Raw genomic sequence first — 72,089 nt, 5'->3', positions numbered from 1 at the left:
ATTGTCTTTAAAAAAAAAAAGAACATTAACATTTCGCACAGTATTCCAATGTAAATATGTAATATTAATGTAAAGTATCCGAAACGTACTGGTCGTAGGACGTCTTGTGAGTCTGCGCGGGTAGGTACCACAACCCTGCCTATTTTAGCCGTGAAGCAGTAATGCGTTCCGGTTTGAAGGGCGGGGCAACCGTTGTAACTATACTTGAGACCTTAGAACTTATATCTCAAGGTGGGTGGCGCATTCACGTTGTAGATGTCTATGGGCTATGCTAACCACTTAACACCAGGTGGGCTGTGAGCTCGTCCACATATCTATGCAATAAATAAAAACGTCAATTTCTGAACGTCGAAGTGTCAGCGAGCGACATCAGTCACGACGCTAACTCTCCTTCAAATCCAGTCACCAAGAGCAACGCATCAATTTTATATTTCTCTTATATTCAGCCTTTAAATTTGTTGATATTGAATTGATAAAATAAATATCTATAATAGGACAAAATAAATGTCATATAAGGATAAAATAAAAATCTCAAGACAATAAATGCAGTCCACGCTCAACTACCACCACAACGCTACAGGGTATATTCGGGAGCTATCTTCTTGCAGATCAGACGACAAAGGTAACTAACAGAGCTCACGGATAGCAATGTTAGGTAAAAAATGTATTTATATTGGCAACACTGCTGGTCTGTGTATCCGCCATTAAATAAGTCACACTGAGATATCTTTTTACTCTTAAACAAGCAGCCCGCTCCGGCTCCACTCGGGTCTGTAATAAAAATTTCAACGATATTTGAGGTTGTTTTATTTTTTAAATAAAATAAAACTTATTACGGCATAAATATAACGACATTTTTTGTAAATAATAACGTGTTCTACAAAGTCGTAGTAGGTACATTATTTTATTCTATCATCAATAGTTTTCGCAGGGCACGCGATGTAAAGAATATTTTAGGTAATTTTTTTACACCTCGGGCTACATTATTGGAGTTTTATTAAGGATCCCTAATTTTTTTCAAAAAATATTATAGCCTATGTTACCCGGAAATAGTGTAGCTTTCAAACAGTGAAAGAATTTTTAAAATCGGTTTAGTAGTTTCGGAGCCTATTCAATACAAACAAACAAATAAATCTTTCCTCTTTATAATATTAGTATAGAGTATAGATTTATCAACACGGTACATCACGGCCACCCTACGACTTCATAAGCAAGACTATCGATAGAGAGTTAGATTTGTGTTAAATGTCCTGTGGTTTCAGAATGAGACGGCGCTTATACGATTGAGACTTCACGGGTCAAAGTGAATAGCATGAAAGGCTATTCCAGTTACGGTAGGAGAGCTCACGGGCTCAACCTGAGAGAATTTGCTAACATTGACCCTAACAAGAGCAGTGCTTCGCTGAATCTACTACTGGGTCGGAATCGCGACCCGCTGAGAAGATCCGGCGAGAAACTCAGCGCGCTGTGTCTATGGGGAAGGTATATAGCGTCACGTCGTGATAACAGAGATGTTTGATCCGAGTACAGCTTGCGTTTTATTACGTTGGAAACTTCGGCTAAGTAATTAAGCTTTTGTAGAAATTATACGATTAATTAACCACACACGGAACCCCACTTCATTTGCGGCGACAAATCTGACCGCATTTTACATTTAATCGGCCACCGACCCTCAAAGCTTTAAGTGAGCTTTTCACGTAAGCTACGCTCGTGCACACAATAAATTATAACATTAAAATAATGTATGTTGAAATTGCTTTTAGCGTTTTTGAAATACTTCGCATTGTTTTATTAGTTGTTAGCAATTTAATATTCTTCTCGTACACAAACAGACACAGCCTCTAGTCCTATACTAGTCCCTAGTCCTATACTGCACTACTACAGACACAGTCCTCTGCAGCTCTGTACTGATCCCGAGCTCTTCTCGTACACAAACAGACACAGATCCGACCTACATCTAGCCTCTAGTCCTATACTACACTACTACAGACACAGTCCTCTGCAGCTCTGGACTGATCCCGAGCTCTTCTCGTACACAAACAGACACAGATCCGACCTACATCTAGCCTCTAGTCTTATACTACACTACTACAGACACAGTCCTCTGCAGCTCTGTACTGATCCCGAGCTCTTCTCGTACACAAACAGACACAGATCCGACCTACATCTAGCCTCTAGTCCTATACTACACTACTACAGACACAGTCCTCTGCAGCTCTGGACTGATCCCGAGCTCTTCTCGTACACAAACAGACACAGATCCGACCTACATCTAGCCTCTAGTCTTATACTACACTACTACAGACACAGTCCTCTGCAGCTCTGTACTGATCCCGAGCTCTTCTCGTACACAAACAGACACAGATCCGACCTACATCTAGCCTCTAGTCCTATACTACACTACTACAGACACAGTCCTCTGCAGCTCTGTACTGATCCCGAGCTCTTCTCGTACACAAACAGACGCTGATCCGACCTACATCTAGCCTCTAGTCCTATATTACACTACTACAGACACAGTTCTCTCCAGCTCTGTATCCAAAACAGATCCGACCTACACTACGCTATGAACATTACTTTATCATTTTCATGAACACCCGTCTTAAGTACACACTACGTATTTCATGTTATTACATTAATAAATTCTGTACGTAAGCGTCGAAGAATTTTGAAAAAGTTAAAAATATGTTAATTTGATCGCCACGTCGGCCGGAGACGTCCGTATAGGATTGACATATCGACTTTAAGTTCTAAGCTTCGAGAGATAAAGTTTGTAATTGATTGTTATTTGATTTCGAGAAGCGGTTCTGTTGTGAGCGATTCAAAAGATTATGTTACGCTTGTGGGTTTTGATTTTATTGCAATAAAATCACTGAGACCTTAGAACTTGTATCTCGAGGTGTGTGGCGCGTCTACGTTGTAGATGTTTATGGGTTCCGGTAACCACTTAACTCCGGGTGGGCTGTGAGCTCGTCCACCCATCTAAGCTATAAAAAAAAAAAAAAAAAATCATAAGGAAGGGAATCATCATAAGGGAATCAATCATAAGGGAATAAGTTAAGTGGCTATAGGAGACCATGGGCTCTACAAGGCTACCGTTCATTTGGTGATAAAAATTTCAATTACTGGAAAAGGCTGGCCATACCCAATCTTCTTATTAATGATTGCCTTGCAGCTGAAGTAGGAGTATCTTCAGTAATGGCTCCTCTATCTCAGAATCAGAATTGAAATCGTTGAAAGATAATCACAATTGACGAATTTCAGGTCGTCTTGGCCTAAAGGATAAGACGTCTGATGCATTCGTATCTAGCGATGTACCGGTGTTCGAATTCTACAGGCAGGTACCAATTTTTCTAATGAAATACGTACTCGACAAATGTTTGTAATTTACTTCCACGGTGACGGAATAACATCGCGTAATAAAAATCAGACCCGCAATATTACAATTCTACATGTGAGTCCGCACGGGTAGGTACCACCGCCTTGCCTATTTCTGCCGTTAAGCAGTAATGCGTTAAGGTTTGAAGGGTGGGGCAGCCGTTGTAACTATACTTGAGACCTTAGCACCTATATCTCAAGGTGGGTGCCGCATTTACGTTATACATGTCTACGGGCTCCAGTAACTACTTAACACCAGGTGGGTTGTGAGTTAGTCAACACATCTAAAGCAATAAAAAATAATTACATTCTAAGCTAGACTTCGAGTAACATGCCTTTTTGTTTAACAAAACGATAGACACTGCATTAATTATTTTATTACCCGCTTGCATTGGAACCACGACTAAACCTCTCTCAATCATCTATTATAATCAATTCGTATGTCAAAACTGGCGACTTGCCTATAATTCACTCAAAATGGCCGCCAGTCGCCATCTTGACAAATGTACGGCTAATATTTATTCACTGTATAAATACATATAAAAGAACATTACATAAAAACGCTTGTTGCTTATCATATTTTGATTTTTATATTATAACATTATTTCTGACAATTGTATTAAAGTTTACAGTTTCATTGTGTTAAGCGTGAAGAAGATAGGTTATGCTTTGTGCTTAGTGCGAGTTTTTTAACGTTCTCGATAGCGTAAAAGTTAACTCAATTTTGTATGCAGTTGGAACAGCGCCCCTAACGGCAAACGTAGGCAAACGATCCCATTCCATACAAAAATATGAGCTAACTTTTACGCTATCGAGAACGTTAAACAACTCGCACTGAGCAAACTTGTCAGGCTACGTACAGGCAGATAATGAATAGAAAAGTGTCAGCTCCTTCACGTGTCTTCTCAATGAAGAAATTACATTCAAAATCGGCGGTGATATCATGATTTTTCGACATAACCTTTAAAGGCATGCCCGAATAAAAACAAATGGAAATTTTTTTAAGCGCTAAATCGTACGTGATCTCATAGAGAAGACTTGAATGAAAATTTTGCTTTCAGAAGATTTAGAATGGGGATAGAAGACTCCGGCTTCCGTGGATGTTTAATTAATGCAGAGTTTCACTATATATACACAAATACGACAGTATTTATATGTGAGCACGTATCTAAGCAACATTCATCGTCTTGTCTTGTGTTGCGTTTGCAAGTTTGCGACTAATCCTTGCATTAGACGCCTTTAGCTCTAACACTAGGAGTAAGGACCCCGGTAGCCGTACTCGTCAAACTCGGCAAAGAGTTCGACGTGCAACCTAACCTAAGCATCAGCCCGCTGTGTTTCTCGCCGGATCTTCTCAGCGGATCGCGATTCCGATCCGGCAGCAGATTCATTCGCGAAGCAGCTACTCTTGAGTTGTTAGGTCTTGGAGGCGCTCGAGTAGCTCTTCGCAAATCCCACCCCTCCTGGCTGAGCACTTGCTCGTCCACCTTTCCTGGTGAAACTGGAAAGGCCTCAAGGCCCCCAGAAATCCTTCAAACATAAAAAAGCTGAGATAGATAATTAGATAATTAATATTGAGATATCGACCTCATACGCCAAGGCGACTGCTGGTGTTCACGCTGTGTTGTCTACTTAACGGACGTAACCCTTGCAGGCTGGATGCTTCACAGGCTCACCTCGGAGACTGTATATCATCAAACCCATTTGACTTTTGACGGCAATACACTTAACATGGCCCGGGAACATTAAATAAAACTTAAATTCGTTGATACATTAGCATCTGGTTGAAGTAATGTAAAAATTATGCGAATGTTTTTATAAAAAAAAAATACCTACATTTTAATATATATGTAATAAATATACCATAACTATAATTTAATTCTATAAACCTGTCGATTTGTTTGTTTTATAGGGACGGTCTCATGTGAGATGGGTTAATTTTGTTTATTGGATGCGATTTGATTTAGTTTAATGTTAGGTGATTATCGTATACGAGACGGTATATACTGAATTTCTCAGTGGGTCACGACTCTGATGGTAGATTCTGCGAAGCACTGCTCTTGGTAGGGCCAGTGTGTGGCCCGGTATGGCCCAGCTTCCCACATCGGGCAAACATTGTTTAATGAACAGGTTTGTATGATCTTTGTCTGGGTGTTTGTTTTCTATATATATATATATATATATATATATATATATTATTAATGTTCCCGGATATATATATATATATATATATATTTTTTTTTTTATTGCTTAGATGGATGGACGAGCTCACAGCCCACCTGGTGTTATGTGGTTACTGGAGCCCATAGACATCTACAACGTAAATGCGCCACCCACCTCGAGATATAAGTTCTAAGGTCTCAGTATAGTTACAACGGCTACCCCACCCTTCGAACCGAAACGCATTACTGCTTCACGGCGGAAATAGGCGGGGTGGTGATACCTACCCGTGCGGACTCCCGAGAGGTCCTACCACCAGTGATATATTATTTATTTATTTATTTATTTATTTATAACTTCTTATACTAGAAAGTATAAAGGCGGACTTAATGCCTTTGGCATTCTCTAACAGTCTACCTTAGGGGAGTGCAGAGGTAAAGCTTGGTAGGTGTAGTGTGAAGGTGATATTACTTAAACATATGTGTATATATAACATACATAATATTTATAGATACAAATACTCGTACTTAAATAAATACATATACATAAATATATACATATACATATCATAAATATATACATATAAAAACATATATAAACAAATATTATCAATTAGATGACTCTGCTAACTCTCTGAGAAACAGTTCTCGAACCTTCGTCTTAAACGCTTCACGTGTAGTGGCCGACCTTATTTTGAGTGGGAGCGCATTCCATAGAAGAATAGACTGAATAGTAAATGAAGAGTGTAAAAATTCAGAACTATGTGGAGGACAGCGAAGAAGAAGATTTATATTTATTTAGATATTATGTGTATATTTAAAGTATATAAGTATTTTTGTCGGTCATTGGTAGCCATAACACAGGGAATCCTAATTTGGGTCAGATAACCGTGCGTGATTTGTTCCCAGTTATTATTGTTATACATTTAGTTTCAATATGCAATAAGCTTGTTGTTGTTTTTTTAGACAAATATTAATAAAGTCAAACAATATTTAATCTATTCTCAATTTGACGACAGACTTTAAACAAGACAATAAACGAATAGTATGCATGCGTGTGAGTGTCAAATATATGGTAGGATGTGTAATGTTTTTTTTATTGATTTTATGTATATTTTACGCATAATTTAAAAAAAAATATTCTGCACTCCTTTATATTCTGTACAAGTGAGGGAAATTTCATACTCCTCCGTCCGCGCCATTTTCGTAAAAAGGGGGTCCAAAGTTTTTGCTTCACGTATTAATATATAGATACGACTCATCATCAGCACGATTAAGCAAGTTTTTGTATTTTTCATTTCGATTGACAGATATTACATTAAACCATCCACGATTTCAATAAATTACGTATTTTTCGCTATAACATTTGGCTGATAATTTTATTGACTAAATCGATACGGTGGGTCTGCGTCGCCGTCCAGTTTCCAATTTAGACTAAATCCTATAGGGTCAATATTTTGAATGCGTATAGCTCACTGCTATAAAGTTTTTAGTGTTTCCTTTCCTCTTCGTAAGAGTCAATATTACAATCCAATCTCTTAATATTCATCTACGTACGGGTAGAGATGTCGGAGACAAAACTCCATAAAACAATTAATGCTTAAAGTGTGTGACGAGCTAACGGCCCACCTGGTGTTAAGTTAATGGATCCCTGTTTTTCTCCTCCCCGCATCGCCTTCCTCAGTGCTGAGGGTCGTGACCTTTACGAAGCATTTGTATTCCGACTGTTCATCCATTCTTCCCTCTCCTGTGTGTAGTTAAATTAATGCTGGACTCGAATGTCGTCTTAATTTGATCGGAACATATACCGATTCAACAAACACGAAATGTTAAGAATGTTAAGAAGGTAAGTGAATTCGCCATTTCAAAAATAGGACCAAACGACAATGCCATGCAATGCATAGATAACATATTTTGATTTAAAAGGGAATAATTGGCAGTAGCAATAGCAAAAAGAAAAACATCTTCGGCCACTGAGTCCAGGATTTTTTTCCCTACCTATGCTGATAGCCTTGAGAGGCTATATTCAGCTTCTCCTTGACGTGTAGGTGAGCTCACGGTGCTCAAACCATGTTGCTAACAGTGGCGCTAGCAAGAGAAGTGCTTCGCAGAATCTACTGCCGGATGGAAAACGCGACCACTGAGAAGATCCGGCGAGACACTCAGCGGGCTGTGTCTATGGGTTAATTCACTCGTCGAGCCCTTCGCAAGCCATGGGTTCGACGAGGACGGTGACCGGTGCTTGTGGTGCCTAAAAGCACCGTTAATGGATCGGGAGGATCCGTAATGACGTATTTAGGGCGACGTCGACTGTTTACCATTCGGTCTACAGGATCGGGTATGCCAGCATGACGCGCCCTTACTTCCGAACCAAAACGGAAGCATCAGCATATCGTCGCTGTCAAACCAAAATCTACTATGTGCACTTTTTGAGATTTTTAATTTTCGACCTTTTCGTATAGTTCACAGCCCTATCTACCGTATAAAAAAACTGTTATGTGTCTATAGCTTTAGTATTTATCTATAGCTTTCATATTTTGTTATAGTTCTTAAAAATTCACCTTGATACAAAATTTTATACGAAAATGTTTTTACTCGTTAATACAAAATAGAGTTTTTGCACATAGCAGATTTTGGTTTGACAGCGACGATATAGCAGTCTGCTGGGCACACCCGGGCTGGGCTGACCTCTATAATTGCACGTTTCTCTTGCACTAAGCACGCTTCTCTTCTTCTCTCGTCCGAAGAAGAAAAAGTACATTATTGTAATACATCTACAACATAACCAAAATTGAATCTGCATATAACGTGGGCTGTCAGAAAATATGAGAAATATCATTGTGATGTTTCCATAATGATTATTCACACGCGTCCGACTAACATTATTGTCGCTTACACATAATCATTTGGAATTAATGGGATTGCTTACACGTTATGTTTATTTGTAAATTGATTAACGTATGTGTTCATTTATACTATTTATACTAATATTATATAGAGGTAAAATATGATTGTTTGTTTGTTTGTGTTGAATAGGCTCCGAAACCACTTAAATGAGTTGAATAGCTAAGTTGTCATCGGGTGACATAGGCTATATAATATTTTTTATTTATTTGTTTGGGAAACCCACAGTAAAATACAAACATATATTATTGAAAAAAAATAGCTAAAACAATAACCAATCATGTTTCCATCATCAAAATGACCTGTAAGTAGAGAGTGAACGAAGGAAAAATAAATAATTAAACTCCAATAATTTAACCCAATTTATGAAAAAATTACCCCAAAATATTCTTTACATCACGTGCGCTGCGAAAACTATTGATGATAGAACAAAATAATGTACTATGACTTTGTAGAACACATTATTATTTATAAAAAATGTCGGGACAGCATATGCCTAACTATTGTATTTATGCCACAATAAGTGTTATTTTATTTAAAAAAATAAAACTTCAAATATTTATAGTTCTGACTCAATAAACTTTTAAACTTTTGTTTTGTATGTATGATCTTTTAACGAAAATTAGAAAAAAATAATTAATAAAATACTTATTAAAAACAACAAAAAAATAAATAAAAAATAATAAGAAATAAAAAATCATTACAACAAAAAATGAAAGAACATTAAAATAACTTTTTTTTTAGTAACCTGACGCAAATTGTGATTTGTTTTGTGCACCTATAAAAAAAAACTATGTGACAACTGATCGAGATATTTGTCTTCAAGTTACTGCTGCTTCTCTATCCTTCCCATTCATTCTATACACCACATCAGCTTAAAAAATGTGCACGATTTATTGTTTTTAACAAGATTTAATTAAATAATTTAAAAAATCGTCGTGGCCTGAAGGTTCCTGTGCATTCTTATGTAGCGATGCACCGGTGTTCGAATCCCGCGGGCGAGTACCAATTTTTCTAATGAAATATACGTACCTACTTAACAAATGTTCACGATTGACTTCCGTGTAAGTCGATTCGATGTTCACGATTGACATTGTGTAATAAAAATCAAACCCGCAAAATTATAATTTGCGTAATTACTGGTGGTAGGACCTCTTGTCAGTCCGCATGGGTAGTTACCACCACTCTGCCTATTTCTCATATCTCAAGGTGGGTGGTGGCATTTGCGTTGTAGATTTCTATGGGTTCCGATAACTGCTCAACACACCCGACCGTGAGCTCGACTCACTTAAAAGTGAAAAAAAAACAGTAATCATATTAAAAGCTCAAACTGTTGATGTTAGTCGAAAAATTAAAGTTAAAAAAAAAACGCCCCAATTGTGACTGCACATATTCTAACGTTTTGTGTAAATAAAAAAAAATAAAAAAACTGTCTATGACTAGCCTTAACTAACCGAATTCAAACTATTGTGTTGCGAACCAAAAAAAAAACAACCGACGTTTACTATAGGGATTGAACGTACTCCGGGATCTTATAAGATCCCGGGACAACACAAAACAAAATATGTAGTAGGAAAACAAAAAAAAATATAGTAAACCCTTTTTTTAGTCTATTGATTTCGGTCGGGATATTAAAACGAAGTTAAAATTTTTTTAAATACATACCTTCAAAGATTCCGTTATTAGTGTTATTACAAACAGACATCCACTTTTCGCTTAATAACGGATAAGTAAAAATAAAGAAATCCTTCGCTGTATTAAAAAAAGTAATCTCGCATTGCACGTCCACGTGACGTTTTTGGAAAGGTTATATACAGAGTACGCTTAATGTATGTATGAGTGAGCTTTGAAAACAGTCAGTTATGTATGTACTTATATTTATGTTACAACATTAATAATTTACCTAAAAAATCATGTAATAAAAATCAAACCCGCAAAATTATAATTTGCTTAATTACTGGTGGTAGGAAACCGCGTGAGTCCGCACGGGTAGGTACCACCATCCTGCCTATTTCTGCCGTGAAGCTGTAATGCGTTTCGGTTTGAAGGGTGGGGCAGCCGTTGTAACTATACTGAGACCTTAGAACTCATATCTCGACGTGGGTGGCGGCATTTACGTTGTACATGTCTATGGGCTCCAGTAACCACTTAACATCAGGTGGGCTATGAGCTCGTCCACGCATCTAAGCAAAATGGTAATCATAATTACGGTGCCACACATTCTTAACTCGCATCCCTGATACGTCCGTCTCACGCTCCTAGACTTGTCGTGGTAGTGAATTGAGGTCAGGACAGAATTTCCCCTGTGAACCAACAACTTCATCTAACGAATATTGATATTTAATTTAAAAGCTGACACTCTCACAATTCGTAACAAGTTCAATTAGAGAGAGATAAGAAAAGGGCGATCCCGGAATTTCAAAACACAATCCCGGCATTCGATAGAGCGCGTCCCAACATCTCCGATTCAAGAATGACACAAACCCGAAATACGGTTTCCGTTCGTTTTAAATACGAACGGTTTAACGAATTCCGCACACGGTCAGCGTTGTTTGACAGTTTTAATGTCATGTTTTCGGTCGTAATCGGATTTTATTGCTAATTACACGTTCAGTTCTCATGTCAGCTTTTATTGGTGGTTGTGCTGAGCTAAAATATGCCTTTTAAAATTATGACGTCTTACACAATTATCGGCGGAGTTATATTAAATTGGTTTTAGCGCGTGAAGTTTCGGTTTCATTGATAAAAAAAATTACGATAATGTTTGTAAATGCATTAATAGGACGCGGACTGTATTTCTGTGCTAACTTCAATAAAAACTAGATTCAGACCGAAGGACTGAAGGTTTGGGACGAAATGACAATGAGGTTGGTAAGAGAGTCTTAACTATGAATGTAGAAGGTTTTAGAGGAAGAGGTAGACCTAAGGAGAAATGGATGGATTGCGTGATAGATGATATGTGTAAGAGGGGAGTGAGCGAAGAAATGGTATATGATAGAGGAGTGTGGAAGGAGAAAACATGTTGCGCCGACCCCAGGTGACTGGGAGGAGGCAGGAGAATGATGATGATGTAGGTACAATAAAGAATAAATGTAACTACGACCAGAAATGTTTGTGCAATTCTTTTGTTGCCATACTAAAAGCAATTGGTAGGCAACGGCTTGGCTCTGCCCCTGGCATTGCTGAAGTCCATGGGCGACGGTAACCACTCACCATCAGGTGGGCCGTATGCTTGTCTGCCTACAAGGGCAATAAAAAAAATTATATAAAGGCTCAGGCTTGGGATTGTCCTAAACAAGAAGAATCCGGCTTCTTCGTGATAATTTGTTCATAATTTTTCTTATATTATGAACAAATTATAATTAACTATTATTAATTATGCTTACCTATATTATATTATGTTTTTTTTTCCAAAACTGCAAACAGCAACCAGTCTGACGGTGAAACTATTCCGTATTAACCAAGTCGAGCCCTAAATGTTTTCAAAATGTTGAAAAGCTCCGTAATTTCTTGTGATATCAATGAACTCTGATTGCGAAAAGTGCTGGCTGGTGCGATAGTAGTCACTAGATAAGAGATTCAGCTCCAACATCTCCTCATCGTCATAGCAAGCCGATAGACTCAGTTTTGGCTTGTTATGACGATTTCGCGATTCCGATCCGGTGGTAGATTCAGTGAAGCACTGCTCTTGCCAATACTAGTGTTAGTAAGTCTTCTGAGATAGAGTAAGCTTACCCACCAAACCAATTGTAGTTGATACATTAGCTTAGGCAACCGATGATTGAATAGGAGAAAAAAAAGTTCAATTCATTGACTCAATGAAGTTTCAGTTCGACTCGAAGTTGTTTGAATATAATGAACTGAAAGTATGCGGCTACCTTTAAGTCATCATCAACGTCGGCTAGTTTACGCACGTCTTTAAAAATTAGGAAACTTCTTCACAAAAGTCCAGATCCTGCCTTTGCTATCACTGTCGGACCTGTTGTGCTTTATATGAGAGGAAGCGAGACGAAGCGACATGTCTGATACACATTCACGTGTGACAAAGCATGCGTATAATTTGTTTAGGTAGAGCTTTGGTTTGCTACTCCTGATCGGAGCTTGTTAGAGATAATTATACGTATTATCCTTCTTTTAATGCACTAGATTGGTTAACGTATTTTAATCGAGCGAGGACCATGGACATCTAAATTGAGGAATGTGTAAATTGCAAGACTGTTCCATGGTAAAAATAGAGAGTGTGGTGGTATGTTACTTAGCAGGCCTACAATACGTCCTACCACCAGTCAGTCGGATGGTATGGTGGTATAATGCTCAGAGATCGCGGCTGTCCATTCAACAGTGAACCTCTTAATCTTTGAAAGCATCCAAGAGAAGAAATGGGCTGGAACTTTCTCAGTACGCTGATAAACTTGAACAAATAGTTAAAAGTCGTCGTGGCCTAAAGGATAAGACGTCCGGTGCATTCGTATCTAGCGATGCAACGGTATTCGAATACCGCAGGCGTGTACCAATATTCCTAATGAAATACGTAGGTACTTAACAAATGTTCACGATTGACTTCTACTGTGAAAGAATAACACCGTGTAATAAAAATCAAACCCGCAAAATTATAATTTGGGTAATTACTGGTAGTAGGACCTCTTGTAACTCTGCACGGGTAGGTACCACCACCACTCTGCCTATTTCAGCCGTGAAGTAGTAAAGCGTTTCGGCTTGAAAGGTGGGGCAGCCGTTGTAACTATACTGAGATCTCAGAACTCATATCTCAAGGTAGGCGGCGGCATTTACGTTGCAGATGTCTATGTGCTCCGGTTGCCACCTAACACCAGGGGAGCTGTGAGCTCATCCACCACCGTCTACCCATCTGAGCAATAAAATAATATATGTAATATGAATTCCGTACTATACAGATAAATGTTCTTCGCATGTCCGACTTACAGACAGCGAAGCGGACTACCAACAAAAGTTTATAGGCAAAGGATGTAGTCATCAAAGGTGTGTGAATACAATGTACCTTTTCAAGGATTTTGACGGCTTAAATTTAGCAAAAACCAGTCTTTTGTGCGAAAGCAAAGCTAATATCATAGTTTCTTTTTTTGTAGCCAAAGGGACGTTTAGATGAAACGAGCTTACAGCACATTATAAGGGTCATATGGTGCAGCTTTCGTAACCTGGTAACCAACGTAACACCTGGTATTAAGTTGTTATTAACGGTGCCTGTGGTGCCTAAAAGCACCTTCACCGTGCACACAGGTCACCGTCCCCGTCGAACCCGTCGCTTGCGACAAGGGGCTCGACGAGCGAATTAACCCCTAGACACAGCCCACTGAGTTTCTCGCCTGATCTTCCCAGTGGGTCGCGTTTCCGATCCGGTGGTAGATTCTGCGAATCACTGCTCTTGCCAGGGTCAGTGTTAGCAACACTCCGGCTTGAGCCCCGTGAGCTCACCTACACACGTTAGGGCGAAGCTGAAATAGCCTCTCAAGGCTATCAGCATACGTTAAAAAAAAGGAGCCCATAGACATCTACAACGTAAATGCGCCACCTACCTTGAGATATAAGTTCTAAGGTCTCAGTATAGTTACAGCGGCTGCCCCGCCCTTCAAATCGAAACGCATTATTGCTTCACAGCAGAAATAGGCAGAGTGGTGGTATCTACCCGCGCGGACTCACAAGGGGCCTCACCACCCGTAATTATGCAAATTATAATTTTGCGGGTTTGATTTTTATTACACGATGTTATTCCTTCACCGTGGAAGTCAATCGTGAACATTTGTTGAGCACGTATATAATTCGTTTTCACGCACGCTAAATTTATATTATTTGGATATTCATACTGAATACTCGGCGTGGACCGGATTGTGTCCCAAACAATACGACTTACGGAAATTCAATAAAGCGAATGATAACAATAAGATCCTTACCCGACATGGGACAGTTTTGGAATATCGAACAAAGGATACTCGAATTTCTATAGATAAAACCGTGAATGAAGCTTTGTGATTCCCAAAAGGTAATCGCTTTCATGTGTTTGAAGGTATCTTGACAACCTTCGAAGGTGTTGCAGATTCCAGATAGTTCTCAGAGGTGGCTAACTTGATTAGAACAAAGATCTACTGTATACTGACGAAACACTACGATCTACCAATGACGTTTCAATTTAATGAAACAATGTAGTTCGGTATACAAATAGGTTGTATATTTTCTTTTATTAAAAAGATTAAAATACACCTGTAATTGTAATTATATATAATAATAATAAATTTAATAAATTTGAATTAAAATAGTCTAAGAAAAAATTATTTTATTGTAAAAAAAGCGTGAGGTGCTTTTCAGGATATTATAAAAATAACCCTTCTATTCATATCTATTCATAAAATATTTATAACTAATGATACCATGCACCCCACGCTTTTTTTTACAATAAAATCATTTTTTCTTACATTATTTTTAATTCAAATGTATTAAGATTTATAATCTATTTTTTAGTTGGATTTTCTATAAAAGTTGTCAGTTTTTTTCAAGATATTATTTATTTTTAATTTTTTAGTCGAATTTCAAATTTTTCAGTATTTTTTTTTTATATTGAATTGTCATTGGTCCTTAATAAGTATACCAAATTTCGAGTTCATCCGCGGTATGAAGGGGGTCAAAATCATGTTCAAAGATTCCGTTATAAACATACATACGTCTGAAGCCAATAAAAGCGTATTAAAAAGAGAACTATTGTGTAGAAGAGAGGATAAATAATGTGACGTAATGGTCATTAACAAATGATACAAGATGAAGATGATGCGTGAAGCAATTGGTGATTACGCAGTCTGTTCTATGTATTTTTATTTTTTGTCTTGTCACGATCGACTGAACTAATAGCCACAATCGACCGGTCGATCGCGATCTACCAGTTGACCATCCCTGTTCTACAGGATTCCCAAGGGAGGCAAGTGGCTCCCAGTCCGTTTCCGCAGAAATACTAGAATGTTGTGCTTCCTATTTAATATCCTACATAATCCTAACTACCTACAATATTTACGTGATCGCTTTACCTATGCCCGTCCCTCCATGGCTCCTTGTAGAACACACATTAAAACTCTCCTCAATTGCCCGGTTCATAAAACACATGCTTACGCAAAATCGTTTTCTGTACAAGCAGTTATACTTTGGAATTCCCTCCCTCCAAGCATACGAGCGTGCAAAACCATAGCAGCATTCAAGAAATCTGTTAAGGAACATTATTTATCCTTACCATCTTAAATAAATTATATATATTTGTATAATGTATTATAATATAAAGTAAGTATATGTGTGTATGTTATATATATGTATGTGTGTGTGTGTGTGTGTGTATTTGTATGTATATATATTGTTTTGTATCTTGTAATATGTATATATTATTATATGTAATGTTTACTGTATGCACTAGGTTTGTGTTCCTAATTCTTCTTTCCTTTTGCGGGCCTACTGGAAGAGATTTCAACATGAAATAAGTAGTGCCCTTGTACTCTGTATCCTTATTGACGTGTCTTTTCTAACAGCTGTGTGTACAAAATATATTAAATAAAAATAAAAAAATAAATATTATTCAACGAAGCACTTCCCAAGGGAGATGTTAGCAAATCCTTTCAGATCAGAGGCCTGTAAGCACGCCCACTAGTCAGGCTAAAGTCAGAATAGAGACACCATAAGGATGAGGTTACCGGTTTGTACGTAGACAAAAAAAAACAATTAGATTTGTCACCAGAGGTACAGACAGCAGCCTCCTCTGAGTATGATATCAGCGCACTCCGTTTACTTCGGAAAAGGCAGTGAACAGTCATGGATGAGTACCCGTACCTTGCCTATTTTTGCCACAAAGCTATTTCGCATTCCAGTATGGCATTCGCCGATCAATATCTACATATTTGACGGGCTGTTAAATAAAAATATGAACATTAGAATTTTATTGTAAAATTGTAATGGTAACATCTCAGTTCTAACTAAGTTAGCTAATTTTAAGTTTTGCTATTGCCTACCCTCTCTTCCGTTCCAGCCTTTTAGCCCCATGCATAGCAAATTGTAATTAAATTATAATAAAATTAGAATAAACGCGAATGTTCATTTTACAAGCCTGTATTTTATTTACACACGGGTTATTGAGTTTCTTCCACCCAATTAGGGTTCAGAGTGTAAGTCGTGTTAAGCGAATAATGGAGCTTGTAGACGTAACGAGAATGTGCTAATCGTGGACCGCCCTACCTCTCTTTAAAGTGGTGGATTGTACAGCAGTTACGAGTAGCATGGTGGTAGTTCCCTTTCTACTCTATTCAAGTAGATTTGTGACTGGACCGGATTAAAATGTTTGAAGACGCGTTCTTTTCGTCAGCAGGGCTTGGTCATTATTGAATGCTTATCAAACGCTGCCCGCCTACTGCCTGATCCTTGATTTTGCTTAACCGGATCATTCGTTAGGCCAGTCTGGAGACTTCCTGAATGTTTATCGAAATCACTCCAAGCTATTTCGGGGTCTATATTTAACAAATCTCACAGATTGAGCCCGTGAGCTTACCTACCCGTCCGCGAGAATAGCCTCTTAGGCTACCAGCGAATAGGTAGGGGAAATAAAGGAAACAAAAACACATCGAATTTATAGATACGGATTTCAACAGTTACACTCTCTGTCCTTAAATATTCTGTTCACCTAGTTGCAATCGTATCATGAGCACCTAAGTTTTGTCAAGTTTTATTTGAACGAAGCGTTAGCGCGAGACTACGGCGAGCACACATTGATTATTTGTCGACAAATGTCACACGTCCCGCCTTCGCTCGTGTAAACACTGCCTTACAACGTACAGAGTGTTGTTTTGTGATCCGCGACCAAGGGTCACAACTTCAGAATTGGTCTAGTTACATTTTTTTTTGGATTCTGTCCACGTCCCCAGCCTTGAAGGTATCCGTCGCTGGGGTTGACAATAGCAGTACCTCATGATCCTTTGATAATTCGTCAGAATTTTTTTTTTTTTTCCTACCTATGCTGATAGCCTTGAGAGGCTATTTCAGCTTCGCCCTAACGTTAGTAGGTGAGCTCGCGGGGCTCAACCGGAGAGTTGCTAACACTGACCCTAGCAAGAGCAGTGCTTCGCAGAATCTACCACCGGATCGGAAACGCGACCCACTGAGAAGATCCGGCGAGAAACTCAGTGGGCTGTGTCTATGGGTTAGTTCGCTCGTCGAACCCTTCGTCGCAAGCGACGGGTTCGACGAGGACGGTGACCGGTGCTTGTGGTGCCTAAAAGCACCGTTAATGGATCAGGAGGATCCGTAATGACGTGCTTTGGGCGACGTCGACGGTTTACCATTCGGTCTACTGGGTCGGGTATGTAATTTCCAGCGGCTACGATGAGAGGGTTCTCATGTCGTGCCGCCTTCTCAAAATGGCGCAGCGATGCCGACTGTAGATACTTACTAAGGGAGTCGAGCTCCAGGTCGTCGTGGAGATCCACATTCCTAAGGAACCAAGGCGCTCCGACGGCTATCCTGCAGAATCGTGATTGAATAACCTGAAGGGATTTCAAGTTGGTGCGGGCTGCGTGAGCGAACACTACGCTTGCATACGTCATGACGGGGCGTATACAAGTTTTGTAGAGAGTTACCTTATTTCGGAGGGACAGTTTGCTTCGACTACAAAGCATTGGATAGAGTCGTCCTAGAATAAACGCGGCGCGGTCGCGTACCGTTTTTATATGGGGACGGAATGTCATCCCTCTGTCGAGGGTGACGCCTAGATATTTGACCTTCGAGACCCACGGAATGGGCTGGCCAAAGAGAGTGATGGGACTAACGGCGGAGGTGTTTGCGCGCCTACTACGGAGTGGGATGCTCGAAGTGATGTTCGGAGGGCGACCCCTTTTGAAGAGCACCGCTGCGCTTTTCGTGGGGTTGATGTCTATTCGCCACTTCCGGAACCACTGTCCCAGGGTGGCTACTGCGATCTGGAGTCGCCGATGAAGCAGCGACATCTTCCTACACGAGTAGTAGATAGCCGTGTCGTCGGCGAAGAGCGCTAGATGGGTCTCCGGAGACCGGGGTATATCATTGATATACAAACTAAATAATAACGGGGAGAGCGCGGAGCCTTGCGGGACTCCGGCGGTCAGTTGACGGGGACGAGAACGAGTTCCCTCTACTCGATATCGAAACGAACGGTTCGACAAGAAGTCTCGTATGATGAGCACGAGTCTGTCTGGCACTCCCATGTTGTACAGTTTATAAATTAAACCGTTGTGCCAGACTTTGTCGAACGCCTTCGCGATGTCGAAGAAGAGGGCGCCGGTCGGGATTTGTTTACGCCTATTTAGTCCTATCAGAATGTGCTCCGTGAGGCGGTGCACTTGTTGTACGCACGAGTGTTTAGAGCGGAATCCGAACTGTTCGTCAATGAGAATTTTGTTCGCGGTAACAAAATCCCAGAGGCGTTTCCTAAGGAGCCGTTCGTAAATTTTTCCTATCGTCGAGAGGAGACTAATCGGACGGTAACTAGAAGTTTCGTTTGTCGGTTTGCCCGGCTTATGTATACCGATAACGTCCGCTTCTTTCCACACCGCGGGAAAGATGCAGTGCGTCATAGCGGCATTTAAAATTGTAGCCAACATTGCTATCAGTTGGACTGGCAAAAATTTTAGCGCGCGGTTGTGGATGCCGTCGGAGCCGGGTGCCTTCCTAGGTTGGAGGTTGTGGATCGCGTCTCTAACTTCGTCAGTGGTAATGGGGGGTAACGCGTCCGAGGGCGGCAGGGAAGCTCTGCGCTCGACCTCCCTGTCGACTAACTCGGTGTGTTCGGGGGCCGCGTGTTGAGTGCTGGTGGTGCACTGCTCTTGCAGTGCATCGGCCAGCAGCTCAGCCTTGTCATCGTCATCGAATGCCGGTGGTTGGCCTGAAGGGCGTACGAGGGGAGGCATAGTAGCGGTAGTTTCGGATTTGAGAGTCCTAGCTAGTCGCCAGTATGCTTGGTGGGAGGGCGCGAGTTGTTCTAAATAACTATGCCAATTATCGTTACGCGCGTCGCTTAAGCGGGAGTGGACTTCGCGTTGTAGACGACGCATCCGAATCCGGTTTGAATGCGTGCAGAATTATTGACGAAAGCCTGCGCTCAAAACGCGATGTTGCTTTCGAGGTTCGGGATAAATAAAAGTTCCACCAAGGTACAAATTAAAACTGTATTAGCTCTTAGAACACTCACAGAACACTTTAAAATTCTTAATTCGCTTCTTCCGCTTCGCTTCGAGTAATTCCGATTACTGACTGACTGCGTGCCATCTCTGCAACGCTTTTATAGTCTATACGACATCTCTAGATTTATCGAGAACATTCCTCACAAGTCGAGTGTTATCGATGTGTGTTTCCGCTATCTGACAATAGATGGCGTTGTACTTCTCGAGCGTTCTAGATGTTACTAGATCCTTTGATATCCGTTTCGGCTATTCGGCGATAGATGACGTTACTCATACCAGCGTAACAATATGTATAATATTATGCTTTTAAGTGGTTTGTGTATGTATTTGTAATCTAATATAAATTTCGTTGCGCCTACCATTATTTTCTCTGTTCTACCTTTGGTCGACTGGTAGAGAATGCCTTAGACATTAAGTCTGCCAATATAATGTTTACATGGAGCGTAATAAATAAATATATGTACTACTCAAAGTATCTACATCTCGACTGTTAATTTATGGAATGTAGAGCGGCTTATGCAACTTTTTATCCCGGGAAAAGTGACGGGCTGAATTCACACCGAACTGTTAATTCCGCTAATTTAGCAGATGATACAGCGTACTAACTAAATCATTATTATCATTTGAAGTCAACGTAAAATTTTAATGAACACCAACCAGCCTATACAAGGTCTCACGTATGTGACGGGTGGTCCTGGACTATTTTACCACGATCATAAACAAGGGATAATGTTTTTTTTAGCTCTCTTTATTACCATATAGACAAAATACCGATGGCTTTAGCTTGTTTTGTTGGCAAACAGCGCTAAGCTTGGTCTGGTGCCGACTTATCTCAAAGTTTTATAACAGGCTAGTGAGAAGCGACGCTCTATTTTGTTGGCAAAGCTTCCCCTGTGCTTCCCCGCCTCTCTGAACTACGTAACCACAAGCGGTAAAGTACCAGTCACGATATTTCCATCCTAGACAATATGCAGTTTAAAAAAAACCACGCTTAAATAGCAATTGATTTCATTTCTTTTTAATACGCTTTTATTAGCTTTAGACGTATGTATATATTTTATGTTAGTATGTAACGGAATCTTTTAACATGATTTTGACCCCCTTCAAAACGTCGGATTAACTTGAAGTTTGGTATATGTACTTATTAAGGACCGATGACAATTCAATATTTAAAAAAAAATAAAAAATTGAAATTCAACCGAAAAATTAAAAAATTGAAATTCTACCGAAAAATGAAAAACACGCTTTTTTACAATAAAATCATTTTTTCTTACACTATTTTTAATTCAAATTTATTAAAACTTATTTTCTATTTTTTAGTTGGATTTTCTATAAAAGCGTATTTTGTTAGTTTTTTTAAACTATTATTTATTTTATCACGTTGACCCTGGTCCGCACATTAGAGCGTAGTGGTAGAAATAAATGTATTGTTATTGCTTCCTGATGCACGTGCGAATTTCCAAGTTAATCAGACATCTTGAAGTTGGTGACAATGACTTTCAAAGATTCTGGTTGTTCTGTGTACCTAACCAAATACAGTGATTAATTAAAACTGACGAGACGGTAGATCATAGGGCGTATTACAGGTACACGCGGGAGTCTACAGCCATTCTGGCGCTTCCTGCTGCCGGTCATCGTTCTCGTCGAACCCGTCGCTTGCACGAAGGGCTCGGCGAGTAAATTAACCCACAGACACAGCTCACTGAGTTTCTCGCCGTATCTTCTCAGTGGGTCGCGTTTCCGATCCGGTGGTAGATTCTGCGAAGCACTGCTCTTGCTAGGGCCAGTGTTAGCCACAACGTCAGGTTTGAGACCCATGAGCTCACCTACTCGCCCGGTTACGCTGAAATGGTCTCTCAAGACCATCAGATTAGGTATTTTTATGTATTTATTGCTTAGATGTGTAGATGAGCTCACAGTCCACCTGGTGCTAAGTGGTTACTGGAGCCCATAGACATCTACAACGTAAATGCCGCCACCCACCTTGAGATATGAGTTCTGAGGTCTCAGTATAGTTACAAAGGCTGCTCCACCCTTCAAACCGAAACACATTACTGCTTCACGGCAAAAATAGGCAGGGCGGTAGTACCTACCCGTGCGGACTCACAAGAGGCCCTACCACCAGTAATTACGCTATTACGGTAGAAAAAAAGGCTTCCTGCTGCAACGATGTCGTGCGTTATCCAAAAAATAATGCGATTTCGAGCACATATCCCCTGTCTTGGTTCGGCCGTGTCTCAAATGTGTATCACGAAATGCGTCTTCAGGCTTTCGGTATAGAATCAAGAATGCGGTGAAACGATTGGCTTTCTGCAATATATTTATGTACTCTGTTTAATAATGGAGAGATCGGCTTTTGAGAGGCAACCAGAGATAGCCGCAGGGAATTGTGACCGAGTTTCATCAGAAAGCAATTAATATCAACATTTTTCCACGAACAAGGACGTAGCGCGAATAGCCAAAAAGCCGTATTCAAAGCACAGGAAACGGCAGAAGCTTTTGTCAGAGAACGTAAGTCGAAACAGGGTACCGTGTATTATTTCTCAGAGGGAACTCGTAGGGTTCCGTTTTTAATATACGGTGACGTCATCAATACTGACGTCATTATCTTTGTTGACGTGTGGAACGGAAGAGAAGATCCAAACCGTCTCGAGGTTCGGTTCGGCAGCCTTTGTAACTATACTGAGACCTTAGAACTCATATCGGAAGGTAGGTGGCCTATACGTTGTAGATGTCTATGGGATCCGATAAAAACTTAACATCAGGTGGGCCGTGAGCTCATCCACCCACTTAGGTAATAAAAAATAAATAAATTATTAGGAATCTTCTCATACATCTTTCGAAATAGAACCGCAATGCTTGGAGGGAATAGGTCAAAAGATACCCTTCCTCGTGCCACTATATGCCTTATTAAGTCAAGCCATTAAAAATCTACAGAACTCATTATTTAAATACAACAGGTAAATTCCGCCGAAACTTAAACGGACAATAGCAATGTCAGTTGACACGTGTCACGTCAGGGCGGGGAAGAATGGGAGCCGTACTATTAGGGATCAGTCAGTTTTGTTAGATTGTTTGTTTGTACAGTTGTGCTTTTGTATATATCGAGGGGTGAAAAGTTATTTGTTTTAAGCGACATTTCCACAGATTCGGTAGAATCTGGCGCCAAGTTCCGTTCAAAAATCCCGTTGTAAACGGAGCGCCAGACTACCGACTGTGTTTACTGTGAGCAGAACAGTTTTTTGAGGTTGCGAAATTTTATTTAATTCTACGGTACTTCTGGTTCCTAAATTGTATATTATATCAATCACTCACAACTTTATTTTACTGATATTAACTAGTTATATCAATTACAACAATTAATCTACTTGAAATTATTAATTTTATCACCACAAACTGTGGCTCGCTCAAAAATTTCGATCCTGACTTTTTTCGATGTAAAAAGTGACATGCCACAGACTATAAATATTCGAGAATGGTAATCTAAGGCCGCCAGGGTGCGCTGGAATTATTCCTATTTGTAATGGATTTTATGACCTGGTAACTGAGACCTTTAAGTCATGTCTTATTTTAATTTATATTCATATTTTTATGAAAAATGATATTATGGAGTGAAATGAAATGTGATATTATGGAGTGAAATGAAATGAAGATGATTAATTTGAGACATTAATCAAATGGGATGAAATGAAATGAGATGAGATGATATGGAATGAAATATAATCTCAGTAAAATGGTGGTGGTCATTTACTAAGATCTCAGTGGACTTTTTGGAGGAAACCGAGAAGTTACGTACAGCGGCTTTGTTTAATTTTCCCACATTTGTGCACTTTCACAGATATTAAACAGTTAATAAACCACTATTATTACATATTTAAACCCGAAGAAACACTAAATAGACAAATTAAAACAAATCACACAACTTCACACCTCGCGTTCCCGCCAAAAAGTCATTATTCCTACATAAACTGTAGCTTCAAGGGGATAGTTTGCAGTTCTTATTGAACGGTTTATACAATAAATAACTTTAATGTTGTTACTGTTAGTATTTTAGTTTAAGTACTGCCGAAGCAAGTACTGTTGTTACTGTTGGAGAAACAATTTTGTTTTGTAATGTAATACCGAAATACTTTACGAGATGGCGTTACAAAAAATCCCTTCCCAAAACTATAAAACCGTTGTGATTGTCTACGAATAATAAATAATATAATAACTAATATTTATTCGTAGGTGATTGTTTAAGATGCTATGAATATTTCGGTTTTGATTTCATCAAAATAACTTGAACTTTACTATTGAATTCCGAAGAAAATTCTAATTAAGGCTGAGTTAAGTTCAGCTTTTTATTTAAGCCTCTTACTGTAGTTTTTAAATTACATTTATGCGGATTGATGTTTCAAGGCTTTCAGATTTTAATTTTAAATTCTGAAATAATTAAGAACAGCGTCATCTACCCTTCACATTTGAAACAAAATTTAATTCGGTTTAAATTTGTAAAAGTTGATGTTGATTATTATTACACTGTAACGCAGCGTTCCGTTTCGCGGGGCAACAGCAGCCAAAGGGAATGTGACTCAGGTCCGTGCCGCGACGACCCACCCCGCGCTACCCGCGCCCGCGCATCTGTTGCATCATTCGCACCCCCAATTAGTGCGCGCCAGACTTTGAAGCGGAGTACACGCGTCCCCGGTCGATACCGGAACTGACAACCCGAGAGTCTCATGCCAGTCGGGCACCTAACATTAAACTGGCAGCCCAAGCGCGGGCCCTTTAACTAGTATTTCGGAGTGAATCTACGTAACTACGACACGTACTCGTCGTCAGTCACGGCGTCAATCCGATTTTCAAGACGTTGAAGAAGAAATTGGTTCAACCGCGGGACCGACGCCAACATTTACCGCAAACAACATGGCGTCATTACAAGAAAGTCAAATGGCAGCATTCGAACGCCTACTCGACCGAGTTTTTGAGCATAAAACTCAACTCGAATCATCAGCAACACCGACGTCGGAGCCGACATCGCCGCCTTCCTCGACGCCCGCTCACCATTCTGGGAACTTCGCGTCATGCACGGCGCGGTTCAGCGGAGCGCCCGGCGACTCACTCGACGGTTTCCTTGACGCGGTCGAATCATACAAAGATTGTGCTGACGTAGGACACGCCATAGCGTTACGAGGACTCTCGATGTTACTAACCGGAAATGCAGCCGTGTGGTGGCAAGGCGTTAAAGCTAGCATCACTTCCTGGGACGACGCTTTATCATCGTTACGAAGCGCTTTCGGTGATTGCAGACCGCCCCATCGAGTCTACTTAGAGCTCTTCAAAATGTCGCAAGGACAAAGAGAGAAGACGGAGATCTTCGTTGCCAGAGCACGAGCCCTACTAGCTCGACTCCCACCTGGTGACCTTAGTGAGAAAGTTCAAATTGATATGCTTTACGGCCTTCTACACCGTCGTGTTCGTAAAAGATTAAGAAGAGACGAAATAACTTCATACGACACGTTATTAAAGAAAACGCGCCATATCGAGGACTCCATCTACGAGACCAGTCCGCCTGAATTTATTCATCATCCTCAGCGAGCGACGCCACGTTCATCGGGTAGTACCGTAGGCGAAGTTCCCGCCGGTGCTTCGACTTCGCAGCATACATACGCGCGGATGACGCCGCGGAAAATATTCAACTCGGGCGCCGCTGGCGGCCCGCCACGCGACGACAGCGCTGCGCCGAGCACCGTTCGAGTCCCCGCGCCTCGCTACACGAACACTGATAATGTATCATCTACGTCGATTGTTAAAAGACTGTTCTGTGTTTATTGCAAAAAGTACGGACATATTCGTGATGAGTGTTTAAAATTAGCGTCAAAAACGAAATTCGACAACGAAAATACGCAAGCTGTATCCTCGTGTTACGGGTGTGGTACCAAAGGTGTTACTCGGTCTCAGTGTACAAAGTGTAACGCAAGTTATTACGCCGTCGACGCTGCACGGACCCGATCAGTCACATCCGATTTACCTATTGGTAAAGTAAATACACAGCTGTCAAGTTCAGTGAACTCTATTCATCGCGACAGCTCGTTGCATACAGCTTGCACTTCAAACACCGTAAAGTCGTCCATTTATATTAATAATCGTAAACAATGTTTTGTTGATAATGAAAATAATTATTATCCTACCGATTTTAAGGCGATTCTTCCTCCGCGCTTTTTCGGTACTGATAACAAGGTTAGACTTCAAAATTATTCTAGACTTAATCATAATATAAACAATAATATTAGTTCTAGGAATAGGCCCCTGATGCGTTACTCGAGTGGTACCGAACCAAAACATAGTTATTCCGAGGTACCAAGTGGCCGCGATAGGGTGACCATGATGAACGAAAATAGCGTGACCATGGAAAACGTCGGACATTTTTCGACGATTAATTCTAATGTGAAAAGTGTTGCCCAGAGTAACTCTACTGAGCACCAGGTTAGGTTAAGACCAATTTTAAGTGTTCAAATTTTAGGTATACGAGGTAGTGCTTTGTTGGATACGGGAGCTAAGAGTAGCGTTGCCGGTGCGTTGCTTTATGAATTGATGTTAAAGCATAACCATCCGTGTGAGGAAACCAGGCGTCGGGTGAGGCTTGCAGACGGTTCCGCGCGCACCCGCTGAGTTTTGCTCACTACTCTAGAAGTAAGGATAAGTCCCGAAAGGTCAGTAACCCTTGAATTTACTGTTGCTCCAGATGCTCAAAATAATGAAACTTTGCTTGGCATGGATTTTTTGGTGGCGGCAGGTATTGTGCTTGACTTTGCTTCATCCACTTGGCATTTTTCGGGAAAACGGGTTACATATCCAATTGAATATGAGTGCCCTAAGCCATGCATGTTTGCTTCTACTGCTGACTTCCTGCGTGATGATAAGGGTTCTATGCTTGGCTCCGATGAACGGCAGCAGCTATCACATTTATTGCAGCAGAATGGAGACATATTTAGGGTGGGGGGAGCCCCAACCCTTTACGCCGAGCACCACATTGATACCGGTGATCATCCGCCTATATCGGTACCGCCGTATAGGCTCACTCCTGTGCTTCAACAGCGAGGAGAGGTTCTCGCAATCGATTTGTTCGGGCCACTGCCAGAAGGAGAGCAGGGGGGGCGATGGGTACTCCTGGTAGAGGATGTAGCTACAAGATGGGTAGAACTCTACGCACTTGTTGATGCCACCGCCGTGGCTTGCTCCCGAGTCCTACTGGAAGAGTATTTCCTTCGTTATGGCTTGCTTATGCGTCTAGGGGTGTAACACGTAAGTTCATGCCACGACGGGATGGCCCGTATCGCGTAGTAAAAATAGTTAGTCCTACAACGTACTTCATAGCAGACTTGTCAAACAATGTCATCGGCAAGTATCACACCGCGGATTTAACCCACTCTCCGTCAAATTCAAGTACGGATCCAATTATGCCAAAGAGGCAGAGAGGAAGGCCGCGTCTTCAGACTAACAGTCCCAAGTTGGACTCGGGACGCGTTCCCAACTTGGAGGGGGAGTATGTAACGCAACGTTCCGTTTCGCGGGGCAACAGCAGCCAAAGAGAATGTGACTCAGGTCCGTGCCGCGACGACCCACCCCGCGCTACCCGCGCCCGCGCATCTGTTGCATCATTCGCACCCCCAATTAGACGTGCGCTAATCATGTTCGGAACTGGATTGAACATGACATCGTTCTTTTGAGTGTCGGAACTAGTTCCAGTAAACATGTTCGCGGAACTGTTTAGTTCCACGAACATGTTAAGTCTAGTAGCTGTTTGTAGTTTGTAGCTGTTTAGTTCCGCGGACATATTAAGTCTAGTAGCTGTTTGAAGCTGTTTAGTTCCGCGGACATGTTAAGTCTAGTAGCTGTTTGTAGTGTAGCGAATCACGTATTAAGTTATTATTAATTACACAATATTTTTCAAAAAAGGTATTAAAAATACAATTTTTTAAAAGCACTATATAAAAATAGATTGCCGCTTATGGCAATTATTATTGTAATCATTATTTTGTAAGGTTTTTAGTTTTAGGTTCATTGTTACAGCTGGTTGCATAATTTATTAATGTACTGTAATTACTTTGTCATAATTTCAACTACTCTACTACTTTCATTATTTTTCAATGTATTGTACGATGCACCGGAAACTATAACCTATCAGTTGTTAATTAAAATACCACGTTATTCTGATATACAACGTAAATTGAGCTCGTTGTAGTCTTACAACCTTTTTCCCATAACCGAGATACCGAATAGCGAAAGTGGTGAATGTTTTAAAATTCTCTAATTTTGAATTATGATTTTCTAAGAAATGGTCTACAAACACTTAAGGTTAAGTGCTCGTAGGAATGATGCATGGTCAAGGTCAAAATCCATAGCAAAACATTTTAATTGATTCAACTATCGACTGTAACACGTTGGTCGTAGAGCATAACTTCAATATTAATAAAAATGTAATATGAAAGAGCTCCACACGCAGTTTCATGCACTCGCTCCATCTCACTCCCTCGTATTCGTGCCATATGTCGCCTTATCTCTTTACGTGGACTCGTGTCGGTTCGAGACTCGTTCGGGTGGACTCGCCGCGCCACGCCTCCGCGCCGCGCGGTACCTATGCTCTAATCATGTCCGCATGTCCGTCATGTTCAACGCGTTCGTAGTTCCTGCATAACAGTACACTTTGAATGGAAATGGAACTGTCTGAACATGTTAATTTTGACAACTCGGATTGAATGATATAGTTCCATATGTGGACATAGTTCCAGGAACTATTTAGGTCCGGAACTACGCATGTCTACCCCCAATTAGTGCGCGCCAGACTTTGAAGCGGAATACACGCGTCCCCGGTCGATACCGGAACTGACAACCCGAGAGTCTCATGCCAGTCGGGCACCTAACATTAAAACACTAATTAATTGAGCGTTTCATTAGCTTTTAAGCTGAGTGACTATAATTAATTTATTTTTATTAAGTAATAAATGAGCAAAAAATAATACTTAACAAAAAGATATGAAATCCGAACAAAAACAGTTTCACTGTAAAAAATTGCGCCAAGTCCACGTTTATAAAACTCATCTCAATAACATTTGCACTTTACAAAAAAAAGAAGACTTCAATAGCTTTCATTCTCTACAAAAATATGTGAAATACAAAAAAATACCAAGAAACCGTCATAAAGATGAAAAAATTAAAAAAAAATTGTTGAAAATTTAAAAATAAAAAAATAAAAATTTTATCGTACTTGGCGCGCGTCATTGAGTACCCCAAAATTTTTCGGAAGAATTTCAACCCGAGAAAAAAACCATTTTGCTTTAATATACAGTGAAAGCTGAAAAAGTTAACCAGGTTGTCTTTTTCGCTCTTGTTAGCGTTTTATGAGAAATTGAGACAGAACTACGGTAATTTTCAACAGCTCTCACTATATACCTATGGGCTATTATATGCCAAATCGACCACTTTTGCGTTCGACCCCTTTAGATTCAGCTGAAACTTTATTATTCTTTTCTACCCTTTGAAAAACATCTTTGAGAATTTTTTCAAATGTTTTGAAGCCAACTTATACATACGTATCGACTCGTAAGTAACTTGTATTTGTATAAGCGAACACGAGAGGGTGTTTAGTTCAAATCATAAAAGATGAGTGGGAAATGAAAAAAATTCAAATAACATACGTATGAGATGTCGATTTTACTTAACTTTTGTAAAACTTATTATGAAATAATAATTCATTAATTACATTTATGCATTTCATAGGTTGACCTACTTATAAATTTCTAAACATTGAAAGGATGTTCATTTATCCTGAAAAATTTGGGGTACTCAATGACGCGCGCCAAGTACGATAAAATTTTTATTTTTTTATTTTTAAATTTTCAACAATTTTTTTTTAATTTTTTCATCTTTATGACGGTTTCTTGGTATTTTTTTGTATTTCACATATTTTTGTAGAGAATGAAAGCTATTGAAGTCTTCTTTTTTTTGTAAAGTGCAAATGTTATTGAGATGAGTTTTATAAACGTGGACTTGGCGCAATTTTTTACAGTGAAACTGTTTTTGTTCGGTTTCGCTTAACACGCAACATTTATCTTTGTAATTAAAGCTCCGTTTTATTTGGTATTAGCATCAACAGTTCGATGTTTTTAATTGATCTTCAATTAAGTTTACTGGTGTAGTCGACTGGTGCTAGGAGTTCCTGTGAGTCCGCAGTCCACACTTTGGACATACTTAACAAATGTTCACGGTTGACTTCCACAGTGAAGGAATAACATCGTATAATAAAAATCAAACCCGCAAAATTATAATTTGCGTAATTAATGGAGGTAGGACCTCATGTGAGTCCGTACGGTTAGGTACCACCACCCTGCCTATTTCTGCCGTGAAGCAGTTATGCGTTTCGGTTTGAAGGGCGGGGCAGCCGTTGTAACTATACTGAGACCTTAGAACTTATATCTCAAGGTGGGTGGCGCATTTACGTTGTAGATGCCTATGGGCTCCAGTAACCACTTAACACCAGATGGGCTGAGATCTCGTCCACCCATGTAAGTAAGTAATAAAAAAACCTCTATGCATCGTACTCTGCTGACAAAAAATTTCAAGGAATTGCATTTCTCAGTCGACAATTCGACAAATGTGATCTTTTGTGAGTCCCGATTCTCTGCTCTTCATCTTGGAGCTTCGCACGAAACCTGTAGCAGCTTTTAAAAGCTGAGGTGGTATTTCGAGGTGCCAAGCCTCTGTGTCGGATTTTAAAGAACTTTCGTTTGGTAATATAATGAGTTGAACTCCGGGCGAACGTTATAAATGTTTTGCAAGCGACTTAGTTACGGAGTTCAATTAGTGATTGGAAGGATTTAATGTGAAAACATCGATGCTTTAGTTTGTGTGTTGTGGTGCCACATATAATTTTAATTGTAATTTAACCCACAGAGCTTCGGATCCGCTCAGTGGATAGCGATTCGGTGGTAGACTCTGCGAAGCACTACTCTTGCTAGGGCTAGTGTTAGCAAATTCTCTCAGGTTAAGCCCGTGAGCTCACCTACCGTAGCTGTCTGCGTCTGCGCGTAGCTGAAACACCACTTAGTCTACTAGTGGGGTATTCCGGAACACCAGCGGCATCGCCCGGGGTGGCCCGTCATCCCGAGACGGCCGACATAGAGTTGTCTGCCATAGAGTGGCGCCGCGATTCTGGTTGTAGTGTTGATCACGGGAACCCCTACTCTGACTGGGTTCTGACCCCAGTTGGAGATCGGAAGTCGGGTGAGAGAGTGCAAGTGGAGTCGTTTGGTGGCTAGGGCCCTTAAACATCCTTGAACCGGCAGTCTGCTCTGAACATCTGCAAACAGACAAGTCCCACATACCCCGCGCGCCTCTTAGGCGTGGAAGCCTCACATGAAGTTCGGCCCCATGCCGGAAAAAAGGCTACTAGCGAATAGATAGGGAAAAAATGGTAATTTAATAATGTAACGTGAGAGAAACCAAAGTTTTTTTTGCCCTTGTAGGCAGACGCGCATACGGTCCACCTGATGTAGAGTGGTTACCGTAGCCCATGGACGTCATCAATGCCAGGGGCAGAGCCCTGCCGCTGTCTACTGTTAAGTATTCTCCACAAGCCTCGTTTACCACCTGCCACCTACAAGGGCAATAAAAAACAATACATATCACTGCCTTTTTCTGTCATGAAGCCGTAACGCGTAAACTCTTAGGACGGTCGCTCTTGTATATTGAGACTACGAACCCATGCCTCAAGGTTACTCGAAACTACCTCAAAGATAGGTATCGGCCGGTTTATGCCCCTTGCTAACGAATACACTACTTGTTCCTAGTTCCGGCATGTTCCGGCACTAAATCATTTATCGATAAGAAGGCTACGCGCTTCGCACATCACTAATACACGTTTATAGTTTTTCTCAATACGAAACGGGTCATGTGTCGTAGACTGAATTCTGGGAACATTTTAATAGGCTTAAATCGTTTTTATTTTATACTTCTTATTTTCTGTGTCAAATTGTAGTGGAGTAATGGAGGACTGGGTTGGTTTGCCACCAGGAACCCGTGGTGACTGGTTCGAAGATCGGGATAGTCACTGTATAACCTGCTTGTGACTTGACCCTGCGTCTCAAAGCGGACGGCGGCATTCACGCCGCGGTCTGAGCCCCTTAGAATCGTACAAGCCACCAGCTATACAATGTTCAAAATTAACTGACAACAATTACCCGCTCTGTCTGCCGAAAAAAGTTCGCAGCGTGAACATACGAGCGAGCTTAAAAGCTGTCAATATCGTTTAGTTAATAATATCTTTGCTCTTCGCAAATTGCGCTGACAAAAACTTCGGAATTGTGCTTCACATAATAATAAGCTTGAGCGGGCGAGCTTCGCGGACTTTTGCGTTTATTTTATCACATTAATTTATAGGAGCTTATAATTCGTTTGTTAATATATTAGAAGTGTTAAAAAGCAAATTATTTTTGGTTCATCGAGTTTCGGATATCTGATTTTAGAAAAAAAAAATTGTGTTTAAATGTGTGGACGACCTCCAAGCCCACCTGGTGTTAAGTGGGTACTGGAGGCCACAGACATCTACAACGTAAAAGCACCACTATACTTGAGACCTTAGAACCTATATCTCAAGATGGGTGGCGCATTTGCTTTGTAGATGTCGATGGGCTCCAGTAACCACTTAACACCAGGTGGGCTGTGAGATCGTCCAACAAACTAAGCAATAAAAAATAAAAATAAAACAGTAAACAACAGGTCCTACCACTGGTAATTATATTAGGAAGTAAGAAATAAGAAGATGCAATCGTTCATATTCAATTTCAATCACGTTTAAATCCTTACTAGACAAACACCAATCACAATAGATGACGTCACATGTGGCTATCCATTTTTATGGTGATTTATTTAGTTATTTTTTATTGATGGATGGACGAGCTCACGGCCCGCCTGGTGTCAAGTGGTTACCGGAGCCTATGACATCTACAACGTAAATACCTACACACTTTAAGATATGAATTCTAAGGTCTCAGTATAGTTATACTAGTTATTTGAGAGGAGTTAATTTGACTCGCAGTCGTTTTTTCGACGCAGTCGTCGCTCGTGGTGGAGTAGCGATAATAGCTCTCTTGTTTCTTGTAAGACCTGTCTGACAGCCATCGTAGAACTCAAGATATTTGACAGATGCCTGAATCTCGCTTACGACATTTTCAAGATAAGCGTACATATATACAAGTTCCAAACAACATCATTCGGACCGTCGCGTCGGTCTACCGAGCAATGTTACCCGCTCGGTATATAATATATATATATATATAAATAAACTTACTTCCTAATTTTCTTGCGTTTGTATGATGGGTAGCCATCACAATACATACATTGTCACTAGGCATTCTCATAAACAATGTTCCGTATCGCTCGCCAGTCAAACGCAGCCGACGAATGTATTTATAATTAGTGTTTTTGTTCCTCTCCCTCTCCCTCCTCGGGCCCTCGATACGAGTTCTGCGTCTCCCGTCTCGTCTCAAATATTTATTCTTTGAAACGCATTAAACGAATTTTCATGACCTCGCAATTCACAATAATTGTAGTGTCGTTTGGTGTTTTTTTGCGAACTAAAGACGGCAGTACGCCGCGGCGCCGACACAGTCGTCGGTAATGATCGATGCACTCCTAATTTCGGGACGAGGAGGTCTCTTGAGAGAGTAATCAGGCCGGGAGCTTCGGTGACGAAGACGGAACCCTCTCTGGACCACCAGTGGTAGTTAAAGACAACACCGCACTTGGAATATACATACACATCACCGTGTAGTAAAATCACCGTGTAATACCACATCGTGTAATAAAAATCAAACCAATCATAATTTGCGTGATTAAAAAAAATAATGTAATATTAAAAAAATTATAAATAATAATTTATAAAAAAAAAAAAAACATGCCCGCTGAGTTTCTTGCCAATTCTTCTCAGGACGGAGGCTAGTTCTTGTGAATTGGCGGTAGTTCTTTTGACGTTCAACAAGTATGTACTTTCATTTAGGTTGAATAAAAAAAAAAATAAAAAAAATAAAAAAAAACTGGTGGTAGGACCTCTTGTGAGTCCGCGCGGGTAGGTACCACCACCCTGCCTATTTCTGCCGTGAAGCAGTAATGCGTTTCGGTTTGAAGGGTGGGGTAGCCGTTGTAACTATACTTGAGACCTTAGAACTTATATCTCAAGATGCGTGGCGCATTTACGTCGTAGATGTCTATGGGGTCCGGTAACCACTTAGCACCAGGTGGGCTGCGAGCTCGTCAACCCACCTAAGCAATAAAAAAAATAAGAATAGCGGATATTCATTTGCAGATAACCACAAGCTAGTACCAATTTGCCTAATGAATCAGGTACGTATTTGCGAATGACCACTAAGATGAAGGAGTAAAATCTTTTGATTAAAAATCGTTATGCAAATATTTCCGTAAACACGGCTGGTGGTGGGGAGTCTTGTGAGCACTGATAACTAACACCTTGCCTGTGTTTGCCGTGATGCGGTAAAGGTAGCTGCTTTTTTTTTTATTGCCCTTGTAGGCAGACGAGCATACGGCCCACCTGATGGTGAGTGGTTACCGTCACCCATGGACTTCAGCAATGCCAGGGGCAGAGCCAAGCCGCTGCCTACCGCTTAATACTCTCCACATAACGCTCGGGAAACACCTTGGGGGGAGCTCATTCTATAGCCGGAAGGTAGGTATGTGGCAAAAAATACCTCTGGAAACGCACTGTGGATGACCGCAGTGGCTCCAGGTAGTATGAATGAACTCTGCTCCGGTGGCGGGCGGTGTGATGGTAAAAACGAGATGAAGGTATCATCTTGAACAATTCCTCAGAGCACTCCCCATGAAACATACGTAAACGTGCCACTTGACCACTTAACACTAGGGTGAGCTCGTCCACCCATCAAAGCAATAAAAAAACTTAAGGGCTTGCGTATGTCTTCTTTATGTTCCAGTGACTGCAGCGTATAAGGAGCCGATACCAGGATGGGTGGACAACTTGAACGGTCCAACGGGACTTCTTGTTGGAGCTGGAAAAGGTTTTAGTCCTCTTGCCTTTCATTATCATTATCCTGCCCTTCTCCCAGTCACATGGAGTCAGCGCAACATGTTTTTTCCTTCCATACTCCTCTATCATACACCATTTTTTCGCTCACTCCCCTCTTACACATATTATCGTCTTTCACGCAATCCATCCATTTCTTCTTAGGTCTACCTCTTCCTCTATATCCTTCCACATTCATAGTTAAAACTCTCTTACCAACCTCATTGTCATTTCGTCTCATCACATGTCCATACCATCCCAAACGTGCACTTCTCAGCTTCTCCATCACATGTGCCACTTTCAGACTTCCTCTAACATATTCATTCCGTATTCTATCCATTCTCGTTACTCCACACATCCATCGCAACATTCGCATCTCTGCTGCATGCAATCGTCTTACAAAAGCTACTTATAAGTATCACTTAAAGTTACTTATAAGTATTACTTCATAATTTCCGCCACATTCCAATGGTGTTGGTCACTCAAGCCACATTCCCCATACGAAATCATACGCGATCGATTTTTGGTTCATTTAAAATTAAGGAACACTTGTTAATAAAACAAATAAAAAACCTAGAGCCGCTGATTGATTATTAAAGAGATTTATTCAATAAACATTATTACAGTGATGTCGGGTAGTCACTATTGAACCTTTCGTATAGGTGTCCACAAAGTGACTTTTTGGCGGAAACGCGAGGAGTGAAGTTGTGAGATTTGTTTTATTTTGTCTATTTAGTGTTTCTTCAGGTTTAAATGCGTAATAACGGTGGTTTATTAGCTGTTTAGTATCCGTGAAAGTGAACAAATGTGGGAAAATGAAACAAAGCCGCTGGACGTTCTTCTCGGGATCCTCCAAAAAGTCAACCGAAAACAATCTCAATAAATGACCACCATTTTATTGAGATTATATTTCATGCCATATCATCTCATCTCATTTAATTTCATCCCAGTTGATTACTGTCTCAAATTGATCATCTTCATTTTATTCCATATCATCATTATTCATAAAAATAAGATAGTAAATTAGAATAAGACATGACCTAAAGGTCTTAGTTACCGGGTTATAAAATCTGTTTGAAAAAAAAAAGTATATCCACAAGTACTCGATCTATAATAACAATGATTCGATATTTTCTTACAACTCCGTCGAAATTCTCAATTAATTTATTTAAATAATACATTAAATAGAACTTGTAAATAGTAATAGGAGACATATATTGTCAATGACACGATTATTAGCCGAACTGCGAAGTCTAAGTAGAAGAGTCTGTAACAATAAAATAATTAGCTCAGCGGATGGTCTTTTACTAATCGAAGTTAAATATCTTTTTCACCTCAGCAGCTCATGCCGCTTTTGCTGCGGGACAACACTGAACAAAACGCAATTTTGATTCGAGCGTGGGTCAAAGTAGCTTTTTATTTTTTCTATCTTCATTTTGAAACATTCGAATTATTAAGCGATACGATCGTAGACTGGGACCAATTTTTCTAATTGAATATGCAATTTCGAAAAGGGCACATGTCGCATATTTTGTCAAATACGTTTTTTCATATACATGTAGTTTTGAGGCTTACCTACACCCATTTTATAATAATTTCAGTAATTTTCAATTGCTAATTAACACTAAAATATACACAGAATAGATAAATAAGGTTGGAATGGTAATGTAGGCGGGGCAAGCGTGCCACAGTTATGATTCTACAATCATAACTCGACCGATTCTTTCATTCACCGCGTTTAGTGCGCTTCGGACTACTTTGGCGAACAGATCTCCGCTTTATAATGCCGTGCTGTGCAATTATAACTTGTAAAACAAAAAGTCAGACCTCAAGTATAGAGCGAGGAGGTATATCTTTCGATCCGTAAGTCGAAATTACCATTTAATTACAATATTATTTGTCTAAAACATAAAAATATACTGAGCATTATGAAATTCCAAACATTAACAACATTATTGCAACAAGTTATAAACAACATACATTGCGTGATGTGTACTCGCCCAATGAACGCAATGACCAAGTCCGCTTCCAATGTACTACATGCATTGCCTTATTTATCTATTCCGTGAAAATACAACTCAAAAGTTAATATTTTAAATTTTACGCTGCTTTAGAAAATAACTAGTTTTTTTCATTTCCTGAACATTTTACATTTTCAGAGATGTGCTCTTTTCGAAATTGCATATTCAATTAAATACGTTCCTTTTTTACTGGTGGTAGGACGTCTTCTGAGTTCGCACGGGTAGGCACCACCACCCTGTCTATTTCTGCCGTGAAGCAGTAATGCGTTTCGGTTTGAAGGGCGGGGCAGCCGTTGTAACTATACTGAGACCTTAGAACTCGTATCTCAAGGTGGGTGGCGGCATTTACGTTGTAGATGTCTACGTGTTCCGGTAACCACTTAACACCAGGTGGGAGTTCGTCCACCCATCAAAGCTATAAAAAAAAACGTAATCTTACTGTTTTTGGAGTCTCCTCGCCTGCGGTAAGGTGGAAGGGTCCTCGTCGCAGCAAAACTCGCGGGCGCCCTTTATGTACTCTCTGATGTAGTCGTTCCAGTTGATCTCCTGTAAACAAAACGGGTACATCATCAGTGGCAGCCGGCTCGCGGTGACCGACGCAGAGTGAGTGGCCGCTTGTTCTGGACTTATAGCAAGAATCCGAGTGAGAAATTCACGATCTTGAGGTTTGGGTCTTACAAATTGACTACGATCGACTCGGGTCAAAGCGCAGTCCGCTCATCCCTATTATCTCATTCCACTCCCCTCTTGTTTATACGTCTAAAACGATTGTGTCTCCTTGGACAATTTAAATTTTTTTACCTATGCTGATAGCCTTGAGAGGCTATTTCAGCTACTCCTTAATGTGCGGGTGAGCTCACGGGGCTCAAACCGGGAGTGTTGCTAACGCTGGCCCTAGCAAGAGCAGTGCATCGCAGAATCTACCACCGGATCCGAAACGCGTCCCACTGAGAAGATCCGGCGAGAAACTCAGTGGGCTGTGTCTGTGTGTTAATTCGCTCGACGAGCCCTTCGTCGCAAGTTACGGGTTGGACGAGGACGGTGACCGGGCGAGGTTAATGCTAATAGGCAAACACGTTCGGTACTACGATCCTCTGAGGCTATACTGCCTGAAGTCCTTGCGCCTAAAGGATAAGACGCCCGGTGCATTCGTATCGAGCGATGTAATTGTGTCGTTATTCAAATCCCGCAAGCTGGTACCAATTTTTTTAATTAAATATAATTACGTATTTTCTTCGGAACACAAATCACAATAAATCACACAGCCAAAGTCAGTGTTACCTGAATGTTTGTATAGAATATTCTGTCGTCCTCAGTCGATATCTTAGTGCGCAGAGCCAAGAAATTGTCATTTCTAAAGAGCCACTCCTTCGTCGTGTAGTACTGTAGGACTTCAAGGCCGTAGTTGATGCGTTTCTGGATTTTGATCATGCTGAAAAATCGAATGGGGATCTTAACGCGTTGAGCTCTGCGTTCAACTCACTGGTGAGATTCAGGACCATTCTGTTTGGACAGGATTTTATCTTTTTGGTATGTCTCCCCAGCGTTTACGGTCATTGGCCGCGTCAAGGGCTTCGTGGAATGGATTTTCTAGTGGACCCCATTGTAATGGACCACGTGGTATAAGTGCGCGAAGAACGTATACAGACAAACAAATATCCATTTGTATCTAGTTAGATAGATTAATAAAAACAAATATAATAAAAGACAGGAACTTACAAAGTGTTCTTGCCCAAGAGAAACAGCAATAGGTCCACGAAATACGCCGGCAAGAGATGCGTGAAGAAGAGAGCAATCTCGTGCTGGATCCTCGTCTTCTTTGGCGAGCCACCGGGATACCAGAGGCACACGGAGAATGGATACTCTCGTACGTGGACGCGACCTGGTGAAGTTTTTTTTTAATTATTTTATGGCCCTTATAGGCAGACGAGCATACGGCCTATCCGATGGTGAATGTTTACCGGTACTCATGGACGTCAGCAATGCCTGGAGCAGAGCCAAGCCGCTGCCTACCGTTTAATACTCTCCACAAGCCTCGTTTGAAGAAGGACATGTCATAGCGCTCGGGAAAACCGTGGAGGGGAGCTCATTTCAAAGCCGGATGGTACGTGGCAAAAAAGATCTCTGGAAACGCACTGTGGATGAACGCAGTGGCTCCAGGTAGTATGGGTGAACTCTAGTCCGCGCCGCGTAGGGCACCGGTGACCTACATGGCAGTCGAAGCGTTAACTGTTTACGTGATCGCCAACGATAGAAATAACGTGAACTGTAAAAATAGTTTTAAACTAGCGGCCCGCTCCGGCTCCGCTCAGGTCTTTAACCAAAATTTCAACAATATTTGACGTTGTTTTATTTTTTTAAATAAAATAACACTTATTGCGGCATAACTATAATAGTTAGACATATGCTGTCGCGACACTTTTTTTAAATAATAATGTGTTCTACAAAGTCGTAGTACAGTATTTTATTCTATCATCATATAGGGCACGCGATGTAAATAATATTTTAGGTAATTTTTTTACACCTTGGGTTACATTATTGGAGTTTTAGTAAGAATCCCTAATATTTTTCAAAAAAGATTATAACCTGTGTCACTCGGGAATAGTGTAGCTTCCAAACAGTGAAAGCATTTTTCAAATCGGTTCCGTAGTTTCGGAGCCTATTCAATACAAAACAAACAAATCTTTTCTTTTTATAATATTAGTATAGAAGTATAGATTATCTCTGTATCTTCAAGCGTCTGTAATATTTTGATCGTCATTCGGATTGTGCGGACCACGGTACTCCGGGATCCGGGTTGAATTCGGTGTGTTTTCCGTAAACTCACCCATGTCGAGCGCTTCTCCCCAAGTGATGGGGTTCAATCCTGATTGCGTTATGTTGCATATTTGGATTTTTTGCGGTCTGAAAAAGATGAGGCGACCTTAAAACTCAGTTCTTCGGTTCACGGGTATAGGAAGAAGCACACGACTTTTTTTTTACTGCTTAGTTGGGTGGACGAGCTCACAGCCCACTTGGTGTTAAGTGGTTACTGGAACCCATAGACATCTACAACGTAAATGCGCCACCCACCTTGAGATATAGTAAGTTCTAAGGTCTCAGTATAGTTACAGCGGCTACCCTATCCTTCCTAGCTACCACCGTTTAGGGCATATTGTAAGCCCTTGCCTACTTCTGCGGCGAAGCATGCGTGCGGTCAGATCGGATCGGGATAATGCATTTGAGACCTCATTTCTAAAGACAGGTGGCGATATTGACGCAACGACGTACCTAGTGCGTTATTTTTTTGTATTTAACATCTAAAAGCCATCATTAGTGTGCGTGTGATAAACAACGCCATCTATCTATCAGGGAATTCAGACAAATAGAAGTTTACGCGGACGCGACCGAAACGGAAGCAGTTTTAAATCATGCAGTGTCTGCTAGCGTTCGTGGCGCCCGCTGTATTCGCCCAGAAACGATTTAATACGCAGCGTTAAACACGTTACTTACTAAAGAATTCTGCGATGAAGAAACATAAATGGATATAAGAGATAGACACAATCATTCAACGAAGAGCAGCAATCACATACCCGATCCTGTGTACCGAATGGTAAACAGTCGACGTTGCCCTAAGCACGTCATTACAGAACCTCCCGAACCATTAACGGTGCTTTTAGGTACCACAAGCATCGGTCACTGTCCTCATCGAACCTGTCGCTTGCGACGAAAGGCTCGACGAGTAAATTAACACATAGATACAGCCCACTGATTTTCTCGCCGGATCTTCTCAGTGGGTCGCGTTTCCGATACGATGGTAGATTCTGCGAAGCACTGCTCTTGTTAGGGCCAGTGTTAGCAACACTCCGGTTTGAGCCCCGTGAGCTCACCTACACGTCAAGGAGAAGCTGAAATACCCTCTCAAGGCAATCAGCATAGGTAAAAAAAGCAATACATCAAGTTACTACTTACTTCTCGACGCCCGTGAGATACGCCAGTAAAATGCAAGCGTTGACAGCTATATCGACCGGCACAACGTCAGTTTGAAGCGAATCGTCGCAATGCATCGTTCTTATGACCCCTGAAGAAGAAAAACGAGATCTAAGAAACTTCGCCGCCCCTTTCAGCGACATCTACCGGTCAAATTGAAGCTTCAAGGTTTTAATATCTATGGGTTCAATTGAAATCGCCGCGGGCTACTTACATAATACAATTAGAAATGGCCCAATAACCTTTTTAAGCACTTAAAGAGGGCGTTCTAGGAAGACTTGGATGAGCCGTGTAATGTGGTTATGCGAGAGAAGGGTGTGAGTGCAGAGATGGCGTATGGTAGGCCTGAATGGAAACAAAAGACATGCTGCATGAATCACACGTAGGATAAGGGTATACAGGAGATTATGAGGGCATATAGAGTAGGACAAAGCCAAGAGTAACAAGAATGGATAGAATACGGAATGAATATGTTAGAGGAAGTCTGAAAGTGGCACCTGTTGAAAGTGTTGAAGTTGAGAAGTGCGCGTTTGGGATGGTATTGACATTGTGATGAGACGAAATGACAATGAGATTGGTAAGAGAGTGTTAACTATGAATGTGGAAGGATATAGAGGAAGAGGTAGATCTAAGAAGAAATGGATGGATTGCGTGATAGATGATATGTGTAAGAGGGGAGTGAGCGAAGAAATGGTTTTTGATAGAAGAGTATGGAAGGAGAAAATATGTTACGCCTACTCCAGATGACTGGTAGAAGGGCAGGAGAATGATTGTGAAAGGCAAGAGGACTAAAACCTTTTCCAGCTCCTACAAGAAGTCCCGTTGGTCCGTTCAAGTTGTCCACCCATCCTGGTATAGGCTCCTTATACGCTGCAGTCACTAAAACATAAAGAAGACATACGCAAGCCCTTAAAAATTTTTTTTATAGCTTTGATGTGCGGGCGATCTCACAGGTCACCTGGTTTTAAATGGTTACTGGAGCCCATAGACATCTACATCGACAACGATTCTAACATCTTAAGTGCTCTATTTATTGAAAAGGTAAAATTGTATAATCTGAACTCGAATTAGTACGTCTACTCACCGATAGATGGCCGTGCGATCGTAATAGGGAATTTCCCTTCGTATTGTGATACTAGGTCCTCCGTAAGAGACTTCGTGTACGCATATGTATTGGGTTGGGGTTCGATTAACCTGCGAAGATTTAGCATTAGCATTAAAACGCTTTCCATTGCTGCAAAGAAAACTTTAAGCTTAAAGTGTATTCGGTGATTATATGCCAATTAGGTTAGAATACTCCATTGACATACATAGTTTGATTCCTCATACGAGATCCCTAAAATGTGGCCACTGAACCGGTCATCGTTCTCGCGGAACCGTCTTCGTCGCTCGCGACGAAGCGCTCGACGAGTAAATTAACCCAAAGACCCAGTCCACTGAGTTTCTCGCCGGATCTTCTCAGGAGATCGCGTTTCCGATCCGGTGGTAAATCTTGCGAAGCACTGCTCTCGCTAGGGCCAGTGTTAGCAACGTCGTCAGGTGTGAGCTCACCTACTTGTAAGGTTACGCTGACATAGCCATTTCAGCTCAGGTAGGAAATTTAAATTTAAAGTGGCAAGTGAAAAGTTTTTGAATCGCCCGTCATGTATAAAAACAAAATCAGATGATACGGCCTGGTGTCAAGTGTTCACGACAACGTAAATGTCGCCATAAACCTCGAGACATAGTTCTAAGTCTCTGTTTTACAGTAAAACGGCTGCTCTGCCCTTCAAGCCTAAACGCATTACTGCTTCAGGGCAGAAATAGGCAGGGCGGTGGTATCTACCCGCGCGGACTCACAAGAGGTCCTACCACCAGTAAGAAAGATAGTTTTCTTATTCTTCTGTTGTTCCTTCTAAACACTTAACTTTTTCACCTATTGACTTCCTCGCTTCGCTTCGCATAGCTTCCCTTCACACTTTCATATGTCACGCTCCTACAATCGTCTCGACTATGCCCAAAAATTTCTAGAACATTCTCGATCCAACTAGAACATTCTAGAATGCTCTAGACTAATCTTGTCAGTATCAAGAACTTTCTTAGAACACTCGTTTCTAATCGTTTCGATATCTGTTCTTGTTTTTTGACAACAGATGGCGCTGCTCGTACCGGCATGACAATTTATATTTTAAACTAACATTAAATCTATTAAACTTAAATTTGAATATAGACGCCAACAGAGCCAAGCCGTTGCCTACCGTTACGTACTCTCCACAAGCTTCGTTCGAAGAAGGACATGTCATAGCGCTCGGGAAACACCGTGGAGGGGAGCTCATTCCAAAGCCGGATGGTACGTGGCAAAAAAGATCTCTAGAAACGCACTGTGGATGAACGCAGTGGCTCCAGGTAGTATGGATGAACTTTACTCCGGTGGCGGGCGGTGCGATGGTAAAAACGAGATGATGGAATCATCTTAATCAATTCCTCAGTATTTTCATTAAAATGAACTTACTTGGGCTGCATATGCGCGACCAGCTGATCATCCATCCAACTCATGCAGTCCATGATGTGTTCAGGACGGTGTGGAGAAGGATACAGCTTCTCTTCTAGAAGGTCCAGCTCGCAGCGGCAGTAGGACGTCGATACGTGGATGAAGGCCTTAGTGAATTTCACGATTTTTTTTAATTCAGTTCCGAAACTACTCAAAGCTATTCGCGTAGCGCGTAAAAAACCATTTATCTATTTATTTATTGCTTTGGAAATTGTTTTTTAACTTACCCTTACACATAAACATGATCCGATCCAAATGACCGTTTTACAGATGCTTGAATCTCGCTTACGACATTATCAAGATAAGCTTGCATATATACAAGTTCCGAACACGCAAGAAATATCACCCGCTCGGTGGAAGGTCTTCCCTTTGTAGTATACCTACAAACTGTTGAGCCTGACGTGATCTTGAAAATGTCGTAAGCGATATTCAGGCATTTGTCACAAATATCTTGAGTTGTATGATGGCTATCCGCCACACTACCCCCGGATCGGAATTGCGACCTACTGAGAAGATCCGGCGAGAAATTTATCGGGCTATAACTATGAGTTAGGTTTCGCGTCGAACTCTTGGATCATTTCGACGAGTACAGCTACCAGGATCCCTATATCTTCTCTTATTGCGGAACTGCAGGAGTCTAATGGAAGTTACAACAGCAGAACGATACCTCCGATTCCTCCATACACATACGGCGTTTAGATGAATTGCTCGCCATCATCATTGCATACCTCGAGGTTATTAAAGTCCTTGGCGAGCTCCAACACTTTCTTTGTAGCTACCGTGTTCAAATTGACGGCGTCACGCAGAAACATATCGAATCTGGAATCACCAAACGGTTGTATCGTTAATACGTCATCACTGAGCTTAGTGCGAGTTTTTTAATGTTCTCGATAGCGTAAAAGTTAATCCAATTTTGTATGCAGTTGGAACAGCGCCCCTAGCAGCACACGTAGGCAAACGATCTCATTCCATACAAATATGAGTTAACTTTTACGCTATCGAGAACGTTAAAAAACTCGCACTAAACACACAGTACACCACTACTCCGAGTTTCTGATGAACCGCCTAAACTTGAATCCGAACGGTTAGCTCGTTTTGCACGAATCTAACTCTAAAAACTGTTGACGTGATTAACATCTTATAAATCGATGAACGCCGGATGCACGCACGTAAAAGTGTCACGTTCCGCCTGCGCCTGTGCGTGCGAGCGAGAGCGCGGAACACGTGATAGAGAGGCATGATCGGCCCAAGCGTTGGCTTGTGACACGTCTCTTTTCTCGCATGACGTCACAGCCAGCTGTTCGAATAGTTCCGCTACTGACGATATCACGTAAAACTACCGACTTTACAATTTTTTAAATACTGGTATAGCATAAAGACCACGGCGTTGAGCCAACGGATGACGTAAACCATTCGAAGCCTCATAAACAATATAATGGCAATACCATTAACACGTTAATAAACAGTAAAACTGAATTTTAATGTGGCTGATAAAGCTTACGGTCGCTCTTGAAAGTTACCCTTGTTTTTTTTGAACCACCCTTCCGATACGACAGCTTTGCGGCAGAAATAGCCAGTAACTTTTCAGACCCACACACGCTAGCGTGTCCAATAGCGTGTCCTTCTCAGCCCGTATGACTTTTTTTATTGCCCTTGTAGGCAGACGAGCATACGGTCCACCTGATGGTGAGTGGTTACCGTAGCCCATGGACGTCAGCAATATCAGGGGCATAGCCAATCTGCATCCTACCGTTAAGCGCTCTCCATAAGCCTCGTTTGAAGAAGGACTTGTCATAGCGCTCTGGAAATACCGTGGAGAGAAGCTCATTCCAAAGCCGGATGGTACGTGGCAAAAAAGATCTCTGGAGACGCACTGTGAATGAACGCAGTGGCTCCAGGTAGTATGGATGAACTCTACTACGGTGGATGGCGGTGGTAAAATTGACTTGCCTCACGCAGGCGGCGCAGTGGAATATGACCTGACACTCCCGCTGTATCAGCTCTCTGTCTGCTGATGAGATGCCCAAGTCGTCCATCAGTATGTCGCCCGGGACAACGTGAAGTTTCTCGAAACACTTCGGGTTTTCCTTTTGCAGGGGCCCGAATAACTGCGAAATTGATATTAATGCTGTAGCACCATTAGTAGTTCTAGCTGGTAAGACTATGGCACGTTTTCTCGTTGCTTAGATCGGCTTACAAGCTGGTGATGAAGAGTTCCAAAAGTTTCTTGTAAGAATAAATTCAGCGGTCGTCAACAGATGGCGCAACTAACCTTGAATCCGAGGAAGTCGTCTAATCTCTCTTTACTGCTTTGCCCTTTTTTGGGCCTCATTAATAGGTAGAGCTTATTCAAACCAGGACATGACTTCAATAGTTTCTCGACTAATACTTTTCCCATGAAGCCCGTCGCTCCTGTGATGAAAATCGATTTGCCCGCGTAGTATTCGGCTACGCTAGCAGATGGCGCCATTTTCAATTATTTTTCTGTGAACAAATAATGACTTTAATGTTTGTTAGTTTTTTTGACTTCCTATATGGTATCTAATTGTTGTCACCGTATTCACCAGTTTTTCAGGAGCCCTTAAACACACCACAACATTTGTACTGGGCGGATCGTGAGTTCGTCCATCCATAATTCGGAAAAAAATTAATACTACACTTAGCGTGTGACGTTTTTGATTACACAATTTTAACAGAAAAGATTGCCGTATTTCCCGATTCACTATTTCCAGATATAAATTAACAAAGTAAGACATACCCTTTGGTGTTTTTTTTTTAATAGATACGGTTTATTTAATGCAATTCGTGATGGAGTGTCGTAAGAGATAATTAGCAAATTTTGAAGAATTACGTAGGTAATTTTACGCAATGTAATTTTGTTTTTTTCCGATCCTTGCTAAATAAACATAAAAAAATCTTTATAAATACAAAAAAAATAATTATTAAGTACATAATTTGTTACCAAATATTTTAATGAAATTTTTAGCAACTTTATTAGCTTAGGTACTTAGAATTTTGACGCGACACTATAGTTTAAAAGTTATATCTGATATCTGCTGTATAAATGCTGTTTTTTTTCCTTACTAAGTTCATGGTCTAGACTCTAGAGAGACCATATCAGCGTCACCGGGCGAGTAGGTGAGCTCACGGGCCTCAAACCTGACGATGTTGCTAACACGAACCCTAGCAAGAGCCGTGCTTCGCAGAATCTACCACCGGATCGGAAACGCGACCCACTGAGAAAATCCGGCGAGAAACTCAGTGGACTGTGTCTGTAGGTTAATTTACTCGTCAAGCCCTTCGTCGCAAGCGACGGGTTCGACGAGAACGATGACCGGTGCTTGAGGTACCTAAAAGCACCGTTAGTGGATCGGGAGGATCCGAAATGACGGATAAAGCTGTATACTTCGTCTTATATTGCGTCGAATGGTGAACGAAAGCACGGCCCATCTGATGTTAAATGGTTACCAGAGCTCACGTTTGTTTGCAACGGACTCTTTGAATGTCATTATCAACGATCCTAAGAAGGCATCGAAGGCTGATGCAGAAACAATTTTATTATGTGCCTCGCTCCGATATTGTGACCGATTTCAACAGTACGAAAAAGAGGCAATCAATAGTGAGTATACGCTTTGCTATTCAGCGTATTTTTTTTGGATTTAAATTACGTATATGTCGGCGTTACGCCAGGCCTTTCACATGTGGCGGGTAGCCATCATACAACGCAAGATAATTGACAGATGCCTGAATCTCGCTTACGACATTTTCAAGATAAAGCGCATATATACAAGTTCCGAGCAATAACATCCGGACCGTCGGTCTACCGAGCAATGTCACCCGCTCGGTGGAAGATCTTCCCTTTCTTGATTAAGCCTCCCCACAATGGTGACCCCGACGTGATCTGAACACGCAACCTTCTGATCTAAATATAACATCTTTTACAATGAAAATACAATATAATTCTATAAAGCTTTAACATTACCTGTTTACTAAAAAAAAGCCACGTCTTAGTTCTTACACAATTAGCTATTTTTGTGATGGGTATAGCAAATACAACTTCTTTTATACAAACAAATGTAGTTACTGCGATATAATTCACAAAATATGTCTTAATATTACATAAATACATAATTTAGTGATTTTTACATGACTCCAACATTAAATTATTTTACATAAATTACTTTTAACTAATATAAGCTAAAATTGTTATTATCCAGCCTAATAATAGATGATGCCAACAATATCATTGCATAACAATTACAATACTTAATTAAATTATTACTGTTAATTATAATATAAATTATTATTAATATTTATGCTTTATACATATTTAATAATTTATACAGTAATTTGTGTTTTTAAACAATAATATAAAAATTAAACCTATTCTGATAATCTTCAGATAAAAACAGTGTCTGCTAATTATTAAATATGGTACAATAACAGTTTCATTTTGCTAATAATAAATCAACAATAACATAGAATAAACTAATCTATATATCAATATGTTAATTATTGCCAATAGTGGCGTTTGTGTCCATATATCTATATATTAATACGTGAAGCAAAAACTTTGTATCCCTTTTTACGAAAATTGCGCGGACGGAGGAGTATGAAATTTTGCACACTTATAGAGAACTAGCGACCCGCCCTCGCTTCGCTTCGGAAACATTAAAACAAACATGAAACCAAAAAAAAAAATAAAAAAAAATTAAAAAAAAGTAGCCTATGTTCATCAGGGACAATGTCGGCTTCTAATGGAAAAAGAATTTTTCAATTCGGTCCAGTAGTTTCGGAGCCTATTCGAAACAAACAAACAAACAAATCTTTCCTCTTTATAATATTAGTATAGATATAGAGAAGAAGTGCACAATGCTAATATTTTTTTTAAATAATGCATAAAAGATACATTAAATCAATAAAGAAAACATTACACACACTACATACCATGTATTTGACGCACACACGCATGCATAGTATTTATTGTCAAACTTTTGTTCTTGACGTCTGTGGTCAAAATGAGAATAGATCAAATATTGTTTGTCTTTATTACTATTTTTTTTATAGAGTAGCCTTAGCGAAATTTGTGATTATAGAAGTATAAAATACAATCATAATAGTGTACAAACTTACAATTCCAATTATCTATAGTCGAATTTCGTCTACTGCGGGACCTCTAGTACATATTATTTATTAACGCCAACAGTTTCAGTGTCGTGTAATGCCGACAAGAACTTTACACCATGTTTTATCAAGATGGCTGCGGAACTTAGAAGGAACGCATATATTTTCTTTTTATTGCTTATATGGGTGGACGAGCACACAGCCCACCTGGTGTTAAGTGGTTACTGGAGCCCATAGACATCTACGACGTAAATGCGCCACCCATCTTGAGATATAAGTTCTAAGGTCTCAGTATAGATACAGCGGCTGCCCCGCCCTTCAAACTGAAACGCATTTCTGCTTCACGGCAGAAATAAGCAGGGCGGTGGTACCCACCCGCGCGGACTCACAAGAGGTCCTACTACCAGTAAATATAATGTCAGATCTTTGACTGACTCGGTGGCGCAGTAAATATCGCCCCTGACTGTTGCGCCAAAGCGAAAGGTCGCGGGTTCGATCCTCGCATCGGGCAAACATTCGTGCGATAAACAGGTTTGTTTGATCTTTGTCTGGGTGCTTATTATCTACCAGTGGTCCCCTGGTAGTCGAAATTCGACTTTAATGAATTGAAATTTTAATATGATATATGTATTTATATATCTCTCTCTCTAATTACACAGGTATTGGCGTAACAATGGCAGCAATAATTGACCCATCAATAAAACTTATAATAATTATATCATTAAAAATATTGTGTAACAAATGTTAGAATGTCGTCAGTACGCCAAATAAAGATTGCGGTTAATAACAATTAACTCGATTTATTGCTATGGTTTTGTTTTGTAATGCGTTTTTGCACAACATAGAGATATTCACGTGGACTTTTAAAACGCGAAGAGTTTTCTTCGTGTAAATTTTTTGCAAATTAAGTAATTCACTTTCATCATTAAAATCTTTTTATTTTAAATTTTTTTTATTTGCACACACATTCTAAGGAATGGTGGACGAGCTCGCGGCACACCGGTGCGAAGGGGTTACCGGAGCCCATAGATATCTACAACGTGAATGCCGCCCCCACCTTGGAATATAGGTCTAAGGTCTCAGTTTTTACAGTATAACGGCTATCCCGCCCTACAAACCGAAAGGCACTATGTACTGCTTCACGGCAGAAATAGGCAGAGTGGTGGTACCTACCCGTGCGGACTCACAAGACGGTCACACGGTATATCCTTTAGGCCACGATGACTACGAAATTTCTGGGTATTAATTAAATTTTAGTTTTTTAAGGTATAAGGCATAGCTTTTATCGCGGGCTTTGAGCGCGACGACCGAATCAAGAAATTCCGTAACGAAAATAAAGCCTAACACCCTCCACTCCGCCTACCATGTAGCTCGCGTTCAACACATTCATACGTTGCGCTTGTGTAGTGCTTGTGATTAAGCGCGCGGCGTGACGTCGCACTGCATGCATTTTTTTTTAACTATCATTCATAAGTCACGCTACTCGTCAAAGCGATCGAAGATTTCGACGTGCTACCTAATCCATAGACACAGCCCGCTGAGTTTCTCGCCGGATCTTCTCAGTGGGTCGCGATTCCGATCCGGTAGTAGATTCATTCGCGACGCAGTCAGAGTAGTTAAGCCCTTTTGGATAGTCACTCAGTAAGCTGTACGCAAACCTTTCCATCCTGGCTAAGACCTGGAGCTTGAGCATACGTTCAGGTGAATTGGCAACAACTCCCGGGCCACACCAGCTGTTCTACACGTTTCGTTGGAAATACCGACTCCGTATTGTTATTAGAAGGATTCGATTAAAAAAACTATTAACCTCGAGTTAATTGCAAGCGATCCGTGCTATCTGTCTATCGACTTTGAGTTATGAACCAGGAAAAAATGTAATTTAATAATAACTATTCTAAACATGAAGTTACGCATCCATGACAAGCGGCTTACATACAAATCAGTGTACTAGGACTAGAGGCTAGATGTAGGTCGGATCTGTGTCTGTTTGTGTACGAGAAGAGCTCGGGATCAGTACAGAGCTGCAGAGGACTGTGTCTGTAGTAGTGTAGTATAGGACTAGAGGCTAGATGTAGGTCGGATCTGTGTCTGTTTGTGTACGAGAAGAGCTCGGGATCAGTACAGAGCTGCAGAGGACTGTGTCTGTAGTAGTGTAGTATAGGACTAGAGGCTAGATGTAGGTCGGATCTGTGTCTGTTTGTGTACGAGAAGAGCTCGGGATCAGTACAGAGCTGCAGAGGACTGTGTCTGTAGTAGTGTAGTATAGGACTAGAGGCTAGATGTAGGTCGGATCTGTGTCTGTTTGTGTACGAGAAGAGCTCGGGATCAGTACAGAGCTGCAGAGGACTGTGTCTGTAGTAGTGTAGTATAGGACTAGAGGCTAGATGTAGGTCGCATCTGTGTCTGTTTGTGTACGAGAAGAGCTCGGGATCAGTACAGAGCTGCAGAGGACTGTGTCTGTAGTAGTGTAGTATAGGACTAGAGGCTAGATGTAGGTCGGATCTGTGTCTGTTTGTGTACGAGAAGAGCTCGGGATCAGTACAGAGCTGCAGAGGACTGTGTCTGTAGTAGTGTAGTATAGGACTAGAGGCTAGATGTAGGTCGGATCTGTGTCTGTTTGTGTACGAGAAGAGCTCGGGATCAGTACAGAGCTGCAGAGGACTGTGTCTGTAGTAGTGTAGTATAGGACTAGAGGCTAGATGTAGGTCGCATCTGTGTCTGTTTGTGTACGAGAAGAGCTCGGGATCAGTACAGAGCTGCAGAGGACTGTGTCTGTAGTAGTGTAGTATAGGACTAGAGGCTAGATGTAGGTCGGATCTGTGTCTGTTTGTGTACGAGAAGAGCTCGGGATCAGTACAGAGCTGCAGAGGACTGTGTCTGTAGTAGTGTAGTATAGGACTAGAGGCTAGATGTAGGTCGCATCTGTGTCTGTTTGTGTACGAGAAGAGCTCGGGATCAGTACAGAGCTGCAGAGGACTGTGTCTGTAGTAGTGTAGTATAGGACTAGAGGCTAGATGTAGGTCGGATCTGTGTCTGTTTGTGTACGAGAAGAGCTCGGGATCAGTACAGAGCTGCAGAGGACTGTGTCTGTAGTAGTGTAGTATAGGACTAGAGGCTAGATGTAGGTCGGATCTGTGTCTGTTTGTGTACGAGAAGAGCTCGGGATCAGTACAGAGCTGCAGAGGACTGTGTCTGTAGTAGTGTAGTATAGGACTAGAGGCTAGATGTAGGTCGGATCTGTGTCTGTTTGTGTACGAGAAGAGCTCGGGATCAGTACAGAGCTGCAGAGGACTGTGTCTGTAGTAGTGTAGTATAGGACTAGAGGCTAGATGTAGGTCGCATCTGTGTCTGTTTGTGTACGAGAAGAGCTCGGGATCAGTACAGAGCTGCAGAGGACTGTGTCTGTAGTAGTGTAGTATAGGACTAGAGGCTAGATGTAGGTCGGATCTGTGTCTGTTTGTGTACGAGAAGAGCTCGGGATCAGTACAGAGCTGCAGAGGACTGTGTCTGTAGTAGTGTAGTATAGGACTAGAGGCTAGATGTAGGTCGGATCTGTGTCTGTTTGTGTACGAGAAGAGCTCGGGATCAGTACAGAGCTGCAGAGGACTGTGTCTGTAGTAGTGTAGTATAGGACTAGAGGCTAGATGTAGGTCGCATCTGTGTCTGTTTGTGTACGAGAAGAGCTCGGGATCAGTACAGAGCTGCAGAGGACTGTGTCTGTAGTAGTGTAGTATAGGACTAGAGGCTAGATGTAGGTCGGATCTGTGTCTGTTTGTGTACGAGAAGAGCTCGGGATCAGTACAGAGCTGCAGAGGACTGTGTCTGTAGTAGTGTAGTATAGGACTAGAGGCTAGATGTAGGTCGGATCTGTGTCTGTTTGTGTACGAGAAGAGCTCGGGATCAGTACAGAGCTGCAGAGGACTGTGTCTGTAGTAGTGTAGTATAGGACTAGAGGCTAGATGTAGGTCGGATCTGTGTCTGTTTGTGTACGAGAAGAGCTCGGGATCAGTACAGAGCTGCAGAGGACTGTGTCTGTAGTAGTGTAGTATAGGACTAGAGGCTAGATGTAGGTCGCATCTGTGTCTGTTTGTGTACGAGAAGAGCTCGGGATCAGTACAGAGCTGCAGAGGACTGTGTCTGTAGTAGTGTAGTATAGGACTAGAGGCTAGATGTAGGTCGGATCTGTGTCTGTTTGTGTACGAGAAGAGCTCGGGATCAGTACAGAGCTGCAGAGGACTGTGTCTGTAGTAGTGTAGTATAGGACTAGAGGCTAGATGTAGGTCGGATCTGTGTCTGTTTGTGTACGAGAAGAGCTCGGGATCAGTACAGAGCTGCAGAGGACTGTGTCTGTAGTAGTGTAGTATAGGACTAGAGGCTAGATGTAGGTCGGATCTGTGTCTGTTTGTGTACGAGAAGAGCTCGGGATCAGTACAGAGCTGCAGAGGACTGTGTCTGTAGTAGTGTAGTATAGGACTAGAGGCTAGATGTAGGTCGGATCTGTGTCTGTTTGTGTACGAGAAGAGCTCGGGATCAGTACAGAGCTGCAGAGGACTGTGTCTGTAGTAGTGTAGTATAGGACTAGAGGCTAGATGTAGGTCGGATCTGTGTCTGTTTGTGTACGAGAAGAGCTCGGGATCAGTACAGAGCTGCAGAGGACTGTGTCTGTAGTAGTGTAGTATAGGACTAGAGGCTAGATGTAGGTCGGATCTGTGTCTGTTTGTGTACGAGAAGAGCTCGGGATCAGTACAGAGCTGCAGAGGACTGTGTCTGTAGTAGTGTAGTATAGGACTAGAGGCTAGATGTAGGTCGCATCTGTGTCTGTTTGTGTACGAGAAGAGCTCGGGATCAGTATAGAGCTGCAGAGGACTGTGTCTGTAGTAGTGTAGTATAGGACTAGAGGCTAGATGTAGGTCGCATCTGTGTCTGTTTGTGTACGAGAAGAGCTCGGGATCAGTACAGAGCTGCAGAGGACTGTGTCTGTAGTAGTGTAGTATAGGACTAGAGGCTAGATGTAGGTCGCATCTGTGTCTGTTTGTGTACGAGAAGAGCTCGGGATCAGTACAGAGCTGCAGAGGACTGTGTCTGTAGTAGTGTAGTATAGGACTAGAGGCTAGATGTAGGTCGGATCTGTGTCTGTTTGTGTACGAGAAGAGCTCGGGATCAGTACAGAGCTGCAGAGGACTGTGTCTGTAGTAGTGTAGTATAGGACTAGAGGCTAGATGTAGGTCGCATCTGTGTCTGTTTGTGTACGAGAAGAGCTCGGGATCAGTATAGAGCTGCAGAGGACTGTGTCTGTACTAATTTAGTGTCATTTTGGATTCTCCCGATCCACTAACAGAGCCTTTAGGTACCTCAAGCTCCGACCATCGTTCTCGTCGAACCCATCGCTTCCGACGAAGTGTTCGGCAAGTAAATTAACCCACAGACACAGCCCGCTGAGTTTCTCACCGGATCTTCGCGGTGGGTCGCGTTTCCGATCTGGTGACAGATTCTGCGAAGCACTGCTTTTGCTAAGGCTAATGTTAGCAACGTCGTCAGGTTAGAGCCCCGTGAGCTCACCTACTCGCTTTGAGAATCTAGCATAACCCCTCGACGTTACTAGAAAAAGTAGAAAAAAAAAAGAAAAAAAGGTAGCTCTGAGTGACTCAATTAACTCAGTCTCCTATTAATGTGTAAATCGATGAACTAAGCGCGTCGTAATTTAGAACGATCAAGAGACAATTACGTACGTAATTAGGTATAATTTACGAATCCATTCGTAGTAATGATAAACGGAAAATCTATGTGCGGTCGCGGTAATTAATTGTCTTGCGTATGTAATAGTCTGTATTATGTTCCGTGCGGTGTGCTCGCGTGGTTTGCTTCTGAGATGTCTTGCGACACCCAACGCTTGTTACAGAGTAATGCGGGATACATACAGCTTCACTTCTTAGGATACGGCGGCGCAGACAGAGATTTCTTCAGAATGAAAACTAGAGACAAATCACGCACGATCATCTGGCCTTTAGGATTCTCTTGATTATTGGTACCGGAAACTGACATACATACTTATATACGTTTAAATTTATACATATATTTGTTTTTACATCGGCCCAATAAAAACCCTTTGATCTACCTTTTGAACCTTTTGATCTTATATCATTTATGTTTATGTTATAATTATTTATTACACTTCATGTAATATTTACATTGACGGACTTAATGCCTAAGGCATTCTCTACCAGTTAACCAAAGGTAGTGCCGAGAAAGTAATGGTAGGTGCATTGAAATTTAAATCAAATTACAAATATATACATACCCTACACAAGTGTAAGTATATGTACGTGGAGACGGTCATTAGTTTGGTAGCTAAACGAAACGCAGCACGATTCCCGAGAGATGGCAGCACGAATGCGGTATCGTCAGAGCCTAGCCGGTGGAGGCGCGTAGACGCCATCACACTTACCAACCAGCCTTCTTGAAGCGCTGTGCCTCCGTCCCAAGAACTGTCATTCGTTTTCGTTTGCTAAAGTCAAGAGAAGATTTCTAAATTGCTCTAAGATAACAAACGTGATTGGTGTACTCAATATTTCTCTTAGCTCGATCACCATATTCGCCCCTATGATGTCTGACGATGGTGTTAATAATTGTGGCTTCTCCGACAGATAACTAGCGGCCAGCTACAGCTCCGCTCGGGTCTTTAAAAAAAAAATCAACGATATTTGACGTTATTGCGGCATAACTATAATAGTTAGACACAATAATATGCTGTTGCGACACTTTTTGTAAATAATGATGTCATTGTGTTCTACAAAGTCGTGGTACATTATTTTATTCTATCATCAATACTTTTCGCAGGGAACGCGATGTAAAGAATATTTTAGGTATTTTTTTTACACCTCGGGTTACATTATTGGAGTTTTAGTAAGGATCCCTAATTTTTTTCAAAAAAGATTATTATAGCCTATGTTACTCGGGAGTAGTATAGCTTGAAAGAATTTTTCAAATCGGTTCAGTAGTTTCGGAGCCTAATATTAGTATAGAAGTATAGATTAGTATAGATAAACTCACAGACGTAGAGCAAGCAAACCTGTTTGTCGCACAATGCTTGCCCGATGCGGGAATCGAATCCACGGCCCTCAGAGCAACAGTCAGAGCCGCTAATTACAACACCACCCAGTAAGTCAAAACTAGTACCCGACTGCGGGATTCGAACACCGTTAAAGTCTCGTCTATCTTAGCCCAAGACCATACTTATAACTTGTAAACTTATTTCAACGCGGTCTTCTCGAGGTATTTTTCCGACCATATTAACTCTTGCCACCATTACTCCTTAGACTCTTACATATCGAGACGTCAGTGTGCCGTATCTCGCTGACGGGACACCAGCCGATCGTCATCGCATCCGTTTACCTCCCCCCGGACAAGCCCTTCCTGAGCAGTGACATCGAAACACTGACTCTGTCATCCTGGCAGGCGATTTAAAATGCCACCACACTAGGTGGAACTGCCACCGTACAAATTTAAATGGTAGGCGTCTCGACGCGTTTGTAGACGACCTTACCTTCGAAATAGTCGGCCCTCCAACTCCAACATGTTATCCGTATAACATCGCGCTCCGTCCGAGCACTATAGACCTGGCACTGCTTAGGAACGTAACTCTGCGCTTGCGTTCTATCGAAGCAATGTCAGAACTCGACCCAGACGTCGAACCTGTCGTTATGCAGCTCGGTCGCCCCCACTACCCAGTCACAGTTACGAGGACCATGGTGGATTGGAAGAAGCTGGGCACGTGCTTAGCTGATGCCGCTCCACCAATCCTCCCCTGCGGCTCGGATTCAACTCCATCCTCCGAGGACACAGTCGAATCCATAAACATCATTACGGATCACATCTCTTCCGCGATCATAAGATCTTCCAAAGAAGTCGATGTAGAGGACAGCTTCCACCGCATCAGACTACCCCCAAACTTAAGAACCTCTTAAGAGTTAGAAACCCGGCAATCTGGGCCTACGATCGACTTCCCACACACTCAAACTGGATTCGGATGCGTCGTCTACAGCGGGATGTCAAATCTCGCCTAAGCGACGCCCGAAATGAGAATTGGGATAGTTATTTAGAAGAACTCGCGCCCTCTCACCAAGCTTACTGGCGACTAGCTAGGACTCTCAAATCCGAAACTACCGCTACTATGCCTCCCCTCGTACGCCCTTCAGGCCAACCACCGGCTTTCGATGACGATAACAAGGCAGAGCTGCTGGCCGATGCACTGCAAGAGCAGTGCACCACCAGCACTTAATACGCGGACCCCGAACACACCAAGTTAGTCGACAGGGAGGTCGAGCGCAGAGCTTCCCTGCCGCCCTCGGTCGCGTTACCCCCCTTTACCACTGACGAAGCTAGAGACGCGATCCACAACCTTCAACCTAAGAAAGCACCCGGCTCCGACGGCATCCGCAACCGTGCGCTAAAACTTTTACCAGCCCAACTGATAGCAATGTTGGCTACCATTTTAAATGCCGCTATGACGCACTGCATCTTTCTCGCGGTGTGGAAAGAAGCTGACGTTATCGGTATACACAAGCCGGGTAAACCGAAAAACGAAACCGGTAGCCCTCCGAATACCACTTCGAGCATCCCACTCCTTAATAGGCGCGCAAACACCTCCGCTGTTAGCCCCATCACTCTCTTTGGCCAGCCCATACCGTGGGCCTCGAAGGTCAAATATCTAGGCGTTACCCTCGACAGAGAATGACATTCCGTCCCCACATTAAAACGGTACGCGACCGCGCCGCGTTTATACTAGGACGACTCTACTCAATGCTTTGCAAGCGAAGCAAACTGTCCCTCCGTAATAAGGTAACTCTCTACAAAACTTGCATACGCCCCGTCATCATGTATGCAAGCGTAGTGTTCGCTCACGCGGCCCGCACCAACTTGAGACACCTTCATGTTATACAATCCCGATTCTGCAGGATAGCCGTCGGAGCACCATGGTTCCTGAGGAACGTGGATCTCCACGATGACCTGGACTTCGAGCCCGTCAGTAAGTATCTACAGTCGGCATCGCTGTGCCACTTCGAGAAGACGGCACGACATGAGAACCCTCTTGTCGTGGCCGCTGGAAACTACACACCCGATCCTGTACACCGAATGGTAAACCGTCAACGTCGCCCAAAGCACGTCATCACGGATCCTCCTGATCCATTAACGGTACTTTTAGACTACAAGCACCGGTCACCGTCCTCGTCGAACCCGTCGCTTGCAACGAAGGGCTCGACGAGCGAATTAACCCACAGACACAGCCCACTGAGTTTCTCGCCGGATCTTCACAGTGGGTCGCGTTTCCGATCCGGTGGTAGATTCTGCGAAGCACTGCTCTTGCTAGGGTCAGTGTTAGCAACTCTCCGGCTTGAGCCCCGTGAGCTCACCTACACATGCTAGGGTAAGCTGGAATAGCCTCTCAAGGCTATCAGCATAGGTAGGAAAAAAAAAAACAAAAAAACTCCTTAGACGTAAGTAACACGAAGATAAGCTAACGAAGGGCAAAACCGTGACCACCGGAATCGTAAAATATTCGAAATGTCGTAATTAAAGTTATTTATAATTAAAATTAATAATTTGTTGTTTGTAAAATCGGTTTACGGACGGTAGTTTTACGTGATAACGTCAGTAGCGGAACTAATCGAACTGTTGGTTGTGACGTCACGCGAGAAGAGAGATAAACGTGTCACAAGCCAACGCTCAGGCTCGGGCGGAACGTGATACTTTTTCGTGCGTGCAGCCTCATTTATATATCTAATATAATAGGTTGGGGAAAAAGTATTTTTGTATTATAGTAATGTATGAACCTGTAATAAATTCTCTTTGGCTATACTATTTATATCTGGCTGGTTTTGGTATCAGTAAAAGTTTAAATTTTAAAGAAGATAATACCAAATTCAAACTAGGAAAATTTGTGATTTTTATTTATTTTTCGTACTGTCAAGCTGAGTGAATCTAATGAAGAATTTCGATACATTTTAAAATTATACTACAAAAAAGGTAAAAATGCAATGCCAGCCGCGAAAACAAATTGCGATGTTTATGGACCTAGTGCAGTGTCTGTGAGAGTAGCACAAATTTGGGTTAAGCGTTTTTAATCCGGAAATTTTATGTCAAAGATGCACGTCGCTCTGGTATTACGGATAAAATGGATGCCATTTTTGAAATAGTGAAGCAAGATCGGCATATCAGTAGTTACAACATAGCTGAAGAACTGGGAATTGACCACTAAACAGTTTTGACGCATTTGAAAAAAAACTGGGTACACAAAAAGCTCGAGATTTGGGTACCTCACGAGCTCACGGAAAGAAACCTAATGAACCGTGTACTCATTTGTGATTCTTTATTACGACGTAATAAAACCGAACCATTTTGAAGAAGCTGATAACTGGTGATGAAAAGTGGATCACGTACGAAAAGAACGTGTGAAAAAGGTCGTGGTCAAAGGCCAGTCAGGCTTCACAGACTGTGGCGAAACCCGGGCTAGCTCGCAACAAGGTGATGCTGTGTGTGTGGTGGGATTGGAAGGGCATTATTCATTATGAGCTGTTACCACCAGGCAAGAAGTTGAGAGAAAGCGGCCGGGATTAATCAACAGAAGGGGTGTGGTTTTTCATCATGATAACGCTAGACCTCACACATCTTTAGTCACTCAGCAAAAAGTAAGAGAGCTTGACTGGGAGGTGTTAATGCATTCGCCGTATACCCCTGACCTTGCACCTTCAGATTCCCACCTGTTTCGGTCTCTTCATAATTCTTTAAGCAGTGTCAGGTTAACATCACGAGAGGACTACCAAAACCAATTGTCACGGTATTTTGATCAGAAGCCCCAAAATTCCTATAGCAATGGAATCATGTGACCTACACGATGGCAAAAAGTTATCTAACAAAATGGTACCTACATACTTTAGTTAAATGTAAATAAACATATTAAAAAATGTTGTGAATTTTCTTAAAAAATGCGAAGAAACTTTTTCCCCAACCTTATATAAATCTACAGTGGTCTTTACGGATGTTCCGTTATAACTACTGAAACATGCATCCGATTGATTTGAAACTTGGTATCCATGTAGAAAATACACGTACTTAATTTTATTAAAATACATAATATACTTAAAAAAAAAAACTTAATGGATAGGCTCTAATATTTATATGAGCGTTGGACTCCCTAATAATAATGACAATAAAAAAATAATGTTAATTTTAAATGCCCAGCGAAGCGAGCGAGTACGGCTAGTTGATTTATAAATTGTTATTACGTCAAAATGGCCGATAAATAAACATACATATTATGTATACGTCTTGTAAAAACTGAAGTGATACAGAAAATTATAATTTGAAAAGAATTATAATTTGCGTAATTACTGGTGACACGACTTCTTCTGAGTTCTGCCTATTTCTACAGTGAAAAGCAGTAACGCGCTGCGGTTTGAAGGGTGGGGCAGCCGTTGTAACTATACTTGGGACCTTAGAACTTATATCTCAAGGTGGATGGCGCATTTACGTTGTAGATGTCTATGGGCTCCAGTAGCTACTTAACACCAGGTGGGATGTAAGTTCGTTCACCCATTTAGGCAATAAAAAAAAGAAGAATTTCATAAAGCTAGTTTGTCTTGGAAAATTAACCAAATCGGTCCAGCCGTTCTCGAGTTTTAGCGAGACTAACGAACAGCAATTCATTTTTATATATATAGATTGTTATTTTTATGTTTTTATTTTTTTCCCCTACATAATCGTTGGTAGTCTAAGAGTCTATTCCAACTACGCGCGGATGTGTAGGTGAACTCATGAGCTCAACCTGAGAGAATTTGCTAACACTAGCCCCAGCAAGAGCAGTGCTTCGCTGAATTTACTACCGGGTGGGAATCGCGACCCGCCGAGAAAACCCGGCGAGAAACTCAGTGGGTTTTTGTTATTCTATCAAGCGATACTTGCAAAGTGAAAGGCAACATGTGTTAGCGGTAAGATAATATCATTTAAAACGTAATGTTATAGACATTAATCGTAACCACGTAAACGCAGAATTCGTTCGAATTTAAGAGCACATAATGGCTATTTATGAAACATATTGATTGTTGTAAAATTATGTTAATATTTAGCTATTACTTTGTTTTTATGGGAGGTAATAACATCCCGAGTAGTTGGCGTGATCACGACGCTAGTGCAATGTCTTCGTGTAAAGTGGAATATGAATGAGTTCAGCTGAAGCAGAGCTACCAGGGTCCGATAGTTATGACAAATTACTGGTGGTAGGACCTCTTGTGAGTCCGCCCGGGTAGGTACCACCACCCTGCCTATTTCAGCCGTGAAACAGTAATGCAACGCCACGCTTTTTTTTTTACAATAAAATCATTTTTTCTTACACTATTTTTAATTCAAATTTATTAAAAAAAAAAAATTATTTTGTTGTATTTTCTATAACAGCGTATTTTGTTAGTTTTTTAAACTATGTATTATTTATTTTTAAAACTAAAGAGTTTTAAAGGCTTTAAATGATAAAGGTTTTTCTTTACACGGCTCAGCTGATACTGTTCAAAGTGGATGCGTCAGGAGGATGAACAGGGTGGGTTTTCAGTCATCTCCGTTCCCCTTTTGGTTTATTTTAGGATTTAAGGCTAGGTACGTGAATACGATAGGATGGATGGTGGTAGGACCTCTTGTGAGTCCGCGCGGGTGGGTACCACCACTCTGCCTATTTCTGCCATGAAGCCGTAATGCGTTTTGGTTTGAAGGGTGGGCCAGCCACTGTAACTATACTTGAGACCTTAGAACTTGTATCTCTAGGTGGGTGGCGCATTTACGTCGTAGCTGTCTATGGGCTCCAGTAACCACTTAACACCAGGTGGGCTGTGAGCTCGTCCACCCGTCTAAGCAATAAAAAAAAATCGCTATACAGTTTGTCTTAAAACACAACTCTGTGTAATACAATAAATACAATTCTCATGTGAATTGCGTATCAATAAAGCAATTGTTTCTATAAAGGTTTTCGCAAGTCAATGGATTCGTTTCGTGACGCATTGACGCAATTTGCTTGTAGCGAGAGTGCTCTGTGTGTTTATTAGCGCGCATAGTTCCGTATGGTCTAGTGGCTAGGATACCTGGCTTTCACCCAGGAGGCTCGGGTTCAATTCCCGATACGGGAAACCTTTTGCAGCCCACTGAGTTTCTCGCCGAATCTTCTCAGTGGGTTGCGTTTCCGATCCTGTGGTAGATTCTGCGAAGCACGGCTCTTGCTAGGGTAAGTGTTAGCAACTCTCCGGCTTGAGCCCCGTGAGCTCACCTACACACGTTAGGGCGAAGCTGAAATAGCCTCTCAAGGATATCATAGCATAGGTATAAAGAAAAGCGCGAATTCATTAATGTTCTCGATCGCGTCAAAATTAACTCAAATTTGTATGGAGTTGAGGTTTTGTTATTGCTACGCGCTGGGGTTCGGGATAAATAAAATGTTCTACCAAAGTACAACTTAAAACTGTATTCAACGCTTTAAACACTTCAGAAACACTTTAAAATTCTAAAATCGCTTCTTCCGCTTCGCTTCAGTTAGTTCAGAGTAGTTATGATTACTTATTAACTGCGTGCCATCTCTGCAACGCTTTTATAGTCGATACGACATCCCTAGAATTATTGAGAACATTCCTCACAAGTCGAGTATTGTGTTTCGCCATCTGACAATAGATGGCGTTGTACTTCTCGAGCGTTCTAGTGCGACTATTCGGCGATAGATGGCGTTACTCTTACCGGCGTAACTTTATTATTCTGAAGGAGCTCGGTATCAGTACAAGTTTGTCCGCTATTAGCCTCCAACGTATTCTCGCGTATTTCGGCCACATCGCTCGTAGAGGCCCCTGATAGCTTAGGGAAGCTGATGGTATTTGGTCAGGTTGACGGGAGAAGATCACGCGGACGCTCACCTACCCGCTGGTCTGATCTGGTAAAGACGCTCACCGGCTTGCCAATACCGAGCCAATGCCATATTATTATTTACATTTACGAATAGTACCTATATGTAGTATGTAAAATTAGGATTGTGGCGCAAAAAAATAAAATTATTCCACTGTATAAACTTCTTTTCTAAAATCTTCTTATTAAAAATCAACTGACACATTTTACGGCTTGCTCATTCAATCGCCATCTTCCTTTTCTCTGTCATTCTCTTTTCCCTTTCTTACTGTTTCCTCTCAGTCAATTCAAAGGAACGTTAGCTCCTTTCCACTATTTTTATACTTTTTATAAAATTTGTTTATCTCTTAGGCCACGACGACGTTTAAAACGTTCCGTTCTTACCGATCTTACATGTATTTGTATTTTTGTGTACAAATTTTTTATTGCCCGTGTAGGCAGACGAGCATGCGGCCCACCTCATGGTGAGTCGTTACCGTCGCCCATGGACTTCAGCAATGCCAGGGGCAGAGCCAAGCCGCTGCCTACCGTTAAGTACTCTCCACAAGCCTCGTTTGAAGAAGGACATGTCATAGCGCTCGGGAAACACCGTGGAGGGGAGTTCATTCCAAAGCCGGATGGTACGTGGCAGAAAAGACCTCTGGAAGCGCACTGTGGATGTCCGCAGGGGCTCCAGTTAGTATGGATGAACTCTACTCCGGTGGCGAGCGGTGCGATGGTAAAAACGAGATGATGGTATTAAAATATATATATTTTTTTGTGTGAGCGATGAATTTATATCTGAATGTACCTTTTTCTTTATTATTTTTTTATTGCTTAGATGGGTGGACGAGCTCACAGCCCACCTGGTGTTAAGTGGTTACTGGAGCCCATAGACATCCACAACGTAAATGCGCCACCCACCCCGAGATACAAGTTCTAAGGTCTCAAGTATAGTTACTACGGCTGCCCCACCCTTCAAACCGAAACGCATTACTGCTTCACGGCAGAAATACGCAGGGTGGTGGTACCTACCCGCGCGGACTCACAAGAGGTCCTACCGCCAGTAAAAAACTAATACTCTAATGCAATAAGTATGGTTGACTCGTGGATAATTTTTAAGCATTAAGTCCGCCAATCTATATATTAATACGTGAAGCAAAAATTTTGTATCCCTTTTTACGAAAATTGCGCGGACGGAGGAGTATGAAATTTTTCACACTTATAGAGAATAAGAGAAGAAGTGCACAATGTTAATATTTTTTTCAAATAATGCATAAAAGATACATTAAATCAATAAAGAAAACATTACACACACTACATCCCATGTATTTGACGCACACACGCATGCATACTATTTATTGTCAAACTTTTGTTCTTGACGTCTGTGGTCAAATTGAGAATAGATTAAATATTGTTTGTCTTTGTTAATATTTTTTATAGTGTAGTAGTTTGTGATTATAGAAGTATAAAATACAATCATAATAGTTTACAAACTTACAATTCCAATTAATTATAGTCGAATTTCGACTACTGCGGGACCTCTAGTGTAGATAGATACGTGGATTGTAATAAATAAATGAAACTCGAAATGACATCACTATCGTCAGACCGTTTGGATATTTTAACTAATCACATGCCCTAAATGACAAGTTCGCTTTATTTGAAACCAGAACACGTCGCTAATCACCGTCCTTCAATTAACTATTCGACTAATCATTTGCTTCTAGAACTTACAATACTGACGAGCAGTAATGCGTTTCGGTGTGAAGGGCGGGGCAGCCGTTGTAACTATACTTGGGACCTTAGAGCTTATATCTCAAGTCGGCTGGCATTTATGTTATAGATGTTTATGGGCTCCTAAGTGATCACTTAACACCAGGTGGGCTGTGAGCTCAACAATCGATAAATTAAAAAAACAGTTTACTTAGCGCGAGTTGCTTAACGTTCGCGATAGCGTAAAAGTTAACTCAAATTTGTATGGAGTTGAAATGTTTGCCTACGTTTGCCGTTAGGGGTGCTGTTTATGCATGTTATTAGACGAGCATACGGCCCACCTGATGGTGAGTGGTCACCGTCGCTCATGGACTACAGCAATGTCTGGTTGCTATGATACTACTATTTACATTTAATTACTATAATTACATTATTTTTATTTATCTCTTTACGACATTAGATTTATTTAACCAGCAATAAAAAATTGAAAAAAATAAGAGTTTTTTTTTATTAATGACTGTATCCATTTGTAGCTTCAATTTTATTTTGGATTCGACCTCTAGACGATTCTGTGATATGTAAGGACGATCAGTTAATAACTTTAAAGTAAAAACAATATAATCGGTAGAAATCTACATGTTTTTATTTTTATTGCTTAGATGGGTGGACGAGATCACGGCCAACCTGATGTTAAGTGGTTATGAGCCCATAGACATCCACAACGTAAATGCGCCACCCACCTTGAGATATGAGTTCTAAGGTCTTAGTATAGTTACAAAAGCTGCTCCGCCCTTCAAACCGAACCGCATTACTACTTCACGGCAGAAATAGGCGGGGTGGTGGTACCTACCCGGGCGGACTCACAAGAGGTCCTACCACCAGTGAAATATTTACTTAAAAATAGATTACTATTACTCATTTATTCTGTGATGGTTAAACAAATTTAATAGATCGTTAAGTGGGTAATTTTGGAAAGGAAAATGCCAAGATATTTACATTTTGTCAGTAAAATTGAGATACTTAAAATAGCATTTACTAGTTAAGACCCCACGAAATTTTTGCAACTCAACACGAGAGCCAATAAAAATTTGAAAAAAAATATAATAACAAAAAAAAAACTTCTTCAGATATTTTAACGTGGTAAACATTATTGAAGTTCAATTAAAAACATCGAACCGTTGATGCTAATGGCAAATAAAATGGTATTTTAATTACTACAAAGATAAATGTCGTGTTGAGCGAGATGTCGTTTAAAAGAAATTGGCTTTTCTCTCTTCGTTAAATAACAAAATGTTTCAGCGTAATTAACTTCAACAAGTAAGATTAATTTGATGATTCGCATCAATAACGGCAGGCAGCGGCTTGGCTCTGCCCCTGGCATTGCTGAAGACCATGGGCGACGGTAACCACTCACCATCAGTTGGGCCGTATGCTCGTTTGCCTAATAGGGCAATAAAAAAAAAAGTAACTGATGATGATACAACAATACAGCTACCTTCGTATCTTGGGTAGGACGAAAACAATAACTTATTTATTTATCATCGACTTACCTTAAAATCGTGTTCTTTCAGTGTTCACTAAGCTAAATTTTCTATTAAATAAACCGAACCTTATATCCGTAATGTAACTTATAAAATAAAACTCACCCTTATTTTTTTTTAATACGAACGGCAAATATGAATTATGAGTTATCGTCACACAAATATTTCACTTATTGCAAACACAAAACGTGCGACCCGCTTAGAGATTCGCGTCGTAATGTTCGTATGGAATTATTAGACGTGTATCGGATCGTTCAAGGCCTTGTCCACGGTGCAGTTGTGTATTTTATAGGCGTATAGCTTTCGCTCGCGACTGCGTCCGCGTGGAATAGTTACTTTGGCATAACGCTAAATTTTGCCCGCCTCCTCATATACGTAGAAAATGAGAATATTTTTAATACGCTTTTATTAGCTTCAGACGTATGTATGTTAGTACGTAACGGAATCTTTGAACATGATTTTGACCCCCTTCAAAACGTCGGATTAACCAGAAAGGTATACTTATTAGGACCAATGACAAATCAATATTTTAAAAAAAATAAAAAAAAAGAAATTCAACTAAAAAATGAAAAATAAATAATAGTTTAAAAAACTAACAAATCTTTTAAAGAAAATCCACGTTTTTTTTACAATAAAATCTTTTTTTTCTTACACTATTTTTTATTCAAATTTATTAAAATTTATTTTCTATTTTTAAGTTGGTTTTTCTATAAAAGCGTATTTCGTTAGTTTTTTTTAACTATTATTTATTTTTAATTTTTAGTTGAATTTAAATTTTTTTAATTATTTTTTTTCGTTTTTTTTACAATATTGAATTGAATTTAAATGAAGGCTGTGAAACCAATAGTGTTTATGACTTTAATCAGATCGCTTTTGTGAACTTTTTTAACTTGCAAGGGTAACTAACGGTTGGCACAGCAATCTTTCCGACTAGAAGAGGAGGGCGGAGGAAAATTGGGCACGTGAAAGAAGTGGAACTTCTTTGGCGGTGTGTAGTATTGCAATTTTCTTCATTTTTCATCCTTAAATTAAATCACTCTTGTAGTAGGGAATGTAATAGGGAACGCTGTGTATCTCCACGGTCGAGTGGTTTGCGAGACGCTTTCATACACGGTCCTGCGGACCAAACGGTAAACAGTTGACGTCGCCCTAAACACATCATTTCGGATCCTCCAGATCCACTAACGGTGCCTTTAGGTACCTCCAGCATCGGTTACCGCTCTCGTCAAACCCGTCGTTTGCGACGAAGGGCTTGGCGAGTAAATTAACCCACAGACGCAGCCCACTGTGTTTCTCGGCGGATCTTCTCAGCGGATCGCGTTTACGACCAGTGGTCGATTTTGCGAAGCACGGCTCTTGCTAAGGCCAGTATTGCAACACTCCCGGCTTGAGCCCCGTGAGCTCACCTACACGTCAAGGATAAGCTGAGATAGCCTCTCAATTCTATCAGCATAGGTAGGAAAAAAGAAAAAAAAACTTGTCATCAAAAAAAATAATAATCTGGATACGATATTCTGATCAAAATAAAACAATAAACCTTACAAATTCAATAACGTATTTTTGACGTGAACGTAAATTGAATGAGTAAGCGATAAATTATATTTTCCGTCAATGAATTATGAATTATGAATTTGATAAATATTTCCATAGGCCGAGCGGATATGCGCATAATTATAGCTGAACGAGGGCATAGGTTCTTTGAGTTTCAATGAATGACTAAACAAACTTCTATAAGTTTTTGTTATATTTCTTTTATAACATAGATAGGTGGACAACGGCTGTCTCACCCTTCAAACCGGAACGCATTACTGCTTCACGGCAGAAATAAGCATGGCGGTGGTGTGCGGACTCACAAGACGTCTTACCACCAGGTTTTTTTTCTTACCTATGCTGATAGCCTTGAGAGGCTATTTCAGCTTCACCCTAACGTGTGTAGGTGAGCTCACGGGTCTCTAACCGAAGTGTTGCTAACACTGGCCCTAGCCAGAGCAGTGCTTCGCAGAGCCTACCACCGGATCGGAAACGCTACCCACTGACAAGATCCGGCGAGGAATAAGGTCTCAGTATAGTTACAACGGCTGCCCCACCTTTCAAACCGAAACGCATCACTGCTTCACGGCAGAAATCGGCAGGGTGGTGGTACCTACTCGTGCGAACTCACAAGAGGTCTTACCACCAGTAAAACATTTGCGGACAACCGTGGCCTTTTTAAACTCGAGTGGTCAGGATGTGAAGGGATTTGGGCTTCATCATCAGTTAGTTATGCTCGCCTGCCTTCGAATGCAAAGAAAAACCGCAATTGTACACACGCATTTGAATATTTAATAGCTTAATTAAAAATACAATTATTTAAGAATGTTCATATCAATTTCATTAGACACGTCCGGATACACGGTAGTTTGGTTCCGCGTTATAGTAAACGCGTTATCGGAGTATTCTCGCACAACGCGCTTGTATGAGACCCCACATAACGCGTTATGTACAAATATATATAATGATATTGGGTACTTCAGAATAAATAAACAATGAAAGGCTTAATTGCGTTTTCTGTTATATGCATAATAAGAAAAGAACTTTGCTGTGCAACTGTGCTTTTAGGTACCTACCTCAAGCACCGGTCACCGTCCTCGCCGAACCCGTCGCTTGCTTGACGAAAGGCTCGAAGAGTAAATTAATCCAGAGACACAGCCCACTGAGTTTCTCGCCGGATCTTCTCAATGGGTAGCGTTTCCGATCCGGTCGTAGACTGCGAAGCACTGCTCATACTAGGGCCAGTGTTAGCAACGCTCCGGTTTGAACCCCGTGAGCTCACCTACATGTTAGGGCGAAGCTGAAATAGCATCTCAAGGCTATCAGCATAGGTAGAAAAAAAACAACTGTCCTTTTGTCTCGCGAACCAGCAATTTCCTAGCAAACTGATTGCCACAAAGAATCCCGTACTCAACGATAAAAATCTTTAATTACTTTCTAATACAAGAATCGTTTAATAATTTTAACAGTTAAGTAAATAGGAAATCGTGACTACACTATGAACGAACACGGATCAGTAATTCTAGTTTTAATGTACATTCAAAGTGAGGCTATTAAATAAGTTTTATTGTAATGTTGTGGCGGGTAGCCATCATACAACGCAAGATAATTGACAGATGCCTGAATCTCGCTTACGACATTTTCAAGATAAAGCGCATATAGGTAGTTTTCCAATGACAGCACAAGAGCGCATTATGCGGCATAATGCTCAACGTTGAATGCTCCAACTACAGCAACGCTTCGCACAATCGAGCACTCTCATAATAGTACTGCTCTCGCGTGATACTCGCAATCGATACCGACTCAGTGACAGAAAATTGACAAGTGTTTTTTCTTTAAGTTGGCATTGATCGAAATTTTGTTTATATTATCGTTAGTAATATTATTTAATGTTGAAAAAAATTGTAAGGCTTTCGTTTCGTCGTAGTTTCTTAGAAATAATCAATGTTAATTAAAACTGTGCTAACTTAGCGCACTCTGCTGATGCATTTGAAAACGAATTCACGTTCCAATTAAGCTTCAGCATAATTCGGCATTGTGCGTCACTGAGTCGCATTATGCTCTGTGATTGGAAAACTACCATATTATACAAGTTCCGAACAACAACATTCGGACCGTCGGTCTACCGAGCAATCACCCGCTCGGTGGAAGATCTTCCCTTTGTCGTTAAGCATCCCCAAAATGTCAAGTTCTTATTTAGGAAGGAAGAATTATTGGTGGCCCGGAGATCTTTCCAGTTTCACCAGAGCAAGTAGGTAGGAGCGAGGGCTCAACCAGGACAGGTGGGATTTGCTAACAGCTGCCCGAGGGCCTGCGGAGAAAACCTCAAAAAGCGCAAGAGTAGCTGCTTCGCGAATGCATCTACTATCGGATCGGAATCGCGACCCGCTGAGAAGATCCGGCGAGAAGCTCGGCGGGCTGTTGCTCGGGTTAGGTTGCACGTCGATCTCTTTGCCGAGTTCGACGAGTACGGTTACCGGGGTCCCTAAGCCTGTAATAATATTATGTAAATCTATTAATACGTGAAGCAAAAACTTTGTATCCATTTTTAAGAAAATTGTGCGGATGGAGGAGTATGAAATTTTCCACACTTACCTATCTATATCTATATCTATACTAATATTATAAAGAGGAAAGATTTGTTTGTTTGTTTGTTTCGAATAGGCTCCGAAACTACTGGACCGATTTGAAAAATTCTTTTTTCCATTAGAAGCCGACATTGTCCCTGATGAACATAGGCTACTTTTTTTATTTTATTTTTATTTTTTGGTTTCATGTGTGTTTTAATGTTTCCGAAGCGAAGCGAGGGCGGGTCGCTAGTAGAGAATATAGAGAAGTGCACAATGCTAATATTTTTTTAAATAATGCATAAAAGATACATTAAATCAATAAAGAAAACATTACACACACTACATACCATGTATTTGACGCACACACGCATGCATACTATTTATTGACAAACTTTTGTTCTTGACGTCTGTGGTCAAATTGAGAATAGATTAAAATATTGTTTGTCTTTAATAATATTTTTTATAGTGTAGCCTTGGCGAAATTTGTGATTATAGAAGTAAAAAATACAATCATAATAGTGTACAAACTTACAATTCCAATTAATTATAGTCGAATTTCGACTACTGCGGGACCACTAGTTTGAATAAATGCGTACTCGTTTCGTCAGTGAAAACGATTTTGTTCATTTTTATATTACAGCGCCATCTAGTAATTGAATAGAGAGTTTTTCCGGCACTGTTGTGATTTGAAACTCGATTAGAATATAATTATGGACTTCACAAAACAAAAAGATGGTTCAATTATGCATCACTAGATGTCTATTTCCTAAGCTTATAAGTCGTAAATAAAGCATGGCAATAATAAAATATATGAATTACATTTCATATGACATTCTCTGGCCGACTTAATCGCTTAGCTTTTTTTTTTTTTATTGCTTAGATGTGTGGATGAGCTCACAGCCCGCCTGATGTTAAGTGGTTACTGGAGCCCATAGACGTCCACAACGTAAGTGCGCCACCCACTTTGAGATATAAGTTCTAAGTGTGCTTAGTGCGAGTTTTTTAACGTTCTCGATAGCGTAAAAGTTAACTCAATTTTGTATGCAGTTGGAACAGCGCCCCTAGCAGCACACGTAGGCAAACGATCTCATTCCATACAAATATGAGGTGACATTTATACTATCGAGAACGTTAAAAAAATCGCACTAAGCACACTGGTCTCAAGTATAGTTACAACGGCTACCCCACCCTTCAAACCGAAACGCATTACTGCTTCACGGCAGAAATAGGCAGGGTGAAGCTACCCACCCGCGCGGACTCACAAGAGGTCCTACCACCAGTATAGCTTTTTTATTTTGGTTTTTTTTCCTACCTAAGCTGACTTTGAGAGGCTATATCAGCGGAACCTTAACTAGTAGGTGAGCTCACGGGGCCCAAACCTGACGACGTTGCTAATACGAACCCTAGCTCTTAGCAGTGCTTCGCAGAATCTACCACCGGATCGGAAACGCGACCCACTGAGGTGATCCGGCGAGAACCTCAGTGGGCTGTGTCTGAGGGTTAATTTACTCGTCGAGCCCTTCGTCGCAAGCGACGGGTTCGACGAGAACGGTGACCGGGCGCGTCTGGATTGCCTAACTTTGCCTTATTTTGTATGTTAATGTACGTTTAAGTGCTTTAGATACCTTTTTTTTATTGCCTCTGTAGGCAGACGAGCACACGGCCCACCTAATGGAGAAAGGTTACCGTCGCCCATGGACTTCAGCAATGCCAGGGGCAGAGCCAAGCCGCTGCCTATAATCTTACAATCTTATAAATAGATTCATTCTCAGTATCTCCGGATTGTTACTGCCGGAGTCTACTAGACATTCTGGCGCCTTAGTAAGATGATTGGAGTGAGAAATCGATATAATTACTTGAGTGCGCCGCGTAGGTCACCGGTGACCCACACCGCAGTCGGAGAGCTAAAGTGGTTTGTAGATGTTTTGAATGCTTATTTTCTTATTTAAATCAGTAGCATCGCTCGATACGAATGCACTGGACGTCTTTCTTTTTATTGCTTAGATTTGTGGACGAGCTCACAGCCCACCTTGTGTTAAGTGGCTACCGGAACCCATAGAGATCTATAACGTAAATGCGCCACCCACCTTGAGATATACGTTCTAAGACTCAGTATAGTCACTACAGTCTTTACATATAAGCCAAGTAATTACTTGGTAATCATATATAAATTTTCAGACCACGCGTATTCTGTACAGTTGAAACTTCGATTTCATTGCTCGAGACAATACTTAACACTAATCGGGCCGTGATCATGTATTCAGGCGATCAAGAATCACACTCAAATGAGACCATCATTCATACGCGCATAGCGTCACTTAACATCGAAGTACATGCTAATCCAATAATAACACGAAATATAGGAAATATGCCGACAACGAGTGAAAGTGGTTTTGCTTCATTACGACGCGCTAGTGATGGGAAAAGGTCGATGTCGATAAAGAACATTTTTATTT

General features: G+C 41.2%; 1 protein-coding gene and 1 non-coding gene across 2 annotated transcripts; one reads left to right on the top strand and one right to left on the bottom strand.

Moving 5' to 3' along the window:
* Nucleotides 1–35,313: 35,313 nt before the first annotated feature.
* Nucleotides 35,314–65,790, bottom strand: LOC114248995 (putative fatty acyl-CoA reductase CG5065). Its single transcript, XM_028182451.2, has 13 exons — nucleotides 65,639–65,790; nucleotides 45,520–45,731; nucleotides 45,198–45,355; nucleotides 43,976–44,066; nucleotides 43,209–43,354; nucleotides 41,802–41,911; nucleotides 41,513–41,596; nucleotides 40,700–40,808; nucleotides 39,576–39,652; nucleotides 38,468–38,630; nucleotides 38,030–38,180; nucleotides 37,188–37,294; nucleotides 35,314–35,994 (listed from the first exon to the last, which is right to left on the bottom strand). Exons 2-13 carry the CDS (start codon nucleotides 45,715–45,717, stop codon nucleotides 35,892–35,894), a joined length of 1,497 nt encoding a protein of 498 aa, XP_028038252.2. The 5' UTR covers nucleotides 45,718–45,731; nucleotides 65,639–65,790; the 3' UTR covers nucleotides 35,314–35,891.
* Nucleotides 61,466–61,537, top strand: TRNAE-UUC (transfer RNA glutamic acid (anticodon UUC)). Its single transcript has one exon. It is a non-coding gene; the product is annotated as a tRNA-Glu (tRNA).
* Nucleotides 65,791–72,089: the final 6,299 nt, after the last annotated feature.

Source organism: Bombyx mandarina, chromosome 23 (genome assembly GCF_030267445.1).
Source record: "Bombyx mandarina strain Sakado chromosome 23, ASM3026744v2".
In the NCBI taxonomy this organism is placed as follows: Eukaryota; Metazoa; Arthropoda; class Insecta; order Lepidoptera; family Bombycidae; genus Bombyx; species Bombyx mandarina.
Note: the sequence above shows the minus strand (reverse complement) of the source record. Positions and strands in the feature narration are given on the sequence as shown.

Excerpts from the sequence above, each read along its gene's own strand:
- LOC114248995 (XM_028182451.2), bottom strand. The coding sequence starts at position 45,717 with ATGGCGCCATCTGCTAGCGTAGCCGAATACTACGCGGGCAAATCGATT. Across the intron at positions 43,355-43,975 it reads AGGACTTTAATAACCTCGAG|GCCTTCATCCACGTATCGAC; the intron begins GTATGCAATGAT and ends AAATTCACTAAG. Across the intron at positions 41,912-43,208 it reads GTCGCGCATATGCAGCCCAA|GTTAATCGAACCCCAACCCA; the intron begins GTAAGTTCATTT and ends AAATCTTCGCAG.